Source organism: Pantherophis guttatus, chromosome 15 (genome assembly GCF_059756535.1).
Source record: "Pantherophis guttatus breed Tessera chromosome 15, ASM5975653v1, whole genome shotgun sequence".
NCBI classification, from domain to species: Eukaryota; Metazoa; Chordata; class Lepidosauria; order Squamata; family Colubridae; genus Pantherophis; species Pantherophis guttatus.
Genome location: NC_142077.1, coordinates 9,629,948 through 9,687,536, shown reverse-complemented (window position 1 = coordinate 9,687,536; position 57,589 = coordinate 9,629,948). Strand labels below are relative to the sequence as shown.

At 44.3% G+C, this 57,589-nt stretch overlaps 2 protein-coding genes and 1 long non-coding RNA gene across 3 annotated transcripts; 1 reads left to right on the top strand and 2 right to left on the bottom strand.

The window, feature by feature from the left end:
• Window positions 1-1,813: 1,813 nt before the first annotated feature.
• On the bottom strand, window positions 1,814-23,389 carry LOC117657318 (protein-arginine deiminase type-3-like). The gene is made up of 16 exons (XM_060690264.2): window positions 23,076-23,389; window positions 19,689-19,890; window positions 15,358-15,430; window positions 15,019-15,080; window positions 14,451-14,568; window positions 13,416-13,541; window positions 12,821-12,999; window positions 12,245-12,348; window positions 12,015-12,126; window positions 10,554-10,661; window positions 9,761-9,915; window positions 9,207-9,348; window positions 6,931-7,024; window positions 5,644-5,738; window positions 3,413-3,574; window positions 1,814-2,149 (listed from the first exon to the last, which is right to left on the bottom strand). The coding sequence occupies exons 1-16, from the start codon at window positions 23,165-23,167 to the stop codon at window positions 1,916-1,918; spliced, it is 2,058 nt and encodes a 685-aa protein (XP_060546247.2). The 5' UTR covers window positions 23,168-23,389; the 3' UTR covers window positions 1,814-1,915.
• A 3,493-nt stretch (window positions 23,390-26,882) lies between these two features.
• On the bottom strand, window positions 26,883-53,403 carry LOC117656546 (protein-arginine deiminase type-1-like). Its single transcript, XM_060684504.2, has 16 exons — window positions 52,855-53,403; window positions 46,739-46,919; window positions 45,773-45,845; window positions 45,373-45,434; window positions 44,995-45,112; window positions 43,986-44,111; window positions 42,805-42,983; window positions 41,732-41,835; window positions 41,375-41,498; window positions 39,433-39,540; window positions 38,930-39,081; window positions 33,912-34,056; window positions 31,592-31,685; window positions 31,427-31,506; window positions 29,890-30,015; window positions 26,883-27,746 (listed from the first exon to the last, which is right to left on the bottom strand). The coding sequence occupies exons 1-16, from the start codon at window positions 52,944-52,946 to the stop codon at window positions 27,513-27,515; spliced, it is 1,998 nt and encodes a 665-aa protein (XP_060540487.2). The 5' UTR covers window positions 52,947-53,403; the 3' UTR covers window positions 26,883-27,512.
• Window positions 28,233-56,503, top strand: LOC148111881 (uncharacterized). Its single transcript, XR_015729957.1, has 6 exons — window positions 28,233-28,303; window positions 31,644-31,715; window positions 32,785-32,901; window positions 40,934-41,198; window positions 54,944-55,116; window positions 56,248-56,503. It is a non-coding gene; the product is annotated as an uncharacterized LOC148111881 (long non-coding RNA).
• Window positions 56,504-57,589: the final 1,086 nt, after the last annotated feature.

The window sequence follows — 57,589 nt, the reverse complement described above, 5'->3', positions numbered from 1 at the left end:
TCATAAATATGAATCAGTTGCCAATCTTCTGAATTTAGATCCCATGATCACGGGGATGCTGCAAAGGTTGTAATTCTGAAAAACAGTTGTCGCTTTTTTCAGTGCCGTTGTAATTCTGAATGGTCACTAAGCTAACTGTTGTAAGTTGAGAGCTACCTGTATTCATGGCCCCAAAAATCATTATGACTGTATAACGGATGCATTGATTTAAAAAATGGAACAGAATGCTTAAAAAGTTCTTCACAATTTATTCAAACCGTTGGTAGATCCTTGAGAAAAACCTCTGCAAGTTTTTTTTTTGTAAATATAAAATAATTCAGCGATAGTACGCATTCCATTTAATAATAAATAGCCAAAGATATATGGACTTGACAATCATAACACCCTCATAATGCTTCTGTGCAAATCAAGCGGCTGAAATAATAGACAGAAATCAACAAGAAACTAAAGTATGGATTAAATAACTCATGATCACTATTTTGATCTATACACTTGGAAGGGCTGCCAGCCAGTGGTGGGTTTCAAAATTTTTTACTACTGGTTCTGTGGATGTGGCTTGGTGGGTGTGACATGGCTTGGTGGGCGTGGCTTGGTGGGCGTGGCAGGGGGAGGATAATGTAAAATCTCCATTCCCACCCCACTCCACGGGAAGGTTACTGAAAAATCCCCATTTCCTCTCGACCAGTTGGGACTTGGGAGGCAGAGAATAGATGGGGGCCAGGGCCAGTCAGAATTTTTACTACCGGTTCTCTAAACTACTCAAAATTTCCGCTACCAGTTCTCCCGAACTGGTCAGAACCTGCTGAAACCCACCTCTGCTGCAAGCCTTCACAACACATCTGGGGCCAAAATTATTTTTCTTTAGCTTCGTCATCCCAGGTTCAAGGCTGTGGATGAACTTCTTTTTTTGGAAAATGTTCTACCTCTGTTGGATATCTACCTTTAGAGTGTGTTTTGGTGATTTCTTGATTTGTAACAAAATCTGACTTTGCTTATCTAGGTGACTAAACCTGAGCTGATGAGGTTTGGTGAGGTGAGAGAAATAGCATTCTTTGAAGGACCCATGAACCTATTAGGGTTACAAAATGTCTCATTGGACCTCTATAACTAGTTTTAGAATTACTGTGCGTGGCAGGAGTGAAATGCTCCCGGTTTGGACCGGATCACCCGATCCGGTAGCGATGGAGGCAGGTGGTTCAGAGAACCAGTAGCAAAACTCCCTGCCCCCCCCCATGCCCAGCTGAGCCGCGCAATCATCAGAGGCTTTTAAAATTATTTTTAAAAGCATTTTTTCTACAACCTCTTTTGCCGAAAAAAATGCTTTTAAAAGTAAAAAAAAAAGCCTCTGATGATCACACGGCTCAGCTGGGATCATCAGAGGCTTTAAAAAAAAAAAGAAAGCCTCGCCGATCAGGCAAGTCAGCTGGGATCGTCAGAGGCTTTTAAAAGCATTTTTTTTACAACCTCTTCAGCCGAAGAGATTGTAGAAAAAATGGTTTTAAAAGTAAAAAAAAAAGTTGGCCACGCCCACTCAGTCATATTAACCCCCCCACAAACCACACCCACAGAACCGGTAGTAACAAATTTTACATTTCACCACTGGTGTGTGGATAAGGAGAAGGTTTAGAGCATCCTGCCTGAACGTAGCTACCCTCTGTTCTTTTCGGTGATTGGCGAATACAACTAACAACATTTTGGCAACCTGATAACGTTTAGAGATGAGAAAGGCCTTCTTGGATACTGGAGAAAGTCTAAATCACAAGAGAAGCTTGCAAGCACCTTCATATAACAAAAGAAAGAGGAATCACCCAGGAATTCTTGGAAAAGTTATTGGATTTCCTGAGGAAGTACAGGACAAGATCCACAAGGACTGTCTCATCATCTTCATTGGGTGGAAAACAAACTGATGAGGCCCTCAAGGCCTCATGTTCCACCACTTGAAGGAAAAGGGCTTCCGGCGGACATTTGTGCCACAATGAACATCGCCATATTTGAGGTAGTAAGTTCCGTAGTCATCGATGAAATTGCAGGACAACCCTAAAGGCTCCAGGAGACGTCGGACCTCTTTCTCCAAGCAGCATTGGCCGTCAATGATGGGTCCAAACGGCTTTGGGATGCCCAGGTGTTTCCCCAGAACAATCATATTTACCTGCAGAAGGGACATAACCATTGGTCTAATAGGTTAGATTGCAATCAGTTCTCATGATTTTTGTACCCTAGTGAAATTCAACGGCAAGGAGACCGATATGTTTTAACTGTCCACTTCTCCATCTACTTTTAAAGTCAAGACGGTTATGTCCTTAACGAGGGACAACTAATTAAGCTTTGATTTGCCATCTGTATCCCAGCACCTTCAGTGGGATTGTATGGCTTCACGTTAGAGCTTGTTCAGAAAGAAATGAACACAAGACACAGCTCTGGATTCACCCAATATTTTGAGTCTATAGAGATTCTCTGTCCTCTAGGTCATGGTTGTCCCAAAGATGCTTTTTCAGGAGGCAACTGGACTTTCTTGTTTTTTCTTTTGAAGACGTTTCGCTTCTCATCCAAGAAGCTTCTTCAGCTCTGACTGGCTGGTGGGGAATGGAAGGATTGATACTCCTTGCAGACAGCTGGTCATTTGCATCCTTTTTGAGGGTCATCGAGGCCACCTGGAGATTTATCTGTGTCCTCAGGGTCGTCTGAGTTGTGCTCCTGGTTCCTGTAGTCTGCAATTCTTTTTCCTCTGGAAATCCATTCCACCTCCCACACCCTCTAAAAGGATGCAAATGACCAGCTGCCTGCAAGGAATATAAATCCTTCCATTCCCTACTATCCTGTCAGAGCTGAAGAAGCTTCTTGGATGAGAAGCGAAACGTCTTCAAAAGAAAAACTTGCCTCCTGAAAAAGCATCTTTCGGACAACCAATATTTAGAGTCAAAAACACCTCTTAGGGCAGGGGTCCTCAAACCCTGAGCAGTGGCCTACTCAGAATTGGGCTGACTGGAGCACACGTGCACGTATGCACACAGGTCACACAAGTGATGAGCCATTGGGCACTTGCCTCCATGTCAGCTTGCCACTCATGCAAATTGAGCTGCACGTGTTTGTGCCAGCCCACCCCTTGCTCAAGAGTTGCGTGCGCGCTGGCCTGCCACTCACGGAGCCCAGTTCCCCTCTTCTCCCCACAGCTGGGCCAGCAAGCCCCAAAGGATTGGTTGGCTTAAGAGTTTCTTGTGAGGTGTGAATCCACACCATCCTTGCCGTGAGAAGAGTTGGCAACCTGGAGGTCAAAACTGGTTCCCGGTGAGATGCCCTCTGCTTCTCCAAAGGAAAATTGAAGTTAGATTAAGCTGAACCTTTGACTGGTAGGGCCTGCTAGATCACTTCTTGGCTGGTTCTTCTCGAAACACATTTGGGACTGGAGTCTTACCATGTCTGGGAAATAAGCATCAGCGGGATCCTTGAGCACTTCAGAAACGGAATACTTAGGAAACGGGAGATGAGACTGAAAAAGCTGAGGTATCTCAACAATGTCTTTCTCTGTCAGACCCAGCTCCTCCTTAAGGGTTTTTCTGTTCCAATCAATATACTTCTGAAAAGGGAAGAAAGAGAAGCTGCAGTGAAAAGGAAGGAATAGGGATAGGCCATACTTAATGTTTCAGTGTCCACAAAGTGAGTTCAATGAAATTGAATCAACAACATCGAATTGTTAACTATGGCATACAAAACCTTTGCCAGACCAATTCTCGAATACAGCTCATCTGTCTGGAACCCGCACTGTGTATCAGACATTAATACAATTGAGCGAGTCCAGAGGTATTTCATGAGAAGAGTCCTCCACTTTTCTGCTCACAACAGAATCCCTTATGCACCAGGCTTGAAATTTTGGCCTTGGACAACCTAGAACTACGCCACCTTTGGTCTGACCTAAGCGTAGAACACAAAATTATCTACTGCAATGTCCTATCTGTCAATGACTACTTCAGCTTCAACCACAATGATAGACGAGCACACAATAGATAAAAAATCAAGGTAAACTGCTCCAAACTCAATTGCAGAAAATACGACTTCAGCTACAGAGTGGTCAATGACTGGAATGCACTACCTGACTTTGGTTCCTTCCTCAAACCCCAAAAATTTTAACTTTAGATGGGCTACTGTTGACCTCACCCCATTCCTAAGAGGTCCGTAAGGGGGCGTACATAAGCACCCCAACATGCCTACCGTCCCTGTCCCACATTTATTCGTACTCATTTCCTGTGTTCATGTCCATGTTTGTACTTAAACCTGTTTTCTCGTACATGTTTGACAAACTAAATAACCCTCCCCCCTCCCATAACTTCAATGCAGGTAGTCCTTGCCTTACGACGACGATCGAGCCCAAAATGCATGTGGCTAAGTGAGAAATTTGTTACGTGAGTTTTGCCCTCTTTTACGATTTTTCTTGCTGCATTTTTTATGGGAATCAGTGCGGTTGTTAAATTAGTAACACAGTTATTATGTGAATCTGGTTTCCCCGTTGCCTTTCCTTCTTCGAAAGTCGCAAAAGGGGATCGATCACATGACCTCCAGGGTACTGCAACTATCATAAAAGTGTGCCAGATGTCAAATATTTAAATGTAAATCATGGGGATGCTTCAACGGTCCTAAGTGTGAAAAATGATCCCTAAGTCACTTTTTTCAATGCTGTTGTAACTTTGAATGGTCACTAAGCAAACCTATAAATCCGGATTGCCTATAATCCCTGGAAGTTTTAGAATTTGACCCTGTTTTGCTACCAGAGGATCTACAGAATAAGATGATCTACTTTCCATGTCCAGAACAGGAAAACTGAGACCAGAATTAATAGCACACGATGCCGTTTTTTAAATTTGAGGTTAAATCTAAAGACATTTTTTCCCAAGATCAGGTCTGTGGAACAGAGCTTATGAGGGATGTGGATTCTCCATTTCTGGTGTGTTTTTTTTAAAAAAGAAGCTGGACAGCCCTTTCTCACGAATGGTTGGATTGGCAAGATAAGGTTGGACTATCGTAGTTAATCAGCTTGTCTCTGCATCCATCACATTTCCCACCACTGTCTCTTATTAGATTTCTGGAGATTGTTGCTCATCCAGGTCATAGTTATCCCAAAGATGTTTCTTTTTTCAAGAGGCAACTGGACTTCCTGGTTTTCCTTTGAAGATGTTTCGCTTCTCATCCAAGAAGCTTCTTCAGCTCTGACTGGCTGGTGGGGAATGGAAGGATTGATACTCCTTGCAGTCAGCTGGTCATTTGCATCCTTTTTGAGGGTCATCAAGGCCACCTGGAGATTTATCTGTGTCCTCAGGGTCACCTGAGTTGTGCTCCTGGTTCCTGTAGTCTGCAATTCTTTTTCCTCTGGAAATCCATTCCACCTTCCACACCCACTAAAAGGATGCAAATGACCAGCTACCTGCAAGGAATATAAATCCTTCCATTCCCTACTATCCTGTCAGAGCTGAAGAAGCTTCTTGGATGAGAAGCGAAACGTCTTAAAAAAAAAAAAACAGAGAGCCCAGTTGCCTCTTGAAAAAGCACCTTTGTCTCTTACTAGCATCTGAACAAAACAATGAATAATCCCCTAGTCCTCTTCGTTGGATCACTCGGTCTCCAGATTTAATAGCAGAATAGATGGGATCTTACCTGGCACTTGTCATTATACTGCCGTAACAATCTGTCAGCAATAATTTCTGATATGGAACGGGGCTTATGATCCTGTCCACCCTGGAATTCAAGTCCTGTTCAGAAAAAAAGGAAAATGATTTGTTTTTTTGGTGTGCGTGTGTCTTTTAATCTCCAGTTAGAAGTCCAGTGCTTGGTTTAACAGATTAACAGAGTTGGAAGGGACCTTGCAAGTCATCTAGTCCAACCCCCTGCCCAAGCAGAAAAGACCCTACATCTGCCTCTACCTAGGATCGAATTCACAACCTCCTGATTGTGAGGTAAGAGCTCCAGCAGCTGTGATCTGATGAAAGGGACTATTGTAAGTATTCTATAATATAAAAATGTTTATTTTAGCAGTGTAAACACAGAGTTCCCCAACATGTCTGTCTTTCTGGGGGGCATTTCCATGGTCCAGTTGGCATGGCCCACAGATTGGGGACCCCTGGTTTAGAGCCTCACTTGTTCCCATTGTTGTGGTCCGCCAGCAGCCTGTGGAGCTGTCAGCGGAGTCGGACAGTGAGGAGGCTGAGGAAGAACATGGGCCAGTCCTGGAGGCTGGGGAAGGCCCGGATGAGGGCTCTGCGTCGGAGGCAGAGATGGAGCCAGGGCCATCGGGGAGTGATGTGCAGACTCCAGAGCCTCCAGAGGCTGACAGCAGAGAGGCAGAGGAACAGGAGGAGCCTGTTCCTAGTGCATGTATGAGAAGAGCTGCCAGAAGGCAGGAGCAGCTAAAACAGAGAGGATGACTCGGGAGTAAGGCCAAGAGATGATTGGCCCCTCCCATAAGGCTTAAAAAACCAGCAACAGCTCTTGGGTTCTTTGTCGGAAAACAACATTGAGAGAATTTGCTTCTTGTTTCACTGTATTCGTTTCTTGGCGGGGTCTTCTGCTTCTGAACTTTTGCCAAGAAAAGCCTTTGGCAGTTTGCCTAATTATATCAAGGTCGGCGATAAACTGAGGAATGTTGTTTTGAAGAATTTGCTTTAATTTAGTTTGGACTACGCTGAGAATGAGTTAATTCTCAACTGTTCTAATAAAGTCTGTTTGTTTTCGAATTGTTTGCATTTAATACTAACTACTTGGGCCTGGGTCACAACACCCATTGGGGAGAAAGACCATATTGGAAGGGAGAAAACACAACTCCTTTTAATGCAATGATTGACTTCATCCTTTTCACAACAAGGGACCTGTTTGCAATCTTTTTTTCCCCAGTTATCTTTCATTTCAGTTCTGATCTCCTGCAGAGGAGACGATGAATCACCCGACCTTCAAGCATTTTGGCTTTCCCGTGTCCTTCCTTTTCCTTCTCTTCCAGCAGTTTGAAGCAGGCTCTCGGGCTGGCCAGCAGCAGGCGGAAACCCTGGAACGAGGGAGTAAGAAAGGGAGTAAAGCAGGTAGGACAGAGAGAAGTCTAGCAGCCTAAAAATTAGAATTTAGCAGCTTAGGAGAAGCTTCATGCAGGGCAGACAGCCGGAAACAGCTGAACAGACACTTTGACCGTCATAACAGGTTTTCGTCCATCGCACATGTGAAGAGAAGAGTGGTAAGTTATTTCAGCCTTTTCTCATGTCAAGCATTTTAGGGAAGAGGTAATCTGTGATGGAACTCTGCTGTTTAATCAGTTCCAGTTCTTGGTCTGTGCAAGCCCTAGAGTGTTGTGGCCCGTCAGCGGCCTGTGCTTACTCGAGAGTAAGGCTTGGGGCTAATTGGACACTCCCCTAGTCTATTTAAGGCTATTTAAGGAAGGATGACGACTGAGGCAATTTGCAGGGAACAACTCTGTTCATATCCCTTCGCGTCTTGATTCCAGAAATGTTTGATTCGGCTCTTGTTTCTCTCTTGTCAGTTTTCCTGCAAATTGCTTCTGGGCATTCTGCCAACCACAGTAAGATTACGGTTATCTGAAATACTGTGCCTTAGAATTGAGTTATTATTCTTTGGATTCTTGTCGGCTGTTAATGAAGTTAAATTAACAGCCCTTGTTCAGAAAACACTGATTTAAACTGTACTTATGTTCGAACAATTACTAAGAAAGCTCATTAGTAGTCCTTAATTAGTAAACTAAGGTTTGTACGGATTTTGTGTGTGCTGCATTCTTTGGGGTCCGTAGCTGGGGCAGAACATAGAGATTAACAGCTGGATCAAAAATCCACCTTGAAAACAGTCACCTGTTCAAACCTTAGGATCTTATTCCTTCTGAATATCCCTCCTCTGGGTTGGACTAGAAGACCAAGGTCCCTTCCAACTCTGTTATTCCTTTGGTAGCAAAGCAGGCTCTGCATTCAGTTAGAACTTCAGTGAAGCTCCCTAAAAGAGCTCAGAATTGCAATATACCAATCGGTCGTCCCAAAGGAGCTTTTTCAAAAGGCAGCTTGGCTCTGTCTTTCCTTGAAAACATTTCCCTTTTCATCCAAGAAGCTGCTTCAGTTCTATCAGCCGTTCTCTGTTCTATCTTCAGTTCTAAGAACCGTGGTGGCGCAGTGGTTATAATGCAGTACTGCAGGCTAATTCTGCCGACTGCCAGCAGTTCGATTCTCACCAGGCTCAAGTTTAACTCAGCCTTCCATCCTTCAGAGGTGGGTAAAATGAGGAGCCAGATTGTTGGGGACTCTCTAAACCGCTTAGAGAAGGCTGTAAAGCACTGTGAAGCAGTATATAAGTCTAAGTGCTATTGCTATGAGAAGCAAAAGTCCAGTGGCCTTTTGAAAAAGCGCCTTTGGGACAATCATGATCTGGATGACTGAAAACTTTCATATATCAGTGTGAGTTGATTTATAGACCTAATAGACCTCCAGGCTCTTAAGAATGGCAAGTTGAAATATTTGGTTAGGCCAATTATTTTGAGGGGATAAGAGCAGGGGTGAAATCCAGCAGGTTCTGAAAAGTTCTGGAGAATGGTAACAGAAATTTTGAGTAGTTCAGAGAACTGGCAAATGCCACTTCTGGCTGGCCCCAGAGTGGGGTGGGAATGGGGATTTTGCAGTATCCTTCCCCTGGAGTGGGAAGGGAATGGAGATTTTGCAGTATCCTTCCCCTGCCATGCCCACCAAGCCATGTCCACAGAACCGGTAATAAAAAATTTTTGATCTTTCTCGGGTGCGGAGAAAAGTGACCTTGTGAAGGGACTGAGCCTGCTGCTCAACTTGGAATCCGAGAGGCTTCCTTTCCACCCAGCCACTGGCGCACAGCGCCGGAAAGACCTCCGGTCGCTGCCGCCATCTTTGCGCATCCGCAGCTTTCTTCTCACCAGCTGAAGGAGTTTTCGGCGCCCTGCAGTCAGGCGGCTAAAATAATTCTTTGCTCCTGTCAGTTTACCATCCGATGGACGCGTCAGGTGGGCGAGTGAGCAGTGACCGGGGACCGGTTCGGGGGTGTGGCCTGGCTGCCGTTATTACCGGTTCGGAGAACTAGTTCCTAAAGTTACTACCTGTTCGGTAGAACAGGGCAGAACCGGTAGCAACCCACCACTGATTCTGCCTCCAAAGCTGCCTTGACATCACTTAAAGCTCTTTCAAGTTTGAAAGAAGGGTTGGGATCCATACCTTCTGATCTGGAGCAGGTACAAAGGTGAGGAATTCATCTACATGTCCCACATAGAGCCAATCCGTGTAGAGTTCAATGGGAGATTGTACAACTTGGTGGTAGAGGAAGTCCTTGACAAGTTTGGACATTGGGTTATTGTTCCTAAAAAAAAAAAAAAAGTGGGATCTGAATTCTTATGGTGTGCTAAACCATGATTTGTTAATGTACCAAAACTGATCGATTCACACCACCCTAAGTCATAACAGTATGCATTATAAGATAAGCCACCATGATCAATGTTTTACTACCAGAGAACCGGTAGTAAAAAATGCTTTAAAAAAGTTTTTAAAAAGGTTCCCAAGCTGGCGCACCACAGCTGATTCCTCCCCCACTGTCCTACTTACCTTCCCAAGCCTCTTTTACTGCGCATGCGTGCGCACAGCGCACCTTTGGTGCATGTATGCACGCAGCACGCATTTTGGCACACAATGTACATGCGCAGCCAGCGAATCGGTAGCAAACGGGTTCAGATTTCCCCACTGGAATGTTCTTATGGTTTCCAGTCATCACTTACCTAGGAAAAGATGCCCCTATTAGGATACGCCCAAGGGGATATTCCTTATGTTTGACGTTCACCGGAGGGCTGACTTCAAGATTCCCAAATGAGTCCAGGCTAGAATCAGACTCCTCGGAGTTTAGTTCCCGTTTTACATACCCAAAATCTGGACCCTTGAGGGGAAAACGAACAGCTGTGTCAAACACACTTTATTCAATCTTCTTTTTATCCATGCTGTATTTGTGAGATTGAGTTAGATAAAAGTAAAGGTAAAGGTTCCCCTCGCACATATGTGCTAGTCTTTCCCGACTCTAGGGGGTGGTGCTCATCTCTGTTTCAAAGCCGAAGAGCCAGTGCTATCCGAAGACGTCTCCGTGGTCATGTGGCTGGCATGACTCAACGCCAAAGGTGCACAGAATGCTGTTACCTTCCCATCAAAGGTGGTCCCTATTTTTCTACTTACATTTTTTTCTTACATTTTTTTTTTGTTTTACATTTTTTTTAAGGAATGGGACCTCACCCCGTTATCTGGCACTAGGGATTCGAACCGCTGAACTACTGACCTTTCGATCGACAAGCTCAGCATCTTAGCCACTGAGCCATCGTGTCCCTGATTTGAGTTAGATAAATGCATGTAAACCTTGCTCCAGTCTTTCTGAGCTATCAATCTCATCTTTCATGAAGAGAACATCAGTAAGGCAATCATGAAATTTGATGTTTTTATGAATAAGTGTTGAGTATAAATGCAGAACTGTGATTTTTCAACAGCCAAGATCAAAGCGGGGTGGGGAGGAGGGGGGAAACCACTTACCAAAACCTCCTTAAAGGGGAAATCTTTGAGCCCTCTGTTCCTTGGGGAGTCAAAGACAACCGGAAATGTTTTGTGGGGAGCCTGGATGTACCCAAACTCCATCTCATCCTAAATTGACAGAAGAGTTGAAATAAAATTAAAAAGGTGTCACCTGTTTATAGATGATAGAAAGTTATGTTTGGATTTCAATCTGTTGAGACGCAAAGCAAAGCAATTCAGGATTGTTTACTACAGTTACTTTTTTTTTACAAAAATGTTTTAGGCATAGTTTTGAGGGATCCAGGCTACTCTCTGAACTGGCTTGTTTTCTTGCAGCTTGTTTTCTTGTTTCATTACCCAAACTAGCAAGATCAGTAAGCACCCCCATAGTCATCCTTGTCAGAATATTCATGACTGGGAAGACACGGTAACAAGGTCAGCCAATGAATAGGCATAGCAACCAAGTCAGCCAATTGGGAGCTGAGACAGACTGGAGCCAAGGCGTGTCTTAGTCTGCAGCTTCTGATTCTGTGCAGAGAAGAGAAACTGAAACCAGTGTGTGTGTTAAGCTCACTGCCGTACTCTGTGTGTGAACATGTCTGCTGATCTGAGCTGAAGAATCAACTGTTGGTATTGTAAATATACTTTATGTGTTATTATGAATATAAAGAAGTTAATGAATCCAGCTGATTCAGTTATCTGTGTATGCTTCTGGATTTGATTTTTGCAAGAAACTCTGATAATCCTTCTCCTCTCTGCATACTCCACTCCCTTCTAGCACCGATGAAGTTAACTAGCTGGTTAATGAAACATCTGCAAGAAAACAAGGAAGCTCAGAGAGCACCAAGGACCCTATAGTTTTCCTCCTCTTCCTCTCTGCACATCCCAAACCTCCTAGCACTGATGATTTTGCCTAATTAGGGTCATGAAATGTCTGCAAGAAAGCAAGGAAACTCAGAGAGCACCAAAGACTCCTCATGTCAACCCTGACCTACAAATATTCTTTATTGGCATAGTTTTTAATTGCAACAGTGTGAAAATAATTGGGAACCGTGAATATGGATAAGAATTTCAATTGAATCTTTGATGTTATCACACCAATGGATGATGCTACATAGCATTGATTAAAAACATCTCTGGAGAACTACAGGAGTGGTGCAGTGGCCTAAAGGTGGATCTCTCGCCTCACAATCAGGAGGGCTGTGAGTTCGATCCTAGGTAGAGGCAGATATTTCTCTCTCTGGGCACAATGAGAATATATCTGCTGAACAAAACTGCATTGGCAACAGGAAGGGCATCCATCCATTAAACACTCTGCTAGCTACATTCAGTTGCCCAAACTCCACCCCACAAGGATTTATGGAGTCATTAAAAGATGAGGATGATGTACAGGATAAGAACTACCCCAGTTTCTTCTCCAGTAGGATCAGGATCTCGTTTGGCAGACCACTTATCCCAAACAGCCTCTCGTCTGTGACCTACCTGGATCCATCTGTCGCCTCGATTTTTCTCTTCTGGGCAGATAATATATTTGCATCCAGCTTTTATGGCAAGCTTCCTTATATGTTCCACAAAATCCTTATTGTCACCAACACTGTACATTCAGAAGAATAGATGGAGATGTTAGAAGACAGAAATAGAGGAGAGAGAAGGGTGTTAACGGTGGGTGTACGGGAAACTTCACCCATGTAAGTTGGTCCATGACTCCTTACCTGCAGACGTAAACAGAAACTGGCTGCAAAGTGTTTGGGGTCATAATCCATGGAGCAACCCGGAAGACCAATGTATCCGTGAAAATGGAAGTTTCTGGGACCTCCTGAAGTAGGAAAATACAGGAGATGAGGACCAAGAAATATGTTGAATTCCAGAAAGATGCCTCTAAACATTTAAAAGTTACAAGATTTAGGAGTACAGAGCTAAGCTTGGAGTAAAAATACAGAAAGAGAGGTACACCTTCTCTTTAGTTCAGGAAAGGAAGAGGGGTGAGAAAGAAACTCAAGATAATACCATCTTGATCCTCTTTACTAAAGGAAATGTAAATTTAAGATTTCAAGATTCTGTTCATCGTACTTTCTACAGTAATAAAATAGAATTCCTATAGTTTTTTTGGATCTGTTTCCTGATCTGCCTTCCCTTGAATAGCTGATAAATGAAAAAGAAGTGAAGAAGGTCCTAGAGAGAGGTCCTATGATGAAGATTGGAAAAGCATTCCAGATGCTTTCTCAGTTTCCCTGTCAAAGGTGCTTCTTTCCCACTCTTCCCCATGTTCTCTTTGATGTTCTCCATACCTTCTTGGCGGGCTCCAGGAGTGAAGCGTGGAAAGTGACAAGCCCTGAGAAGTCAATGTCAGGAAATTTCAGCCCTTCCACGTAGAAAACACTCTCCACTTGACCAAGGTTCCGTTTCACATGGTAGGAGATTTTTTCGGATCCTAGAACATGTTTGTAATATCTCTGTTCCTTCTTGTCTGTGAATCAAAACCCAATCTTGTTATTCATTTAGTTGTTTCTTGAAAACAAAGTTACATATCTTCATCCAGATCTGGCAGTTTGAGGCAATCTGCGTAACTAAACCCAAGCACATTAACCCTTTGAGATCCAAAGGAACTTGTGGTTGGTTATCATTGGTGACCAGAGAGCTGGTCAAATTTTTGATCTGTCGTAACAAAATTATGGACCTCCTTTTTGGTGCAGGACGAGGAAGATAGGTATCGGCTTGATTCTCTCGAAAATACTCCCTTGTTTTCTCTAGGTGAGGAGCATAGAAAGGAAATCTGGGCTCCATAGTTACTTAAAAGAATCTACAATAAGCGTTCTCCTTTGGGTCTTGGCTTCATCTGCCTATGGCCTGGAGCCCAACGGCCTGCTGGCCTTCAACACTTACCTTGAGCGTAGAAGACTCCCACTCTGTCACAATCAGCTTTCGAGATGTGGAGAGTCAGCTGGTAGTTTGCAAAAACTTCATTAGGTCCCTGAGTTGTCAGGATCATACGGGACATGTCCTGGAGGTCTAAAAGGAGAACCAATTCAATTCCAATTGAGCCAGAAACTCTTGACTTCTGGCCTCACGCTTTCATTAACCACAATCTGGCTTTAGTTTGGTTGATGAGCTCAGCTATTCACAATTTTTTACTTGTCTGATCATGAGACCACGGCATGACCATACGATAATTTTGGGATATTATATAGGCCATCAAGCACCCATTCTGTGACCAGCGTAAATGCAACTAGTTTCTGTGGTTCGCCAGCAGCCTGCAGAGCTGGCAGTGGAGTCGGACAGCGATGAGGCTGAGGAAGAATATGGGCCAGTCCTGGAGGCTCGGGGAGTGATGTGTGGACTCTGGAGCCTCCAGAGGCTGACAGTAGAGGCAGAGGAACAGGAGGAGCCTGTTCCTAGTGCATGTATGAGAAGAACTGCCAGAAGGCAGGAGCAGCTAAAGCAAAGAGGACGACTCGGGAGTGGGGCCAAGAGATGATTGGCCCCTCCCATAAGGCTTAAAAGACCAGCAACGGCTCTTGGGTTCTTTGTCGGAAAACAACGTTGATAGTCTTGCTGCACTTATCTCTCTCTTCTGCTTTTGAACTTTTGCCAAGAGAAGCCTTTGGCAGTTTGCCTAATTATACCAAGGTTGGTGATTAGACTGAAGAATTTGTGTTTGTTTTAATTTAGTTTGGACTACGCTGAGAATGAGTTAATTCTCAGCTGTTCTAATAAAGTCTGTTTGTTTTGGAACTGTCTGCGTCGATTACTACCTACTTGGACCTGAGTCACAACCCTAGTCATAAGCTAAGGTCTATCTGTACTTCAGCACCGTGTCCTTCCGTTACAACACTGCTTTTACAGATTGTGGATGTTGAAGTCCACACCTCTTCAAGCTTTGGAGGATGAGAAAAACTGCCAATGAGTGCTGCTGCCTACCTTGCTTGGACGTCAGCTTGGTGTCCTTGTTGTCTTCCTCGTTGGCTGTCGGATTGTCTCGGTCGCAGTTCACCAAGAGAATGGCACCTTTTCCATCTGGCCCCCATGTCCACTGATCCTGCAAGGATGGGAAGCCATGTCAGGGTGGACATCAGCAAAGATGGGGTCCCTCTTTGGCTCTGCCTCCCCTCAGCCAGTATTTGTTCCTCTTCCTCTTTGTGGAGGCTATGAAAAATGACCACCTTCTTCTCCAGAAGCTGCCAGAAGAGCAATCTGGGGTCTCGGGAGCCCTTGTGAAAAGCAGCATCTGCTTTCCAAGACATCCAGCGACCATTTTATTTATTATGTATTTATTCATTACATTTAGATGATTGTAATTAGCCGAGTGAGTTCATTACAGCATCACCCCAGCCAGGTGTGTCTCAGATGTGTTCGCAAATCCCATCCTCCCCTGCCAGCAGGAGAAACGGCCCACAAAGCCATCAGTTCCCCAACCTCTCTGCATTACATTACAAATATTTTCATCCCCGTCATTCTACCCCAACCAAAAATCTTATTTTAATTTAACCTTTTGCTTCCCTCCTCTGGTCACCATTCCCAAACGGTTTATATCAGCATCCAAGGACATTTCTGCAGCAGGAAAACAAAGAGGGGAGGAGGGTTTAAAACAAAGAAACTTTTAAATTATTCCCACCCAAAGCCTCTGCTTGCACCCCAGTCTCATTTTTTCTGTAAGAAAAGTATATTTCAGGCCATGTTGATTAGTTGTCTGCTTTTTCTTTTTTCCGTGTTCGATCCCAGTCTGATCAGGACAGGATTCACTGATTCAGATTTGCTGAGTTATAGCCTCCCTCCCCCCAATTCACCCTTTGGGCTGTGCCACAGCTCTGCATCCCTGCCAGCTTACCTATGCAGGTAATATGCAGAATCGCTTTGGCGATGGGGACCTTGTCGTTACATTCATAGTACGAAACTCTGATCTGCAATATACCATCAAACAGTAAATTTAAGTCAATGGATATTGGGGGTGGCACCCCTTAAAATTCTCCCTCTTTAACACACCTCTGTTTTCAACTTTATAATCTATTCTTGTAAAAAGTTTTTTTAAAATTTTTTTAACAAAGAGACAAACACACACATATTTTTTCTGAACAGAGTATTGGCCGGATCAGAAATTTAAACAATTTTTCAATTCGTGTATTCCCTTTTGCCATAATATTTTTCTTTCTTTTCCCCCCTTTTTTAAAAATCCGTATTGCCCCCAACTTTATAATCTATCAGGATGCCTCTGTACAAAGGAACATTGAATTGGGAAATTTCTAATTTGCTTCTTGGTGGATAAATAGCAATAACATTTAGACTTATATACCACTTCACAGTGCTTTACAGCTCTAAGTGGTTTACAGAGTCAGCCTCTTGCCCCCCAGCAATCTTGGTCCTCATTTTACCAACCACGGAAGACCGGAAGACTGAGTCAACCTTGAGCCAGTCAGGATCAAACTGCTAGCAGTGGGCAGAGTTAGCCTGCAATACTGTATTCTAACTATTGGGAGGAAGGAAGGAAGGAAGGAAGGAAGGAAGGAAGGAAGGAAGGAAGGAAGGAAGGAAGGAAGGAAGGAATAGCACTTAGTCTTATATACCGCTTCACAGTGCTTCACAGCCCTCTCTAAGCAGTTTACAGAGTCAGCCTCTTGCCCCCTACAATCTGGGTCCTCATTTTACCGACCTCGGAAGGATAGAAGGCTCAGTCAAACCCGAGGCGCTGAGGATCGAACTGCTGGCGATCAACAGTCAGCAGAATTAGCGTGTAATACTTCATTCTAACCACTGCACCACCATGGCTCTAATGAACCTTACCTTGCATTTTTATTTATTTTATTTATTTTATTTATTTATTTATTTATTAAATTTATATACCGCCCTATTCCTAAGGGACTCAGGGCGGTGAACAGCGAACGATAAAAATACATGTAATACAAACGTTAATAAAGAACCAATTAAAATATACTAAACACTCTGGTCCTAGATAATTCAAGACATCCCAGTTTAAAATAAAATCAAAAAAGCAATATAAAGGGAAAGTTAGGCCAGGCCGGCCTGCTGAAACAGGAATGTTTTGAGGGCACGGCGGAAAGTGCGCAGATCCGGAATCTTCTGTATCTCTGGGGGGAGCTCATTCCAGATGGTGGGTGCCCTCACAGAAAAGGCTCTCCCCCTGGGGGCCGCCAGTCGACACTGTTTGGCTGACGGCACCCTGAGAAGCCCCTCTCTATGGGAGCGTACTGGGCGGTGAGAGGCTATTGGTGGCAGAAGGCGGTCTCGTAAGTACCCCGGTCCTAAGCCATGGAGCGCTCTAAAGGTGGTAACTAAGATCTTGAAGTGGTAACTAATTATCTCAGCTTTTAAAACAGTTCTTCCATTGCATCTTGACAAGGAACCTACCAAATGAATTCCTTTTTTTGTCTCCCTATCTAGAATTCTCCACTGATTTCTGTTGCCAGGTGTAAGCACTTCATCAATATCTGAACTTAATAAACCAGGCTTATTGTGGAATAACAGAGTTGGAAGGGACCTTGGAGGTCTTCTAGTCCAACCAGCTGATCCCCTTGCTCAAGACCCTATACCCGTGATGACGAACCTATGGCACGTGTGCCACCTGTGGCACGCAGGGCCATATCTGTGGGCAGACAAGTGTTGTCCGAGTTCAGCTCCAGCACCCATGTGTGCGCCGGCCAGCTGATTTTCGGGCCTTCCGGGCCCACTGGAAGTCAGGAAACGGGCCATTCCCAGCCTCCAGGGAGGTGGGGAAGGCTGTTTTTGCCCTCCCCAGGCTCCAAGAAAGCCTCTGGAGTATGGGGAGGGCGAAAAACAGGCCTACCGTGCCCACTGTGCCATTGCGTGCCAAAAGCGGGGGTTGTATGGGGGGGTGTCATGAATGCATGCACGGCAGGTGGGGCGCATTGAATTATGGGTGTGGGTGTGCGCACGCGCGACCCCCCTGTGCTCCCCCTGCTTTTGGCACGCGATGGCAAAAAGGTTAGCTATCGCTGCCCTATACCATTTCAGACAAATGGTTGTCCAATCTCTTATTAAAGGGTCATTCCGTGTCAAATGGTCCGATTTCAGAAAAGTGGCCAGCTCGACCATCACGGATTTTGATGAAATTTGGTGTGAACATGCACACAAATCCCCAATGAACATTGGTAAAGTGTTACATTTGCCGATGCAATACTTGCGGAGATATAGTCATTTGTTTGACCCCCCCATACCGCAGCCTTCAACAGTATGATTCTGAGGTTTCAGCAACTTTGAGACATGCCGTATTTTTCGGAGTATAAGACGCACCTTTTTCCCCAAAAAAAGAGGGTGAAAATCTGGGTGTGTTTTATACTCCGAATGCAGCCCTGCCCGGCTTCTCAAATGGACGTTTCAGAGGCTGAAAAAAGCATCAGAAACGACGCTTCAGAAAAGAAGCCGCCAAACAGAGCTTCAGAGGCTTTTTTTCTGAAGCTGTTTTGGAGGCTTTCAGAGGCAGGAAAAAAAAGGGGAAAAAAAGCAAGGCACAGAGCTTACAACCAAGGAACCTGTTGCTAAAATTCACCTCTGGGAACAGCTGATTGGGGGTATTCCAGGAGGCCGACCCACTTGCCAATCAGCTTTTTTCTTATTTCCCCCCCCAAAAAGCCACCCTGAGTCTTCGGAGAGGGGAGGCATATAAATTGAATTAATTAAATTAAATTAAATTAAATTTTCCTCCCCAAAAACTAAGGTGCGTCTTATTTATTTATTTTATTTTATTTATTTTATGCAATTTATATGCCGCCCTATCTCCGAGGACTCAGGGCGGCTCACAATGATAAAATGCATAGTTCCTTATTAAAACGATATAAAATAAAAATCCAATTTAAAACAGTTTAAAATTCATTAAAAAAACCCCATCAGTCCAGGTGCATCTTATACTTCGAAAAATACGGTAATATCTCCGGCAATATTTTGTTGAGAGAAACAACACTTGGCCATCTTGTACAACTTGTTGTGCTCTATTAAACAAAATAGTAAAAAACAATCTCATGAGCGATCTCCATCTAGATAATTTGGAGCAAAGTTGGCCAAAAATGACTGGACTGCAGTCATTTTCGGCCAACTTTGCTCCAAATTATGGTATCTAGATAGAGATCGCTCAAGAGAATGTTTTTATTATTTTGTTTAATAGAGCACAACAAGTTGTACGAGATGGCCAGGTTTTGTTTCTCTCAACAAAATATTACCGGACATATTATGTCTCAAAGTTGCTGAAATCTCAGAGTCATACTGTGGAAGGCTGAGGTATTGTTGTGGCCCATCAGTGGCCTGTGCAGCTGGTGGCTGATTCGGACAGCGAGGAGGCTGGTGTGGTGCTGCGCCAGCAGCCTGTGTAGCTGGCACTCGAGTCAGACAATGAGGAGGCTGGAGAAGATGTGGTGCCAGAGGCGGGGATTCAGCCAGGGCCTTCAGAACCTCCAGAAGCTCCCATAGGTGAAGAGGAAGAAGAGGAGGAGCCTCTTCTCGATGCACGGGCGCGCAGAGCTGCCAAAAGGCAGGAGTGGCTCCTCAGGAGGAGGTCTCCTCGAGAGTAAGGCTTGGGGCTAATTGGCCACTCCCTTAGCCTATTTAAGGAAGGACGAGGACTGAGGCAATTTGCAGGGAACAACTTCGTTCACTCTCCTTCGCGTCTTGATCTTAGTTCTCTGCAAATTGCTTCTGGGCTTTCTGCCAACCATAGTAAGATTACGATTATTTATTCTTTGGATTCATGTAGGCTGTTAAGAAAGTTAATTAACAGCCTTTGTTTGAAAAAAAAAACTGATTTAATTTAGTAAACTAAGGTTTGTACAGACTTTGTGTGTGCTACATTCTTTGGGGTCCCTAGCTAGGGCAGAACAGGTATGGGGGTCAAACAAAATATCTCTGCAAGTATTGCATCGGCAAACGTAACACTTTACCAATGTTCATTGGGGACGTGTGTGCATGTTCACACCAAATTTCATCAAAATCCACGATGGTCGAGTTGGGAGCCTGAGACCACTTGACATGGAATGATTCCAAAATCTCCAGTGTTGGAGCACCCAGGACTTCTGCAGCCAAGTCATTTCGTTGGTTTATTTATGGTGATTTTGTTCAGGAAATCCATTTGTAGGTCTAAAAGGAAGCCTACAAATCCCAGGATCTGCAATCTTTGGCCTATGTTTCTATCCTCACCTTTTCGTCATCGACTTGGTCGCTTGGTGCATCCATGGTGGCGCTGAACTTGACGGTTCGGTCCAGCGGCCATGTTGAGTCATGGCAGGAAACCTTCGATTTTGACGGTTTTGTTGATTTTGTCATGTGATCTTCGATTTTGTAGATGTTCAGGCCGTGGGTGGCCCAGATCTTGAAGCAGGTCGCAGCCCTCGGGGCTGCCCTAAAAGAAAGACGCTGTTTGTTGCAAAACTGTTCCCATTTAAGTCATAAAAGAGATTTAAAATATGCAGTTTCTTCCCCACCTGCCTTTAATGCCTTCTGTCCCAAGAATAGTTCTGTTGGTTCATTACCAAACTTCCGCATAAATACGGGTAAGATCTGACTATTAATGTCCAATTTTGACTGAAGGAATAAGGTGCTCCCCTCTAAAATATCGTAGCAAATTCTATCCAGTCTGACAAAAACTGGGAATCTACCCCTAATGAATTTGGCAATGGAGAATTGACTTCCAGAATGCTGTTTTGGTCACCTCTGGCATATTGAAGCAGTGAAAACAGAATTGAAAGTGTGTTTCCAAGCTACCTTCTCCAAGCTAACCTGACCCAGGTAAATTCCTTCAACAATCCCAATTAGCAATTCTTTTAAACTGGGAATACTTCCTGATGTCTATGGAGATTCTCAATCATCCAAGTCCATGGTTGGTTATCCTGAAAATGTGTTTTCCCAAAAGGCAAGTGCTGTCTTGCTGTCATCTTCGAAAACGCTTCGCTCTTAGAAGCTTCTTGGATGAGAAGCGAAATGTTTTCCAAGAAAATAAGAAAGTCCAATTGCCTTTTGGAAAAAAAGCACCTTTGGAACCAATTCTTCCTGATGTGAAGATGCGGTGATGGGCAAGTGTTGAGCATCTCTGCAGGAAGACCAGTAGATTGTCCCCTGAATAATTATGACTATATTTTATCTTTTGCACTGAGAAGTGGTGAAAACTTGACATTGTAGAAACAGACGCTGGGAGACGAGAATTAACACATTTAGTCTGCATTTAGCTGCCTTTTTTTATTGTCCGTTTCCTGCTCTGTCTGTCTTCCCTCTCCACATTTAGTTCCCTTCTAATCCGAATTTAGTTCTTCGGTTTTATAAAGCGGTTCTCCAGGTTTTTCTGCATTGTGCGTGGTCAAAAAACAAAGGTAGAAAGAAGATCTATAAACTTGTTTTTAAAAATGAGAAGGAAATGGGTTTTATACAGGGGTGAAATGCTCCCAGTTCCGACCGGATCACCTGATCCGGTAGCGATGTTTCCGGCCTCTGGAAGGCCTCCAGGGGGATGGGGAAGGCTGTTTTTTGCCCTCCCCAGGCTCCTAGAAAGCCTCTGGAGCCTGGGGAGGGGGAAAAACGGGTTTACCGGGCCCACCATATCATCGCATGCCAAAAGCAGGGGGAAGTGTGTGGGGGGGTCACATGCGCATGCACGGGAGGGCGGGGCACATTGAATTATGGATGGGGGCACCCACACCCGCAACCCCCTCACACTCCCCCCACTTTTGGCATGTGACGGCAAAAAGGTTAGCCATTACTGCTCTAGTACATAACCAAACAGACAGTGTCATTTTTTTAAAAAAAAAGTTGGATTAATAGTTCATATGAAATCTACATTATATACATACATATATATATACACATCTTCAACTTCCTTATAAACATTAATTATTTTTATTTCTGTTATCTTTCCACCCATACCATTTATCCCACACCGCATAGTATTCTTTTTCCTTTAATTCTAAGGTTAGTTTATTCATTTCAGCACATTCAAATATTTTTTGAATAATCAATCCCTCTGGTGGTAAGTTATGTTCTTTCCAATATTGCGCAAATGCAATTCTTGCTGCTGTGAGTATATGGAGAATCAAATAATTTCTTGTTTTTTTTATCATACTTGGTTTTTAGTATACCCAGGAGAAATGTTTCCGGAATTAACTCAGTTTGGCAGTTTGTTAAATCTTGTAAACAGTGTTGTATTTTGCTCCAATACTTCTTCGCTTCGGGACATAGCCACCACGCATGAAAGAAGGTACCCTGGTGGTGATTACACTTCCAACACTTGGGACTTAGGTTCGGGTATATTTTAGCCAGTCTTGCTGGTGCTAGGTGCCAACGATATAGCATTTTATATTGATTTTCCTTGTATGCTGCCAATTTTGTTAATGTATAATTTTTATTCCAAATCGTTTCCCATTCATCTAAGTTTATATTGTGCCCCATATTTTTGGCCCATGCTAGTGTTTATTCAGCACATCCGTGCGCACATACACATTCACCCCTGCGGCAACCACAACAACCCCTTAAGAAGCCCAGTCTAAAACTGACAGGTGTTACTTTAATAAATCATGACAATTACAGTAACCACAGATAGCAGCATTTTTAAAAAAATAAATAAATCACCAAATAGAAAGAGGAAGAACTTAAATATTGTTCAGTTTTGCCATGATTCCCATCCAAGTTTGAGATAACTAACTGAATGACCTAGGACAGGGTCAGCAACCTGTGGCTCTGGAGCCGCATGTGGCTCTTTCACCCCTCTGCTGCGGCTCCCTGTCACTCAAAATATGCGTCACAACCGCCAATGTGCAAAAACCGCCAGCACGCAATTGAGCTTTTCAATTTGAGCTTTTCAACACCCCCCAGTAGGCCAACCATGGATAAATCCAAGAGAAGAAAAAAGTTTCAGAAGAAAGCAGAATGTTTAATTCAACTACTTAGGCTAGTTTTGTGGCCGCTCAAGAAATAGGCAGGCACAGGAAGGGTTTTGTGGCTCCCGGTGTTTTCCTTTCTGTGGGAAATGGGTCCAAACGGCTCTTTTGAGTGTTTAAGGTTGCAGACCCCTGACCTGGGATATTTTATCCCATCCCATCCTATTTTTGCTAACGAGATGGGTTGTGTTGCCATCAATTTTGAATGGAAATTCAATGGGGCCCTTCCCTTCTCTCTGTGAAACCAAGCACTTTTTTCCTGCTGCCTGTCAGGAAACGCCTTGAGATAGCAAAACAAATGATAGCATCGCCCATTACCCTTGCAGATTACCTGGTCGATGACTTCCTTGCAAACACGGAGGGATATTCAGAAATCTGGGCATGGGGGGGGGAGGTTTCTTTCTTTCTTTTTTTGAGATACCTCACTCACTTCTAGAGATGCTTTCAGACTGTTTAGTGAACCACTCCCAACATCTCCCCACCCCCCGCACCCCGCCCGGCAGTTAAGAGTTGGGAAATGAAAAGACGCATGCCTTAATCTTTTTCTCTGTTAAATGTTTTTCTCTGTTCGCCTTCTGCGAAACTGAAAGGATCTTTTAAGTTCTTCTTTTCTTCTGTAAAATCAGAAAACATTGTGTAATAGGAATGTCCACATGCTTACCCATGGATGTCCAGGAAGAGCTCGGTGCCCAGAATATGGACAGTGCTGATAACCTTCTCCGTTGAAAACCGGACACACCTTTGCTTAGCCATGCTCGGGGATTTTTTTCCCCAGTCCTCCAAGGAGAGTTTGCTGGCTCTGGAATAAACATCCCTGAGCTGGAAGAAGAGATTTAAAAGGGGGAAAGGATGGGGTGGGTACCTGCTCAGCTCCTCTATCTTGCCATCTGATAGGCTGGTGCATATCTAATCCCTCCTCCTGGGCTGGGGTGGCTGATTTGGGAGCTGGCAGCCCATGTTCTCACCCAAAGAGAGTTATCAGCTTCCACCCCAGGGAGGAGGAGGAGGAAGTAGCCAGAAGACGTGGAGACTTCCTAGAAAGTAGCCCGACTCTTGACTGAGACAGATTCATTCATTTGTTTGTTTTTGATTTCTATAATGCCGAGGTGGCGCAGTGGTCAGAGTGCAGTACTGCAGGCTATTTCTGCCGATTGCCAGCTGACTGCAGTTTGGCAGTTCCATTCTCACCAGGCTCAAGGTTGACTCGGTCTAACATCCTTCCGAGGTGGGTAAAATGGGGACCCAGATTGTTGGGCGGGGGGGGGGCTGATAGGCTGACCCTGTAAAAACCAACGGGGGAGCCAGATTCACTGAACAACTGTGTGGCTAATTTAAGAACTGCAGTGATTCATTTAATAACTCTGGCAAGAAAAGTCGTAAAATAGAGCAAACGTCTCACTTGGCAGCAGGAATTTTGGGCTCAACTGTTGTCGTAAATCGAGGGCTACCTGTAACACACACACACACACACGCACACACACACACACACACACACACAAGCACACACACACACACAGAGGGTTTTTTTTGACAATTACACTAATGCTAGAAGGTGTTGAATGTACACCCATGGTTCTTTTCCAACAGCTTTAAGGAGCGATGATGAAATTTGCCAGCTTCTGTTACGCCAATTAGCACCTTCTGTGAGATAAAACAAAAATTATTTCCCGTCAAGTCAGGAGGTGGCCATTTTAAGAGGCTGCCTTTGCTTTGAAGTTTTTGATCTCCCTTTCAGATCATCTTTGGGAAAGACAGACAATAGCCATAGCTTCCTGGTCAGTGGTGGGTTTCAAAAAAATTTACTACCGGTTCTGTGGGTGTGGCTTAGTGGGTGTGGCGTGGTGTGGCTTGGTGGGCGTGTCTTGGTGGGCATGGCAGGGGAAGGTTACTGCAAAATCCCCATTACCTACCAATCAGCTGGAACTTGGGAGGCAAAGAATAGATGGGGGCGGGGCCAGTCAGAATTTTTACTACCGGTTCTCCGTACTACTCGAAATTTCTGCTACCGGTTCTCTAGAACTGGTTAGAACCTGCTGAAACCCACCTCTATTCCTGGTGTGCCTTTCTCTGATTGATTCTCTTCTGGAGATTAGACATTTATTTATTTATTTATTTATTCATTCATTCATTCATTCATTCATTCATTCATTCATTCATTCATTCATTCATTCTTCCATTAAAAAAGAGAGAAGCCAATAAGCGAACCCAGTGAAGGTTGGACTGATAGGAGATGTTTATAGGGCATGTCAAATTTTTCAACTTTCAATTTTCAAACATTAGGGGTGCTCAAAGGTTGTGACATGCCTTGGAGATTGTAAAGATATTTTGGTTATTTTAATATAATTTAGATGTGCTTGGTAAATAACTACGTAAGTACCATAACTTTTTAACATTTAAGTTTTTTTTTTCCATTTCACAGGTTCAGCCGTCTTTCTCTTTTTGTTAAATGTTATTTTGTCTGAGAGTATTAATACTGCTGGCCTCGATTCCTGTGAGCGTGATAACTGATTGTAATGGCTTCTAAAAAAAGAACAAGACTGGGAATCTGTAAGTTTGTCAATTTTCTATACAATTCAGTTCTCAAGGTGATTTAGGAGTAAATAGCTCTGCTCATAAACCCCATAATCCACCATCTGTTTCTCCCCATATGGCCCTGGGTTTCTGACACCTTGGAGATGCCATGACCTGCAGTGGAGATATGAAGTTAAGAGGCCACCTTGACTCTTGAAGACTAGTAGACCTTGATGGAGTTGTCCACTCCCTTGTCAAAGGGACACAGGGCCATCACAACATCTTACGATCCTGAATTTCACAGATTTATTGTTCAAAAAAAACCCCCACTTATTTTGTTTGTCCAATAAGCTTGATGGGATGACCCTAATTTTAACGTTTGGCAAGAGAGAAGAAAACCTTCTCCAGATCTTCTTTATCAACATTTCTTTTGCTAAGCAAGGCTGCTGTTAAACTAAGTCGCGCCCAATTTCACAACCTTTTTTTTTTTTTGGCCATGCTTGTTAAACGAATCACTGCAGTCATTAAGGGAATCGTGCAGTCATTAAACGAATCAGGCTTGCCCCATGGACTGCTCGTTGGAAAGCTGCCTGGGAAGGTCGCAAACGGCAATAACCTGACCTCTGCAACTATTGTACATACATGCCAGTTGCCAAGCACCCAAAGCAGGGGTGAAATGTAAAATTTGTTACTACCGGTTCTGTGGGTGTGGCTTGGTGGTGGTTGTATAATGTGACTGGGTGGGCGTGGCCAACTTTTTTTTTTTTTAACTTTTCAAAGCATTTTTTCTAATGCTTTGAAAAGCCTCTGCCGATCAGGGAACTCAGCTGGGATCGTCAGAGAGGCTCTTTAAAAAATGCCTCTGCCGATCAGGAAACTCAGCTGGGATTGTCAGGGACTTTTCAAACCATTTTTTTTACCACCTTTTCGGCCAAGACGTTGCAGAAAAAAATGCTTTGAAAAGCCTCTGATGATCCCAGCTGAGCCGCACGATCATCAGAGGCTTTTTTTTTTTACTTTTAAAAGCATTTTTTGTGGGAAGAGGTTGTAGAAAAAATGCTTTTAAAAGTAAAAAAAAAAGCCTCTGATGATCATGCATGGTGGGGGGGAGGGCGCAGGGATTTTTGCTACCGGTTCTCTGAACCACCCGCCGCCATCGCTACTGGATCGGGTAATCCGGTCCGAACCGGGAGCATTTCACCCCTGGCCCAAAGTTTAATCACGTTGCAGCAGTCGTAACTGCGAGGACCGGTCACAAGTCATTTATTTCAGTGCCTTTGTAACTTAGAACAGTCACTGAACAGATGGTGATAAGTCTAGGACTATCTGTACGTACTATAAACTCTATATTGCTTGCTTATTGTACCCTCATGAGAGTCTTTTCTGATTTATTGAGTCATAAAGCATTTCACGTAATGTAACCCAGTTGTAATGTAATGTAACGTGCCTGTTGCTGAAGAGGTTTCATTGGAAAAGCACCCGCTTCCCTCATTTCAAAGAAAAAACAGGATTAATCAGGCACATCGACACTTCCTCTTGTGTGGTGCCGATGAAAGTCACTGAGACTCATCAAGTTGCAAAGAGATCGGCTTGCACAACTGAGCCAGAGACATAATTTCATAATGCACATTTTTATTTTCAAGAATTTTGCATTCCTGGCTGAGATAACAATCCCATCTCAATCCAAACAATCAGGTTTTCCCATCCTTCTCTCTCTCTCTCTCTCTCTCTCTCTCTCTCTCTCTCTCTCTCTCTCTCTCTCTCTTTTCAGAGATCAGAGATTCTCATCTGATTTTTCCAGCTGATCCTTCATGGCTCTACTCCAGAGGTCTTCAAACTTGACAGCTTTAAGACTTGTGGACTTCAATTCCCAGAATTCTCCAGCCAGCAGCTGGCTGGAGAATTCTGGGAGTTGAAGTCCACAAGTCTTAAAGCTGCCAAGTTTGAAGACCTCTGCTCTACTCCTAACCTCTAAATCTATCTATGCTAGTAGTGGACAGGGAACCATTCCATTCCCACATGCAAATTGTGCTAAGTAATCAGACTTTGGGCTGGATTTGCATCTGTTTGGAACCCGAAGTTAGCAACTTGAAACCACAAACACTTGCAAGATTTTCAAATGCCTCTTTCCTACTTCAAATAAACTTTGGGAAGTGAATTTGGATCAGCCTTCATATAATGTATAAATATTTCTTGCTCCTTACAGAGAGGAGAGAGAGCAGTTCCTCCTTGTAGTTTTATCTAGCAGCTCCTGGTGATGGCTTTTGAATAATTCCCACTGAAAATGTAAATATATTTGGCTTTTCCAGGTAGTTTCTTCTCCTCTTGCTGGCTTCTCCAGAAACAGCATTTTTCCAGAAAGCCAGACAATTTTATCTAACCTGCTGTCTTGCATGGTTAGTCGTTACTGCCTTGTGTGTTTTCAAGAGACCCAAATTGAAACAAATTTCGGGAAGATGCTGAGAAATTATCTCTGGGAAAGGTTCTCCTTCTCCTTCCAACAATTTTCCACGCTGCTGCATCTCTTCAACCTCAGAGACAAAGGTGTTGAGAAAACGAAGCCTGAGATAATTTATGGGCAGTTTTTTCATGGAAGAATATTCCACCAATGAAAGGAAAAAGGTTCCCGCTGAACGTTGGTGCCACAATGGACTTCCCCCGACAAGACGTGGTAGGAGAAAAAGTCATCAATGAATGTGCAGGAGAGGCCCAGTGGCTCCAGGAGGGAGCGGACTTTCACTTCCAAACAACACTGGCCGTGGATGATGGGTCCATATGGCTTGGGAATGCCCAGGTGTTCCCCTAAGACGAGCATATTTACCTGCAGAGAACAAGACAAAGAATTGAGTTGGCTTCTCATCCATCTCTTTCTTCCAAGAATAACAGAGTTGGAAGGGACCTTGGAGGTCTTCTAGTCCAACCCTCTGCCTGCTCAGGCAGGAAACCATCTACAATTTCAGACAAATGATTGTCCAGTTTCTTCTTAAAAAGAAGAATGTGCACCTCTAATGGTGGTGCACTCACAACTTTTGGAGGCAAGCCGTTCCACTGATTAATTGTTCTCACTGTCATAAATTTCTCCTTAGTTCTAAGTTGCTTCTCTCCTTGATTAGTTTCCACCCGTTGCTTCTTGTCCTGCCCTCAGGTTCTTTGGAGAATAGTTTCACTCCCTCTTCTTTGTGGTAGCCCCTCAAATATTTTCATATTGAGTTTTTTCATTAAACTCAATACCCAATTCTTGCAATCATATCTTTGTATGTATTATCTACCAGTTCCCTAATTATTGCTCTTCTCCACACTCTTTCCAGAATCTCAACATCTTTTTTACATCGGGGCGACCAAAACTGGATGCAGTATTCCAAGTATGGTCCTACCAAGGTATTATAAAGCATATTAACACTTCACGTGATCTTGATTCTATTCCTCTGTTAATGCAGCCTCGGATTGTGTTGGCTTTTTTTGGCAGCTGCAGCGTACTGCTGGCTCATATTTAAGTGACTGTTACATCAACGCCCAAAACACCCCTTCATTCAATTTTGGAAGGACCTCCTTATGCCCAGAATTGAGTAAAATGATTCCCATCCCCATGTCTTTTTTCTCTGCTAAAGGGTTTAAAAGTCTAAGCTTTCCCTTTTTGAGTCAACAGGATTTAACCATTCTTCATGATTAGAAACTATTGCTTAGAATTATCAGTGCTGGTTGGTCATTGTCTCCATTGCTACCCTTCCACCCTTTAATTTTTTTAAAGAAAAGCTCCCTTTTGGCCACTACTCTTTTAATGGAAAGACATTGAATGCAATCTTTAAAAACTAAGATAAGAGAGGTGTACATTAACCATTGTACATAAGTGGTGAGGAGGTGGAGAGGGTTGGTAGTTTTAAATTTCTGGGCATTTATATCTCGAAGGACCTCTCATGGACTATGAATGTTAACATGCTTGTGAAGAAGGCACAGAAGAGGCTGTGCTTCCTGAGAATGCTCAGGAAGATAAATCTATCTCAGCATCTACTTCTGTCCTACTATCACAGCACCATTGAGAGTGTCCTGACATACGGCATTCTTGCATGGTATGGGAGCAGCTCTGTAGTGGACAAAAAAAAAGCTCTACAGAGAATCATTAAAACTGCCCAGAATATCATCGGGCTCCAGCTACCAGCCCTGGATGACATCTTCGGATCTCGCTGTTTGAGAAAGTTGCATAACATTCTCGGAGACTCTTCCCATCCTGCTTACAATCTTTTTGGACTGTTGCCTTCTGGCAGAAGATATAGAACAATTAAAACTCAGACCACACGTCTTCTGAATAGTTTTTATCCCAGAGCTATAATTGCACTCAACAATGAACTTAAGGGCCACCATCAGGGAGCTGTTGGACAGCATTACTTGGTCTGTTGTATGGATGTTTGGGTGGTTTAGGGGTGGGGAATTTGTGGTGGGTGGGGATTGTTATGTGTGTTGGACCTGGTCTTGGGTGTTAAGTGAATTTCGTTGTATGGGTATACTGTGTATACACATACAATGACAATAAAGTTATTATTATTATAAGAAAACTAGGAAATTTTCCAGTTTCTCCCTTTTGCTGATGGAAAGCATGGTAGATTGTCCAAAAGGAGTTTTTTTTAAAAAAGGAAACTGGACTTTTCTGTTTTTTTGTTTTTTTTTTGAAGACGTTTTGCTTCTCATCCAAGAAGCTTCTTCAACTCAGAGCTCAGAGCTGAAGAAGCTTCTTGGCTGAGAAGCGAAACGTCTTCAAAGAAAAACAGGAATGTCCAGTTGCCTCTTGAAAAAGCATCATTGGGACAAGCATGGCCTGGATGACTGAGAATCCTCCATAGATGTGGTAGATTATAAATCTCTGTTGTTCTCTCCCTTGAACCTTGGAATTGAAACCCAGCCTCAGCCCCGTGGGATGCTCAGAAGGGATGCTTGCTTTGGAAAGACCAATGGGAAGGAGGGTCTCTCACCATGTCTGGGAATAGGGCTGTTGCGGTGGAGCCTTCGAGAGTGAAGAGCTGGGGGATATCAATGATGTCTCGTTCGGTCAGTCCAAGTTCTCGCTTTAAAATACTCCGGTTCCAGTCAATACAACTCTGGGAAGAGGGACAGAAAGACAAGTGTGTGTGTGATGGGTTCCCATCAGGTTAAAGCAGGGGTCTCCAATCTTTAAGACTTGCGGACTTCCACTCCCAGAATTTTTTTTTAAACATTTTTATTGAATTACATAATATTACAATTCAACTAATATCGGTTAAGCAGTGTTCATACATATACATATATATAGGTTACTTACATGGTGTCTCTTAAGTCACTTATTCCTATTAATAGTTACACCATCTCCTTCTTTTATTTTATCCTCCATCCACTTGTACCACCCTTCCCACACTATATAGTATTCCGAATTTTCATCATCATTTAACTCATATGTTAATTTACTCATCTCAGCGCATTCAAATACTTTTCTAATTATGTGCTCCTCTGGTGGTAATCCCTTTTCTTTCCAGTATTGTGCATATATTATTCTGGCAGCCATAATAATATGTATAATTAGATAGGCTCTTTTTTTTTTTTCATATGTTCTTTTTAGTATTCCCAGGAGAAATGTTTCGGGCTCCAAATCAATGTTATCCTCAATTATTTCTTGTATCCATTTTCTAATTTTTTTCCAGTATTTCTTCGCTTCGGGGCATGTCCACCACATATGATAGAAGGTACCCTGATGATAGCCACATTTCCAACAATTTGGGCTTGCAGAGCCAGCAGAGGAATTCTGGGAGTTGAAGTCCACAAGTCTTAAAAGTTGCCAAGTTTGGGGACTCCTGTGTTAAAGCTTTAATTCATATTAAAGGTATCCTTTAATATGGCATCCTGTCCTTAAGGTACTTTATACAGAAAGAGTTGTGGGACATGTTATAGAAAGGGACACCTAGGCTTAAAATATACATGCAGTTGTTGATTCAAGGAGTGATTTCAATCTTTCTAAAACGAAACAATAGTCCTTTGCTCAGTTGGAGACACCAAGGAGGTAGTATCAACTATGTGGCATTTCAAAGGATAATAGACCACTTTTCCATCGGATGCAGGGTTTTCTAAACCAAAGGCAAAAAAGGACTTTTTTCTACTTGTTAGGAAATAAGAACCTGGGATTTGAAAACAGGCAGCTGGTAACTCCGTTACAATTATTTGATAGATGTCATCCTTAGATCCAAAAAGAGGATCTGACACCAGTCAAGGAAGGAAATTACTAAGAGTGGTCTAGACAAAATCTTAGAAGTTGGCTGTTGCAAACCAGCTTCTTAGGAAAGTCATACGCAAAGGAGCATCCTAAGATTCTGGGTTCATTTTCACACCTCTAAATCCTTGGTAAACAGTTTCTTAATGGTGGGGAATGAATTATGCAATGGAGAACTTCTGCCTTTTGCTGAGAATCAGTTTTTTTTTCTTTAATGTGGTGTGAATTTCCTACCTAATGTAGAAAATGTCACACTTTTGTTACTGTTTTACCTGAACATATTTGCTGTCTTGGCGCACATTTCTGTCCGTCAGGATCTCATCGACGGTAATTTTCCCCACTCTCCTTAGACCTGGAAAAAAATTAAAGATTTATACATGAGGATGGATGGTCTGGTTTCCCATGGAATCAGCTGGGAAGAATAACCTTAGACTCACCTTCAAACAGGGCAGCCTTCCCATAACCTTCTTTTTGCTTCTCTTCAAACAGCTTCAAGCAAGCGAGGGGACTGGCCAGAAGAAGCCGGAAACCCTGCGTGGAGACACACACGCACACAGGAGGGTAAGAATCTGAGTTAAATTTTATTCTCACAGTATAACCGGATGCGGGATGTTTACTGTGGTTTGTTTCAGTGGTGAAATTCAATTTTTTTTACTACCGCTTCTGTGGGCGTGGCTTGGTGGGCATGGTGTGGCTTGGTGGGCATGGCAGGGGAAGGATGCTGCAAAATCTTCATTCCCTCCCCATTCCTGGGGGAAGGATGCTGCAAAATCTCCATTCCCAGCCCACTCCAAGGGAAGGATATTGCAAAATCTCCATTCCCTCCCCACTCCAGGGGAAGGATATTGCAAAATCTCCATTCCCTCCCCACTCCAGGAGAAGGATGCTGCAAAATCTCCATTCCCACCCCACTCCAAGGGAAGGATATTGCAAAATCTCCATTCCCTCTCCACTCCAGGGGAAGGATATTGCAAAATCTCCATTCCCACCCCACTCCAGGGGAAGGATATTTGCAAAATCTCCATTCCCACCCTACTCCTGGGGGAAGCATACTGCAAAATCTCCATTCCCTCCCCACTCTGGGGCCAGCCAGAGGTGGCATTTGCCGGTTCTCCGAACTACTCAAAATTTCTGCTACCGGTTTTCCAGAACCTGTCAGAACCTGCTGGATTTCACCCCTGGTTTGCTTCCTGCGATGTCAGTTGAACTAACATGCTGGTTAGTTAGTTAGAATGACAATACAGGTACTCCTTGACTTACGACCGCAACGGAGACCAAATGTCCCGTCCCTAAGCGAGGCAGTTCTTAAGCTTGTTTTGCCTCATTTTACCACCTTTCTTGCCAGCGTGATTAAGTGGATCGTTGCCATTAGTATCACGGGTTGTGAAGTGAATCTGGCTTCCCCCATTGACTTTGCTGGCCAGAAGATTGCAAAAGGGAATTGTGTGACCGCAACCATCATAAGTATGAATCAGTTGCCAAGCGTCCGAATTTCAATCACGGGACCATGGGGATGCTGAAAATGGTCCTAAGTCGTTTTTTTCCCCAGCCCCTGTATAACTGAGCAGTGACTAAACTGTTGTAAATAGCAGATTACCTGCATAGACAGACCAATTCTATTATTTTACAGAGAAGGAAGATATTATAAAAGAAAAGTTCACACGGGGTTATGCAGATGGCTCAGAGAGCAACAGGTGATACCTGTCAGTGCTTCGACGCTGGCATAGAGAGCAGAGGAGAGAGAGAGGTAAACTCTGAACTTTTGCCTGCTAAATGCCTTTGAAGTCGGGTTGTCATGGAAATGAGGGTGGGGGGAGACATTCCTGGGAAATGATGAGGCAAGAAGTCTGAAGAATGACTTGGAAGATAGCCAATGAGAAGCAGAGATTTGGGGATCGGAAAGGGAGGGATTGGGGGGCAAAAGGTCAGTCTTATCAGCATCGAGTCATGATCCGGTGGCTGTGCTCAATTAAAGAAAAGATTTCCTTAAAGATTGGCAGTTTGAAAATTCATTTATTTTGAGATAGCATCGAAGTCTGACAATACCTTTGCAGCCAAATAAACTTTTGTAATCTATTAGCAATAGCACTTAGACTTATATACCGCTTCACAATACTTTACATCCCCCTCTAAGTGGCTTACAGAGTCAGCATCTATTGCCCCCCAACAATCTGGCTCCTCATTTACCGACCTTGGAAGGATGGAAGGCTGAGTCAACCTTGAGCCGCTTCAGGATCGAACCGCTGGCAGTCAGCGGAATTAGCCTGCAATACTGCATTTTAACCACTGCGCCACTACGGCTCATCTATGGCTATGCAGGTGAATGCAAGCTTAATTGGGAAAGGGAATTATACAACATAGAGTAATTGGCTTGGAAGGGACCTTGGAGGTCTTCTATGTAATCCAAGGGTCAGCAACCTTAAACACTCAAAGAGCCACAAAGGTCCTAACTGGAAGCCCCATTCAATTCTGGAGCCGACCGGAAGTCCAGTTCCCCCATCATAGTCTCCTCCTAGTGCAGCGTCCTTTTTCCTCTGCTGACCAGAAGTCCGGTTCCCCCACCATAGAGTCTCCTCCTAGCATGGCGTCCTTTTTCCTCTACCTGTCCTAACCGAAAGCCCTATCAATTGTGGAGCCGACCAGCAACAGGGAGCTGCAGCAGAGAGATGAAAGAGCCACATGCGGCTCCAGAGCCACACGGATTGCCGACCCCTGATGTAGTCCAACCCTCTGCCCAATTCCCACATCAATCCATACCTTCTTGCCTGGAGCCGGAACGAAGCTCAAGAATTCATCCACATGACCCACCGTCAGCCAGTCTGAATAAAGCTCTACAGGAGCTTGAACTTTCTGAGCGTAAAGAAAATCTCGGACAACTTTTGTCATTTTCCTGTTGCCGGATCTAAGCGTTGGATAAAGAGAGAAGCGTGAAATGCAGAAGCTCCAGAACAATTCTGATGTCCTACATGTCAAGAAGGATCTCTTGGGGATGTCTCTTTCGAGGTAAAGCTTATAGAAAAACTCCAGGTTTATGTCGCCTCTGGCTCTACATTATTGGTGGGGTAAATAGAAGATTTAGGTCTGGGCTTCCCAACCTTGGCCACCAAATGAGAAGAGAGAACTGATTGGAGAAGACCCTAACGTTTGGAATGATGGACTGCATCATTCTGAAAACGGCCTTCCCCACCCCACTGAAGGCCCTCCAGAGGCCTCTGGGGCGGTGGGGAAGGCCGTTTTAGCCCTCCCCAGGCTCCTAGAAAGGCTCTGGAGCCTGGGGAGAGTGAACAATGTGCCTTCCCCACCCCCAGCCCCCAAGGCCCTCTGGAGGCCGGAAGCAGCCTGTTTCCCTACTTCTGGTGGGCCCACTAGGCCCAAAAATCAGTGGGTGTTTCGCTGCGCACTGAAGACCCTGTTGTTCTGCCAGGCAGGGCTATCAACATAATAATTTTAAATTGGGGTATTTTAAATTTTTGGGGTTTTAAATCGGCCAAATCTATTTAATTATTTTAATTTTTAATCATTGTTGTGTCTTGTGTTTTTAAATTGGCTGTGCACCGCCCTGAGTCCTTCGGGAGAAGGGCGGTATAGAAATAAAAATAATAATAATAATAATAATAATAATAATAATAATAATAATAATAATAATAATAATAATAATAATAATAATAATAATTATTATTATTATTATTATTATTATTATTATTATTATTATTATTATTATTATTATTATTATTATTATTAAAACCCATCCCTGATGCAATTGACCAGCTATCTGCAAGGAATATAAATCTTTCCATTCCCCACTATCCTGTCAGAGCTGAAGAAGCTTCTTGGATGAGAAGCGAAATGTCTTCAAAGACATAGAAAGTCCAATGGCCTCCTGATCATTTTTCTCTGCAGCTGTTTTCAGTCTTTGGAACTCCCTGCCAAGGGAAGCCAGCTTTGCTCCCTCTCTTGCTATTTTCTCCATCGGCAGGACTAATTTTCATCACGGATGACTTTGGTGCTTCAACCGGTTTGGTGACTGCAATGAGCAGAGGGGTGATTAACTTGCCTTCCTACTGCTTTTCATTTACTTTTGCTGAGTGCGGTTGGTCGGCAGATGACATTCAGGAAATAAATCTCAGTTTCCTTGTAACCAAGGCATCTACAGCAGAAGTGGGTTTCAGCAGGTTCTGACCAGTTCTGGAGAACTGATAGCGGAAATTTTGAGTAATTCGGAGAACCGGTAGTAAAAATTCTGACTGGCCCTGCCCCCATCTAGTCTCTCCCTCCCAAGTCCCAGCTGATCAGGAGGAAATGGGGATTTTGCAGTAACCTTCCCCTGGATTGAGGTCAGAATAGAGATTTTACAGTGTCCTTCCCCTGGAATAGGGTGGGAATGGAGATTTTACAGTATCCTTCCCCTGCCACGCCCTCCAAGCCACACCCACAGAAGCAGTAGTAAAAATTTTTGAAACCCACCACTGATCTACAAACTTGGTGGTCCGAGGGCGTACAGGCTGAAGAGCCTGAGAAGAGAAGGACCCATAACCATTTATAATCTAGCTTTCTGTTGGTCAGCTGGTAAGTCATGTCCAACTTTTTGCCATCCCATGAACAACATAAATGTACATTTTTATAATAACATTTTCTTTCTCTCCCCCCCCACCTTTCCCCATTTATGATGATATGTGTGAATTTAGTAAAATGAAAAAGTAATTGAAAAGAAAGTAAAAACCGGGATTGCTCGAATACCACCTTGGAAAATACTAAATTGAAAATGAATACAACAATAGAGAGAGAATGGAGAGGGACAGAGGAGAGAAGAGAGGACGGAGAGAGAGGGAAAGAAGAAAGGGAAAAGGAGAGGAAGAAAGAGAGGGGAAACAAGAGTAGGAGAGAAGGTTAGAAGGGAGGAAGAAGGGAGATGTGGGGGAAAGGAAGGGGAAGGAGAGGAGGAGAAGCAGAGGAGGCAAGAAGAAAGTAGAAGAGTAGATGGAAGAAGGGAGGGAAAGGAAAGGGAAGGAAAGGGAGAAGAAGGATTGTTGTAAAACAAGGGAGATGAAATGGTAGAAGAGCAACCCCAAATATCATTAAATTGTTTAGGATGAAGATTGTGTCAGTATGAAAGTTAAAAGAAAATATGTATGTTAGATAAGAAATTGTACATTTAAGATATGTTTATGAGAAAAACAAAATAAAAAACTTTTTCAAAAAAAAAATAGCAAAAAAACCCCCCAGCATGCCAGGCCTCCCTGTCCTTCACTTTCACCCCATTCACGTTTGTTGTGTCAATGACTCTATCTAACCATCTCATCAAGACCCTACTGTTCCGACAGGCGGGGCTGTCAAATTGAATGATTTTAAATTGGGTTTTAATTTTGGGTTTTAAAATTCGGCCAAAACTATTTAATGATTTTAATTAATTTTAACTAGGATATTGTATATTTGTATATTTGTATTTTAATTCTGGCTGTACACCGCCTCTCTTCGGGAGAATGGGCGGTATATAAATAAAATTATTATTATTGTTGTTGTTATTATTATTATTATTATTATTATTATTATTATTATTATTATTATTTAATTTTTAGTGAGATTCACAGCCTTTGAGGCTGGTTAATAGCTCAGCAGCTCGAGTCCTAACCAAGGACCTAGGAACTGTTAAGGTATCGTCGGAGGATGTAAGCTGTTCCGAGTAAGGTGGTTTTTTGTAGAGTCAAAATGTTCAAGTCCGGCAAATTTAGAATTTCTAAATAGCGGGGTAGCCCTTTGGGTATTGCTCCAAGGGCTCCGATTACAATCGGGACAACACACGATTTCTTTTTCCACAATCGCTCAACTTCAATTTGCAAGTCCCGATACTTTGTGAGTTTTTCTTGCTGCTTATCTTCAATCCGTGCATCACCAGGTATTGCAATGTCAATGAACCATACTTTTTTTTTTCTTTTCAACTATTGTTATGTCAGGTGTGTTGTGGACCAAGTGCCTGTCAGTCTGAATCCTAAAGTCCCATGAGATCTTTGAGTTTCTCAAGATATTATTATTATTATTATTATTATTATTATTATTATTATTATTATTATTATTATTATTATTATTATTATTATTATTATCTGCTGCCCTCCCCTTCTCCTTTTGCCTTCCATCTTTCCCAACCTCAGGGTTTCTTCCAAAGAATCCTTCTTCTCATTTGGGGGCCAAAGTATTTGAGCTTCAGCCTCCGTATCTGTCCTTCCAAAGGACAGTCAGTGTAGATTTCCATTAGGATCCACATTGATCGGATCTCCTTGCAGCCCAAGAGATTCTCAAAAGTCTTCTCCAGCAGTGCATAGCCTGGCTACCTGGCTGCAGGTTTTTTGGTGGCCAATTGTGATGTTGGCTCCTTCAAGTGGTATAAACTCCTTGGTTGTATAAAACAACCGAGGCGTAGAATCAAAATCATGTGAAGTATTAGTACCGCTTTATCAATCCTTAGTAAGGCCACACCTGGAATACCGCATCCAGTTTTGGTCACCAACATTACAAAAAAGTTGTTGAGACTCTGGAAAAAGTGCAGAGAAGAGCAACTAAGGTGATCAAAGGCCTGGAGGCTAAAACATATGAAGAACGGTTGCAGGAATTGGGTACGGCCAGTCTGAAGAAAAGAAGGACTAGGAGGGGACATGATTGCAGTATTCCAATATTTGAGGGGCTGCCACAAAGAGGAGGGGGGTCAACTTATTTTCCAAAGCACCAGAAGGCAAGACATGAAACAATGAATGGAAACTAATCAAGGAGAGAAGCAACCTAAAACTAAGGAGACATTTCCTAACAGTGAGGACAATTAACCAGTGGAACAGCTTGCCACCAGAAGTTCTGGGTGCTTCAGCACTGGGGATTTTTAAGAAGAGACTTGACAGCCACTTATCTGACATTGTATAGGGCAGTGATATTGTGTGCCAAAAGCGGGGGGAGCAGGGGGGTCACACGCGCGCGTGCCCACACCCATAATTATATACACCCCACCTCCCGCGCATGCGCTCCCGCCACTTTTGACACGCGATGGCTCAGTGGGCCCAGGAGGCCCGTTTTTTGCTCTCCCCAGGCTCCAGAGCCTCTCTAGGAGCCTCTCCATTTCTGGCCTCTGGAGGGCCTCCGGGGGGGGGAGGCCATTTTTGCCCTCCCCAGGCTCCTAGAGAGGCTCAGGACCATGAGGAGAGCAAAAAAGGGGCGTTCCGGTCCCACCAGAAGTTGGCAAACAAGCAGTTTTCGGCCTCCAGAGGGCCTCTGGGGTGGTTGGGAAGGCCATTTTCGCCCTCCCCAGGCTCCTAAAGAGACCCTGGAGCCTGGGGAGAGCAAAAACAGCCCTTCCCCACCCTCCAGAGGCAGGAAACGGTCTGTTTCCCTACTTCTGGTGGGCCCAGAAGGCCCGAAAATCAGCTGGCTGGAGCACGCATGAGCACCAGAGCTGAGTTTGCATACCCACTGATATGGCTCCACGTGACATCTGTGGCACGTGTGCCATAGGTTCGCCGTCACAGGTATAGGGCCTCCTGCTTGAGCACGGGTTTGGACTGGGGTGGATTCTACTTACCTTTACTACCGGTTTGCAATGGGGCCGTGCGCATTTTGATGACGTCGGGGTCGGTGGGTGGAGCCTTCAGCCGGTTTTACTACCGGTTCTATAGAACCGGTGTGAACCAGGGGCAACCCAATACTGGTTTGGAGTAGAAGAAATCCAAAGTCCCTTTCCAGCTCTATCCTAAAGTGTTAAGGAGTGATGGAAAACACTGGTCTCATGATTTCCTTACCCAGGAAAGCTGCTGCCTATGAGGATCCTCCCCAATGAGTAGTTTTTTCCCTTGACCGAGACAGGTGGGCTGACGTCCAGGTTACCAAAAGAATCCAGACTGGACACTCTCCCGTTTTTGGGTTCCCGAGTGACGTACCCAAAATCAGGGCCCTTGACGGCAATAAAGACAAAGACGATAAGAGCATTGTAAAAGCCTTGAAATGATTATTCTTTTTTCCCCCCAAGAAAACAAACAAACAAACAAACAAATAAATAAGAGACCCACTGAAGAATCTTTTATCTCTTAGAAGCTGAAGTATGTCATTTGTGTCGCAAAGTTTCATGAAGGACTTTTCCGTGTTTTTGGTGAAACAGGATAACTTAGTGCGGTTCAGATTCCTTCTGAAAAGCTGTTGCGGTTCCTCAGGAAAAGGAAAAATGGCCCTGTTCCTTCTCTATTGTTCTAAGGAGGGGAGAATCTGATCTCTCTTGGCCGAGAAAGGGTGGGAGAAGTTGACTTACCAAAATCTTCTTGAAAGGAAATTCCTTCAGGCCCCGATTCCTGGGAGAATCGAAGACGACAGGGAAGGATTGATGAGGAGCCTCTACATAACCAAACTCCATCTCATCCTGTTAGGGAAAGAATGACAGAATAACAGAGTTGGAAGGGATCCTGGAGATCTTCTAGTCCAGCTCCCTGTTCTGACCTAGGCTTCCTGAGTCAGGAAAACACACGAGTAGTCTAGTCCCAAAAACCTCTTTTATTGCAACAGCTGTGAATTCTGTTCATTCATAGATGAGTTCCAAAGAGTTGTGAAGAGTCCTTCAGGATAAGGCTAATCATCACCCACCTTTATCTCCCTTGACACGCTGCCAAAGACCTAATTGGCAAAGCCAAACGGGGTCCAGAATCAAACAAAGCTTCAGACTTTAAACTGAACAGAATTAACAACGTTGCTTCCTGCAAAGGCCCACGTGCCTTTGCTCCTCTTTTAAGTCTTATGGGAGAGGCCAATCATCTCCAAGCCCTACTCCTGAGTCGTCCCTTTTGTTTTAGCTGTTCTTGCCTACTGGCAGCTCTGCGCATGTGCATACTGGGAACTGGCTCCCCCTGTTTCTCTGCCTCGTTGAGGTCCGACTCTGGAGGCTCCGGAGGCAGCACGTACCTCCCAAATGGCCCTTTCTTTGCCTCCGACACAGAGCCCTCGTCCGAGTCTTCCCCAGACTCCAGGACTGGCCCATGGTCCTCCCCAGCCTCCTCACTGTCTGACTCTGCTGCGAGCTCCACAGGCTGCTGGAGGACCACAACACTCCCTGATCAAGCAGGAGACTCTATACCATTCTGGACAAATGCCTTTCCAGTCTCTTCTTTAAGAAAACCGACAGCTTCTGGAGCCACGCCATTCTAGTGATCATTTAATTCATTTTCATTGATTAATTGCTGAAAAGTTTTGGTCAAGGGGAATTCAGTCTGCATTTCCTGCGTTGGATAAGGAGAGCACATCTTTCTCCTTCTGTCCTGGCCACTTTTTACAGAGGCACAATTGAGAGCATTTTAACAAACTGCGCATCACTGTTTGGTTTGGTGGCAGCAGAGCCTCAGATAGAAAGTCCATATAGAGAGTGGTGAGGACAGCTGAGAAGATTATAGGATGCTTGCTTCCCATTATTCAGGATATTGCTTATAAGCGTGATGTGCTTAGAGCTCAAATCATTGTTAGAGACCCCACACACCCACTTTACGGTCTGTTCCTGTTGCTCCGCTCTGGCAGGAGCTTTCGAAGTATTTCTAGCAGGACTACCTGATTCTGTAACGGCTTTATTCCCTATGTCATCCATCTGGTAAACTCTCAAGGTTCGTTTTTCTCGCCATGTACATAATTAAATCATGAGCCTCGAGCCAAGCTTCAAAAGAAATCCAGTTATTTATTGGGAGCTTCATGTCCGCAGGTTCCAAGTGAAGCCAACTCTCACCCCATGTAATTTATGACCAGGCTTGACCCTGTTTCCCCCTTCCCCCCAGGTGTGTCATCAGTCACGTTCGCCAACGAAGCAATTTCGTGGGTTGTAGAGATCGCACCCCTCCGGCCACTGTGGGTTAACCCGGGAGACAGCCTTGACAGAGATATGTCTGGAATGTGCTTTTGTTTTTGGCTGCTGTGCTGTTTCGCCGTGGCTTCAAGTTCGTTTCCCCTTGCCTATGGCAACTCGAAAGCAGGCCAGGGATGCCTTGTGAGTTGATATTTACATCCGAACAAGACTGTGTTGTTTCTCTGTGTCATATGCAGGTAAGTGCATCATTTTGTATTTATTTCTTTATTTTGTCATGTTTATGTAGTGTATATTGGAGGTAGTAACCCTTTGAGAGTTGTATGCAAAGAAATTTCATTTTAATATATGCTGATTAATCTACATTCAAAGTGACAATAAAGTTAGTGTAAGTTTGGGTCCCAAATTTGTGTACCTGAATCCAGCGGTCTCCCCGGTTTTCAACTTCTGGGCAAATGGTTAATTTGCAGTTGGCTTTCCTTGCTAGAAGTTTTATCGCCTCCAGGAATTTTCCGTTGGCGTTTATACCCTTCTCGATGCTAAATGACAAAGAAGATGGCAATAGGAATTGCAACTGAGAAAGTTAGATGATCAAGGAATGTTCCCTTAATTTAGGAGGCCTCTTTCATAACTGCCCAGTTAAATTCCTGTCCTGTCCTGAGGAATTAATTCTCGTTGGAGATGCATTTCCGAAAATCTAAATTTAGGGTTATTTTGGTTAATGAGTCTTGTTACGTCCAGGAAGGGAATCTTGCTGGTGTTTCATGGCTACCTGCAGACGAAGATCTCCAGGGGCCTTTGGGTGTTGGGGGTCATGAGCCAAGGAGCCACGTGGAAAATCACTGTATCCGTGAAAACAGGAGTGGCTGGTGAGGTCTGGAAAGAGAGGGAAGAAAATGTACCAAATTAGGACCAGCACCTTTCAACTCTAACTTGGATCTAACTGTTCCTCTGCCTCGCTGAGGTCCGACTCTGGAGGCTCTGGAGGCAGTACGTACCTCCCAGATGGCCCGTTCTCTACCTCGACGCAGAGCCCTCGTCTGAGCCTTCCCCAGACTCCAGGACTGGCCCATGTTCCTCCCAAGCCTCCTCACTGTCTGACTCTGCCAGCTCCACAGGCTGCTGGCGGACCACAACAATCTCTCACTAACCTGAGTCTCAGCCTTTTTGAACCAGACATATCAACAGTTATATCCAAAGAAAACATCTGGGTGTTATGTTTGCCCCTCTGAACAGCTCTGGATCTCCCCTGCATTGCCTGCGGCTTCAAAGGAACTATTTCCTGTTTTGACTCATTGTTCTTTCCCAGGTTTATTAGCTCCCTCAGAGTGACAGCTGTCAAACTGATATAGTTGTGACCAATACAGGATGCCGTGTTTTACAATGAAGACAGGAAAGCAGCAGAGGGATAAAGGCAGTGGTGAAATCCAACTTTTTTTACTACCAGTTCTGTGGGCGTGACTTGGTGGGCGTGATGTGGCTTGGTGGGCATGGCTTGGGCATGGCAGGGGAAGGATACTGCAAAATCCCCATTCCCTCCCCACTCCTGGGGGAAGGATATTGCAAAATTTCCATTCCCACCTCACTCCTGGGGGAAGGGTATTGCAAAATTTCCATTCCCACCTCACTCTGGGGCCAGCCAGATGTGGTATTTGCCGGTTCTCCGAACTACTCAAAATTTCCACTACCGGTTCTCCAGAACCTGTCAGAACCTGCTGGATTTCAGCCCTAAATAAAAGCTAGGGAGAACCCATCTCACACCCAAAACACTGAGAATGAAACGAAAGACGAAAAATAACAGGCTATATATGGATCACGGATTACAATAAAGAATGAATATGTTACCGAGCTAGTCTGCTCCAGCAAAGTGGCGTTTAAGGACACGAGGCCATTGAAGTCTCCGTCTGGGAATGCGAGCCCCTCCACGTAAAACGTATGCTGTCCTCTTCCATCTGTAGGTTGCACCGTGTAGGACAGCTTGTCTGACCCCAATATGTTCTCGTAGTGGGAGACGGAAGTGTTTTCTGTTGAGGGAACAGCATCATATCCAGAGAGGTTTCCATCCAATGATAAAGAAGCCAACAGGAGTAAATAATAATAAGCCACGGAACCAATGCCTCTCATCCAATTTGCAATAGAGAGAAACTCTCAGAATGGAGATAGTTTCTGGATCTACTGCAAATGCAGATGGTGGCATCTCCTTTGAGGCTGAAAACAAAGCCCATTTTGGTCTGGTTGATTTCTAGAAAGGAGAGTACCTGAAAGACATAGGCTACAGAGAAAAAGCAGTGCTTGAAATATCCTACAAGCTGCATGGACATTTAATCGAATTGTCTACTTTATATAGAGGCTTCTCCAACCAGATGCTACAAAGCAGGGATGAAATCTACTTACCTTCCCTACTGGCTCGCTTCACTCATGTATGTGTGTGTGTGTCACATGCGATTTTGGACCCTCTGCACATGCGCAAAGCCTGTGCATGCGCAAAGGGTCAAAAACAACATCCGGGTGTGTGGGCAGAGCCTTGCGCTGCTGCCGCTACTGGTTCTCTGAACCATGCACCGCCTCTGCTATCGGTTCGCCCGAACTGGTGCGAACCGATAGCATTTCACCCCTGCTACAAAGCCTCCACACAATTCCCAGGAAGCATGTTGCAAGCTCTTCCATTGTGTAGAAGACCGAGAAAATGACTCTGAAGGACAGGAGGAGAAGCAGCTACCAAGGCAAAGGTCCCATAAGAGTGGTGTGTGATCCTGTTCCAAGAAACTCATCAGAGAAAATCTTTCAAGACAGATCCCTCCTTAGATCAAAAATGAGGTAGGAGAAGCCCATCCAGACCTGCAAGGTTCTGCCATTTCAACTAAAGATCAAGAGTGATCAAGAGGAGTTCTGATCTCGTTGGCTTTGATCTCTTCGTCTGGTCCACCTTGTTGGGCTGACCCATGGGAAAAGCAACGCGATGATATATTAACCCATAAGCACTGGAAGACTCCACCAAGCCAGGGAGCAAGGACCTAGCTCCTTACCAGCCGCGTGGAAAACTCTCACTTTTGCAGCATCAAACATGGAGATGTGAAGGATCAGTTTGTGGTTGTCAAAGATCCCTGCGGGGCTGTTGATATTGAGAATCATAAGGGACAAGTCCTGAAGATCTGGAAAAGAGAAGAGACAAGGGTTTGGTACGGAGACAGTAGGCCATCAGCAACGTCATCTTGGAGGTCCCACCAAGTGGAGTCTTGAGTTGTGAAGAACTCGCTCTTGGATTGCTTGTGTAGGATGGAAAATAAGCTGATCTTTCTGAAGAGAGATCTTAGCATTATGGGATGCCCAAGAACCTTATTTGGTCATCCCAGGACCTTCCTTATTATCCCAAGAAAGGTGCAAAATTGATCCATTTGATTTCTACCTTGCTGATTTCACTATGTATTTCTCACTTCCGCACAGCTTTGATCCTACGTTAAGCAGGGGTTTTCTGGATGCTGCTTTGGATCTTGTCCTCGTCAGAAGAGATTGAATTGATTCCACCCTGAACTCATCCAAGCTTCCTTGGCAGAACAAGCTCCCTCTTCTGTCACCCTCAGGCAGTAGAGCCAGGAGGAGAGTGACAGCCGTTGGCCCTCCTTTTCTCTTGGGGTTGGCTCACCTCTTACCAACCACCTGCCCTACCCAGATGTCATTGCTTCTTCAAACATTTATTATTCCCCCCATTCTCCTAAGGGCCTCAAGTGAATGACACTCCATAAATATTGTTGGATTAAACAAGACAAGGTCACAAAGATGATCCTTTTAAAATGTCAAACAGCAATAACAAAATAAAATAATAGACAGTATTTGGGGTGGAGGTTTTTTTTTTAGCCACAAAGTCCTGAATCCAAAAAGTGAAATCTTCAGCTGGCCCCAAAACACAAAGAGCGTTGACATCAAGAGTGGCCTTCAGGAGAAGTTGACTCAAAGCATGGGGTCCCACCATGAAGAAGGCTCCAGATGTCTCGTGATTCAATTCTTTCATTGTTATATGGATGCCTGAACACCTACCTGCCTGGGATCGCACATAAGGATAGGTGTGATCCATGTTTCCATAGCTTGGACCATCTCGGTCACAGTTCACCAGCAATACCGCACCTTCTCCGTCTGGGCCCCAGGTCCATTTGGTCTGTGGGGGAGAAGAAGAAGAAGAAAGAAGTAAAGGATTTCACCATGTCAAGGAGGACTTGAGTGCACCCAACGTGACTTCCAACATCTCTTTCAGCTTTAATGCGAAGAGATTGTCCATGTTTCAGAATGTCTCTATTGACCTCCCTTCCCCAACATGACTTTTTGAAAGAACAGTTCCATAGCTCTGGAAGAAGAATCCTTCAGTCTACATGACCAATGGAGACTTGTCCAGAAATAGATCCTTGCATCCAACTTTACCTTGTTGGTGGCGTAGTTCTGGACAGTTCCAGTTCGGCCAGTATCGGCATCCAGGGAAAGGGCTAAGAGAGGGACAGAGTTAAAACATTATCTTTCTTCTGCCTTTGTGCTTTCACTTCTCATGTCCAGGACTCTAAAAGAGCTTGAAAACAAGTTTATCCTCCATGTTACCTGGTGTGAGCAAAACTATAATTCCTATCCTTGTTGGCCACGGCGTCCTACCTACTCTACCCTTCGCACAGAATTGCTGAGAAACTTTGCAAGGCTAACCCAAAATAAAGCCGGAATCCACAATATCCCTTGCAGGATGGAGAAATTTTTGAGAGGTGTGCCACCTCCTGCTCCGGGGGCCTTAAGAACATAGGAGAAAGTGCAGGTTGCGGGTTAAGCTGGTACTTACCTACACATGTGATGTACACCCAAGCTTCGGCAATCGGCGTGCTCCCGGTTCGATCATAATAGGACACTCTGATCTACAAAGAGAACAAATGGCGAACTCACTTGCTGAGCTGTCAGACAGGTTAATATGTCAGTTTCCCTCCTGTTGAGACTCGACCTGTTTGAGCCCATATTCTGTCATGCACCAGGAAAATACAGATGGCTGGACAGAGAAGTGAACGCAAAGAAGTTCCTAACTTAAGCTTTACACCTCAAGAAGGGCTTACTTATGAGAAGGACCTTGCTCAGGGCCCCTCTCTTCTGAAGACTCCTCTCTGCTAACCTGGCCCAAAGACCCTTGGGATGCTATTCCCCACCATCTCAGTGGAGCATCAATGCAAGGTCAGCATTGTTCTGAACCACGAAGCAGACGCCTTGTCCCAACAAAAAAACCCTTTATTTCATTGACAGTGAATTCCTCTCCAGCAAATCTTTCCTCTCCCACAGTCTTAAGATAGTTCACAATGACCAATCTTTATCAGGCTTGGAGAGTGGCCAGGCCGATATCTTTCAGACGCCTACGATACTTGGCAAGAATGCAGTAACGAACTAATTGTCTCCTGCAAACTCCATTCCCCTTTCGCTCCTCTTTTATTCCCTCTGGGAGGGGCCATTCATCGTCCACCTGTGGCCTTACTCCTGAGTCGACCCTTGTTCTTTAGCTGTTCCCTTCGTCTGGCAACTCTGCCCATGCGCACACTGGGAACAGGCTCCAGCTGTTCATCTGCCTCACTGATGTCCGACTCTGAAGGCAGCTGATAACTGACATATGGCCCTGGCCCCCTCTCTGCCTCTGACGCAGAGCCTTCATCAGAGCCTTCCCCAGACTCCAGGACTGGCCCATGTTCCTCCCCAACCTCCTCACTATCCGAATCTGCCACCAGATCTGCTGGCTGCTGGCAGGCCACAACAAAGATATCCCCCTCACCTTGTTGTCGTTGACCGCACTGCTAACCGCCTTCAGAGACACGATGACCTCGGTGTCTGCGTCAAGAGGCCACCTCTTCGAACCTTCAGGCTTGGGAAGGTGTTTGGGGTCATAGGTCACGTAGACCTGGAGCCCGCCTGTGCCACGGGCTTCAAAAGACGTGGTCCCCCTGGGCCTGGAGCTAAGGTCAAACCAAACAACACAGGTATGTGTGGAATTACTCTACAGTACTTGTTTTTTTAAGAACTGATCTAGAGACGGGGCCTTATCTGCACTGCAAACATCGATGGCCAACTTTGGGGTTTGACTCAGTGTGTGTGCAGTTTCTGAATTTGTGGCCAGGAAGAAGACTTGCAAAACCAAGAAGGAAATCCCTACTTTTGGGGTGAATTTAAGCCCGAAGGCTACAGCTACTCCAGGTTTGGGTTTGAAGTAGAGGTCGGTTTCAGCAGGTTCTGACCAGTTCTGGAGAACCGGTAGCGGAAATTTTGAGTAGTTTGGAGAACCGGTAAATACCACCTCTGACTGGCCCCGCCCCCATCAATTCTCTGCCTCCCGAGTCCTAGCTGATCTGGTGGAAATGGGGATTTTGCAGTAACCTTCCCCTGGAATGGAGAGGGAATGGAGATTTTACAGTATCCTTCCCCTGCCACGCCCACCAAGCCACACCCACAGAAGCGGTAGTAAAAGTTTTTGAAGCCCATCACTGGTTTGGAGCATGTGCAAAGAAAAAAAATAAAGAGAAATGAGTGAGAGGGGAATATTATAGGTAGTCCTTGACAGTTCAGTTAGTGACCATTCAAAGTTACAACCGCACTGAGAAATGCGACTTATGACCATGTTTCACACTTACGACCTTTGCAACATCCCCATGGTCACGTGATCGAAATTCAGATGCTTGGCTCGTATTTATGACGGTCGCAATGTCCCAGGGTCACGTCATCCCCTTCTGCGACCTTCTGACAAGCAAAGCCGATGGGGAAGCCCAGATTCACTTAACAACCGGGTTACTAACTTACTTATCAACTGCAGGGATTCACTTAACAACTGTGGTAAGAAAGGTCATAAAATGGGACTTAACAAATATCTCACTTAACAACAGAAATTTGGGGTGCCTTTGTGGTCGTGAGCTATTTCTGCTGACCGCCAGCTGCCACAGTTTGGCAGTTCGATCCTGACCGGCTCAAGGTTGACTCAGCCTTCCAATCCTTCCGAGGTCAGTAAAATGAGGACCCAGATTGTTGGGGGCAAGAGGCTGACTCTGTAAACTGCTTAGAGTGGGCTGTAAAAGCACTGTGAAGTGGTCTATAAGAGCTATTGCTATCTTCCTTCCTTCCTTCCTTCCTTCCTTCCTTCCTTCCTTCCTTCCTTCCTTCCTTCCTTCCTTCCTTCCTCTCTCTCTTCCTTTCTTCCTTCCTTTCTTCCCTTCCCTTCCCTTCCCTTCCTTCCCAGTGGTTAGAATGCAGTATTGCAGGCTGACTCTGCCCACTGCCAGGAGTTCGATCCTGACTGACCGGCTCAAGGTTGACTCAGCCTTCCAATCCTTCCGAGTTCAGTAAAATGAGGACCCAGATTGTTGGGGGCAAGTGGCTGACTCTGTAAAACTGCTTAGAGAGGGCTGCAAAGCACTATGAAGTGGTATACATGTCTAAGTGCTATTCCTATTAAGAACGGTGGAGCAGTGGTGAAATTCCAATTTTTTACTACTGGTTCTATGGTCGTGGCTTGTTGTGGGTGTCAGGGGAAGGATACTGCAAAATCTCCATTCCCTCCCCACTTCTGGAGGAAGGATATTGCAAAATCTCCATTCCCCCCTCCCCACTTTGGGACCAGCCCGAGGTGGCATTTGCCGGTTCTCCAGACTGCTCGAAATTTCCGCTACCGGTTCTCCAGAACCTGTCAGATTTCACCCCTACTGTGGGGGCAAAGCAGTGGTGCGTTGCCCCCAGTTCGCAGCGGTTCTATAGAACCGGTAGTAAAACTGGCAGGAGGCTCCGCCCACCGACCCTGATGTCATCAAAATGTGCGTGTGTGCGTGTGCGAGCGTTGCGAACCGGTAGTAAAGGTAAGTAGAACCCACCCCTGGGGCAAAGTGGTTAGAATGCGGCATTGCAGGTTAATTCTTCCAACTGCCAGCAGTTTGATCCTAACTCCCATCTTTTAAATTTTTTAAATTTTTTAAATTTTTTAATTTGTGATTTTATAAATTGGGTGTTTTAATCTGTGTTTCGGCCGAAATATTTAATAATTTTAAGGGACTTTTTTTATATTTGGATTATCTGTATTTTATCTTGGCTGTTCACCGCCCTGAGTCCTTCAGGAGTAGGGCAGTATAGAAATTTGATTAATAAATAAATAAATAATAAATAAATAAACCAGCTGAAAGTTGACTCAGCCTTCCATCCTTCCGAGGTGGGTAAAATGAGGACCCAGATTGTTGGGGGAAATAGGCTGACTCTGTAAACCGCTTAGACAGGGCTATAAAGCATCATGAAGCGGTGTCTAAGTGCTATTGCTATAGGGTAGAAAAGGGAAAAAATTACGTAGGAAAGAAGGAGGAAGAAAAGGAGAGAGGGAAAGGCTCTCTTCTCTTTCTTTTCTTCTCTCTCTTCAATGTCTTGCAGCGACTTGTTAAGAGATATATTATTCTGTCAGTACACACAATTACACTCAAAAGGGGAGAGTCCATGGCTGTAAATCTTCCCACAAACTCTTCTATCGCCATCTCCTCTTGTAACTGCCTTCCACAAGATTTACAAGCTGTTGTAGCACAGCTATGGACCAACAGCTCCGCTGCGAGAATTTATACCAATGCTGCTTTCCATTTACATGAAAAGAGGCTCTGATTTTTTCCTCCGTCGTCCACGGAAGGCATGGATTAAAATGCTCCTTAAAAGTTGATCCCGCCATGCAAAATTAAATACCCTCTGCAAACTTTTTTAACCCACTCTCAGCACACTCCCGCGTACACCAAGGAGAGAAAGGGCAAGAAATCAATAAAAGCAGAAAGGGTGGCCTGTTTAATGGTAAAGATTAAACGTATGTGCTAATCGTTCCCAACTCTAGGGGGCGGTGCTCATCTCCGTTCCAAAGCCGAAGAGCCAGCGCTGTCCGAAGACGTCTCCGTGATCATGTGGCCAGCATGACTCAACGCCAAAGGCGCACGGAACGCTGTTACCTTCCCACCAAAGGCAGTCCCTATTTTTCTACTTGCATTTTTTACGTGCTTTTGAACTGCTAGGTTGACAGAAGTAACGGGAGCTCACCCCATTACGCGGCACTCGGGATTTGAACCGCTGAACTGCTGACCTTTCGATCGACAAGCTCAGCAGCTTAGCCACTGAGCTACCGCGTCCCTTCTGTTTAACTGACCTGATCATAAAAAGAATTCCTGCACACCCTTGGTGTTTGACAGGAAGAAGAAAAGTTTTGGATGCAGCCACGAAAGTAACCAAGAATTTTGGGTAACCTTTAGAGATGGACAGTTTGAATGATGAATTTGTTTTGACGGGATCTTCTGCGATCCAGAAACGGTTGAGTAAAAAAATTGTGGCATCAAAAGCAGCCCTTTTGCTTATTTATTCCACATTCCAGGATTTTTTTTTACTGCTGAATCCTGTGGTTTTCCTCTCTGAGCCTGCACACATTCCAAATTACTCACCAAGGTGACCCAGTATTACTCAGTGGGATTGTTGTTTTTTTATCCTTTTTCAAAATAATGCATGGACATGTTTTTCTGTCCTACCTGTATGGTTGAACAACAATTGCGTACTCTTAGAAGGAAATGCAGATGGAACACAGTGGCTCAGTGGCTAAGATGTTGAGCTTGTCGATCGAAAGGTTGGCAGTTCAGCAGTTCGAATCCCTGGGGCCGCGTAATGGGGTGAGCTCCCGTTCCTTGTCCCAGCTTCTGCCAACCTAGCAGTTCGAAAGCATGTAAAAAATGCAAGTAGAAAAATAGGGACCACCTTTGGTGAACAGCGTTTCCTGCGCCTCTGGTGTTGAGTCATGCCGGCCACAGGACCACGGAGATGTCTTCGGACAGCGCTGGCTCTTCGGCTTTGAAACGGAGATGAGCACTGTCCCCTAGAGCCGGGAACGACTAGCACATATGTGCGAGGGGAACCTTTACCTTTACTTTAGAAGGAATTGCAGTGGACCCCCAAAAATATAATTACACCCACATTTTAAACAATGCCTCCTCACTTGAGCCATGGTTTCTTAAATCACAATATAAAATGCACCGCCATGCTGAAATAAACGGTGGAAAATGTCATCAGCAAGAAAAGCTCCATTTTTTGGAGCAGATTGACTTTTGTTGACTCAGAAATGTGTGTGTCACATTTAAAAGGTTTTTTTTAATGCCAAAATTGTGCATGTGGCACAACAGGGTTTCTTATCCCTCTCACACTGAAAAGTGCAAGCTGAAAAGCAAGAGAAGAAAACATCCAGAAATCTTTCAATTTTTTTTTAGGAACGTGTTTTCAGCGGTGCATGTGAAATCCCTCGGAGTTGTAAAACATAGTTCCCTATCAACTTTTTCGTTTTCCTTTGCACAATTTGGTTCTCTGCACATTTTTTCTGCAAAAAAAATAATAATAAAATAAATCGCATCTGGGCGTGACAGGGAACAGAAATAGCACCTTGCTCCCAGGGGTGTGCACCACTCACATCTGCATTTCAGGTTTTTGCACGCCTAGTATGTTTAGCGCAGGGGTCTGCAACCTTAAACACTCAAAGAGCCATTTGGACCCGTTTCCCACAGAAAAGAAAACACCGGGAGCCACAAAACCCTTCCCGTGCCTGACTATTTCTTGAGCGGCCACAAAACTAGCATATGTAGTTGAAGTAACTATTCTGTTTTCTTCTGAAACTTTTCTTTTCTTGGATTTATCCATGGTTGGCCTACCGGGGGTTGAAAAGCTCATAAATCGCGTACCGGCAGGTGTCGCACATTGGCGGGTTGTGACGCATATTTTGAGTGACGGAGCCGCAGCAGAGGAATGAAAGAGCCACATGTGGCTCCAGAGCCACAGGTTGCTGACCCGTGGTTTAGCAATTCTGATACCCCATCCTTGAAGATTCAAGGGAAAGTTTTATTTTTCCTCCGACTTGCTGGGTTGTATTTTGTCATCTTCTTAATTGTAAAGCCCTCTCTTTCAATCTCTCTCTCTGTTATCGTAATATGATTTGATCTGAAGCCCAAATCTTGTCATTGGGATTCCAAATGAGGATGGTAGAAAAAGATTCTTCATTTTGAAGGATTGCAGTGTTACCCGTTTCTTCTTTGCCTTTATGAAAGACTGGGGGGGGGGGAGAAAAAGGCATTTTGCTCCTCTTATCAAGAAAACAAAATAGATAATATTCATCAGCTCCCCCAGAGCTAGGCTGATCTGGAAGGAAACTTGAGATAGAAGCCAATTTGCTTTTTTGCAACCTCAGGAGACCGAAAAACAAGCGATAATCAAATTCTGCAGAACTAAAGCTGAGATAGCTTTTGTTTTCTTTCCATTCTCTCTTTTTTAAGATAGCTTTGGGTTTTTTTAGAAGAAAAAACTATAACACACTTGGATTAGCTTTATTTTTCATTATTAATAGCTCCTGGGGAAATTCAGGAGGCTAACAAAGAGTCAATGATTTCTTTATTTCCTGACTGATCCTTGAGAGGGTTTGCATTCCCTCATTTCTGGCAATGCATTGTTCTCGGTCGTTTTCTCGGTCGTGAATTCTAAACTACCGTTTGGGAAGACTATTTATTCGACTCTAATTTTTAAAAAACTTTAAATAGCATTTATATTAATCTGTCCTGCATTTTACTCCCCCGTATATCATCTCTTGTCCTCCTGGGCCTCCTTAGGTGATCTGCCACAAGAGGTTGGATCAGTAACGGAGTACTGTCACCTGTACTAGGGATTCGAACCGCCGAACTGCCGAACTTTCTGATCGACAAGTTCAGTGTCTTAGCCACAGAGCTCACCTAGTCCAGGTGTGGAAGTGGAAGGAGAAAGAGGAACTTGCGAAGGCATCGCCCAAGCTGAGATTGGAAGACCACCAGGCCCCACGAGGTCTTCTTTCTGCACCCAACACAAACTCTCTTGAAGAATCGCGGGACTTACCTCTTGATGTCTAAGGAAATCTCCGTCCCCAGCACACAAACCGCGTAGCTTGGCTGCTTGGTGGACACGTGAACTACCCTCTGCTTGTTCATCGTGGCTTTCTGCCAAACCAGACCTTCAGATCTGAAGAACTCAAGATATATTACGTGGTCAAACCAGCATGGTTAGCTCAGGAGATAGAAGACTGTCCTTGTTCTGCTTGTCTGATGTCCTAATGGGCAGCTGCTTCCTCTTCTTCTTCTTCTTCTTCTTCTTCTTCTTCTTCTTCTTCTTCTTCTTCTTCTTCTTCTTCTTCTTCTTCTTCTTCTTCTTCTTCTTCTTCTTCTTCTTCTTCCTCTTCTTCTTCCTCTTCCTCTTCCTCTTCTTCTTCTTCTTCTTCTTTTCTCCTCCAGCTTTTATAGACTGTTCTGGGGGAGGAACGAGGAGGAGGAGGTGGAGGTGGAGGAACGATGGTGTGAAATTCAGCCTAAGTCTCCATCAAGGCTGAGGACCAGGCAATGTTGGATCATCAGGGAGGTCCTACTTAAACTGAAAAGAGCAGGTGTGAGAAATGCTATAATTTAGTTATTCCAGTGTGTTTTGAGCAGGTTACTCAGAAAGACATCAGGTTCTGTGTTTGGTTGGCAAGGAGAAATAGCTCAGCCAGGAATGCTTCATTCCCCGAGTACTGTACAAATAAATAATTTCCTCTTTCATCGCTATTATTTTTAATTCTTTTAAAGAGGTGACTTCTAAATCACTGTGCAGAGGTTTTTCCATGCTTTTTCCAGAGTTTTGCTTGGCTGACTTCCTGCAGTTGACAAGAACCCTTGGCCAAAAAAAAAAAAAAAAAAAAAAAAAAATGAAATTAAGGAAACGCACGTAGGAAAACCCAAACAATATTTTCAAGTGGATCCTGCACCATTTTTCTAAGTTTTGTGGCAATGTCTTTTTTTTTAAAAAAAATAATGTTTATTAAATTTCCAAAGATTAAAATACACAGTACAAAAAGAAACATAATACACAAAAAAATAAAGCAAGAAAAAAACACACACAACCCCCCCCCCCCGCAAAATATAAACAACCAAAAACAAGCATATCAAAATTTCAATACTAATAACAACTTTTCTGCATCGGTATCTCTAATCTATTTAGCCTCTTTACACAAATTCTACTTCTAAATATCTCTATCTTAAACTTACATCTTTATTTAAATTATCTTGATTTCTATTTTACAATTCGATCTCATAACAAAAACATCCCTTAAATTTTATGTTTTAGTCTCCAGCCAGGACATTTATTCCATATTAAATAGTACTCGGTGTCCTCCCTCTCCTTCATTTCCATAGATAATCTGTCCATCTCTGCACATTCGTATATTTCTTTTATTATGATTTGATCTGGAGAGGTGTCTGGTTGTTTCCAATTTTGTGCTATCACAATTCTACTTGCCGTTAGTATGTGTAATCTGATATATTGTATACTTTTCTGCATTTTCCCTTCCAGAATACTCAGGAGAAACAGTTCCGGCTTTCTTACTATCTTCTGCCCTGTTATTTCATCCAGCCATTTTTTAATCTTGCCCCAAAATTTCCTAACCTTAGGACAGGTCCACCACATGTGGTAGAATGTCTCTTGTTTGTGTTCACAACTCCAACAATTCGGAGACCTATTCAAGAACATTTTTTTTAAAAAACAAAATCTATTGCAGAGTGCTCTACCAGGAAGCTAAAAATACTTCTGCTCCCACTCCATCCTCTTACAATAAAACCCATTTTCACCCGTGAATCTTTCTGCCACGATAAATTGGTTAGTCTTTAAGGGAAGGCTTAACGGCAGAGGAAAGAAATTATTACGATTTGAAAAAGGGGGTCTCTTACTCTATAAAATCAGCTTTGAACAAAATGCGGGAAGGCAAAGCTGATAGGTCGATAAATTGATAATCCACAGGGAGCTGCAAAGCTGCAAGACTTCACTCCTCGTGAGTTCTGCTGTGCAGTGTCCCATGTAACGTGGCATGGTGGGTGAAGGAAAGCGTGGACGAGGAAATACTTTGAACCTGTTCTGATGAACCTTGTCTTGGCCTCTTCTGCTGCTTGCTTATCTTCAGTGGTCCAGAAGAAACTCCTATCGAAGTTGGCCTGGCTACAGCTGACAGTTCTGGAGGCACTGACAATCTTAAATCGTGGGAGGCGATTGGTCAGTGCAGAAGAACATCGGTAGTCCTCAAACTTACAACTTTTCATTCAGTGACCGTTGGAAGCTACAAGGGCACTGGAAAAGGTGACGTATGACTCTTTTTCACACAAATATATATATATAGTGTTTTTCTATCGAGACACCTGGTCTACCCCAGCATGTGGGAGGGAGCAAACTAGGGGTGAAATCTAAAATTTCTTACTACCGGTTCTGTGGGCGTGGCTTGGTGATGGTGGGGGTAATGTGACTGGGTGGGCGTGGTCAACTTTTTTTTTAAAAAAAGCATTTTTTCTACAACCTTAAGAGGCCTTTTAGAAGCCTCTGACGGTCAGGCAACTCAGCTGGGATCGCCAGAGGCTTTTAAAGGCATTTTTTTTCCTACAACCTCTTTGGCCGAAGGGGTTGCAGAAAAAAAATGCTTTGAAAAGCCTCTGATGATCCCAGCTGAGCCGCGCGATCGTCAGAGGCTTTTTTTTAAAAAACTTTTAAAAGCATTTTTTCGGCCGAAGAAGTTGTAGAAAAAATGCTTTTAAAAGTGAAAAAAACCCAGCCTCTGATGATCGCGCAGCTCAGCTGGGCATGGGGAGGGGGACGCAGGGATTTTTGCTACCGGTTCTCTGAACCACCCGCCGCCATCGCTACCGGATCGTGTGATCCGGTCCGAACTGGGAGCATTTCACTCCTGGAGCAAACTGGATCCCTTTCACCTTTGAGCTCCAATCCAGGAGCCCTCAAGCAGTTGCATTCACGACAAACTATTTTCAGCATGCATATATGTGTGTGTGTGTGTGTGTGTGTGTGTGTGTGTTTTCTGAGGTTTTCGCGGGTGTTTGTATGTAGGTCTTTGGTTATTCGGGTTTTCTCCCGCGTAAAATTGGAGGTTTCTTGGCGAAGAAACCTCCAATTTTACGCGGGAGATATATATATATATATATTCAGTGTTTCACCAGCTAATCGTGGGCAACGAAGGGACCGTTTACCTGCCTGGTTGGTGTGAGGATTTATTGGGTTAGCCCAAATTGCTCGGATGGGACAGGTGAGGAGGTAGGTGCTGTATCCCTGTGCAAGAAGGGCGAGACAGAGAGGATTATGGGCTGTGAAGTGGGGACAGAAGGAGTTGGTTGTAAGTACACTCTTCTTTGAACCCCTTGAAATCTGGTTTACTATTTGCAACGAACACTACTTTCAGGAGGATATTTTCTTTATTAAGTGTAGATGCTGCCTGTCTCACCCGTTGCTGCTGCGTTTAGTGACCAGATGATGAGAAGTGAATTGGACAGGACCCAAAACTCCAAGTTTGTTTTGGAAGGAAGGCTCATGTCTGGTCTTGTTTTCATGGAATTCCAGGAGCTGGAAAGGGCCTTGGAAGTCTTCTAATCCAGCCCCCTGCTCAAAGCAGGAGACCTTACATACCATCCCAGCAGTCTTTCTTTGAGGACTTCGAGCGATGGAGCACCCGTAACTCACAGAGGTAATCATTATAATTCTTACAGATGTCCCTGTGTGTCAACCCCGTGACCAGGACGCAACCAGAGACAGCCTTGTTCTCTGCTAACCTCCCCAATCTTCTTTCCTAATGAGAGATGCCCCGGTATCTCTTGTGGCAGGGAGTTCCACAGTTTAACTAAAGCACGATCCAACTCCTCTCCGCTCGCTTGATTAAATTCCCTGGGTTAGCAGATTTGGAAAGCCTGCCTAATATATTTATGCAACTGTTTCTGGTCCTTCTCTCTGTATTCCAAAAAGGGTACAAAGATGCTTCAGGTTTACTTCTGGGGATGTTCAGTTTTTGTCCTGAGTGACTGACGGGATCCAGGGGAGGGGCTGAGCAGGGGAAGTGAAGAGGCAGGGAAGAATGCCTGTTTGCAGAGAAATTTCTTCACTTCTCCTGGGACAAATAGGTGTTGAGGTGTTGTGGTTCTGGGTGTTAAAAAACATCAGACTTTGCGCCCAGCAGCCAACCATCTGCCAGGGTTATTAGCACCTATCTCTGTAAAAAAAATTATCCTTCCAATTTGTCACGTAGGGGAGGCGATGACGGGAGGGCGGGCTGTGGAAATCTCTTCCTCCGAAACTGGTTAGGTGGGTTCCTGTTTTTCTTGGGCTGCGGCGTGTCTCCTTCAAGAATGTCCATCAAGAGGTTGGGATTTGAGGTGACAGGGAGGGAGGGACAACCCGGACGGGGTTCTGGATCATCCCCAGCGCTGAAAGAAAGAGCACACCTTGGTTAATTTATTCATGACTCATTCGCAGACGTGGAAGCGGCTCTGTAAAGTTCCCAGTTGGGGACACCTGTCTGGAGGATTAGTGCAGCCGGCAGCCAGCGGGCGAGGGATTCCGCTTCCCAGAACGACACGCTGCTGCCTCTAGTGGTGGGAGAGAGGCCAAAGCGGGAAGGATACCTTGGCAAAATTAAATCTTCTCGATGGGTAATCCTCGACGTATGGCCAGAATTCAGCCCAAAATGAGGGGTCCTTGGTGCTCTCTGAGCTTGCTTGCAGGCGTTTCATTACCCTAACTAGGTAACAAAATCAGTGCTAGTACCAAAGAGGAAGGA

Coding starts and splice junctions, on each gene's coding strand:
- LOC117657318 (XM_060690264.2), bottom strand. CDS start 23,167: ATGGCTAAGCAAAGGTGTGTCCGGTTTTCAACGGAGAAGGTTATCAGC. Junction 19,891..23,075: donor CTCTTCCTGGACATCCATGG/GTAAGCATGTGG, acceptor TCTTTCTTTTAG/GGCAGCCCCGAGGGCTGCGA. Junction 12,127..12,244: donor GTTTCTGTTTACGTCTGCAG/GTAAGGAGTCAT, acceptor CTGAATGTACAG/TGTTGGTGACAATAAGGATT.
- LOC117656546 (XM_060684504.2), bottom strand. CDS start 52,946: ATGAACAAGCAGAGGGTAGTTCACGTGTCCACCAAGCAGCCAAGCTAC. Junction 30,016..31,426: donor AAGACAGCAAATATGTTCAG/GTAAAACAGTAA, acceptor CCCTCTTCCCAG/AGTTGTATTGACTGGAACCG. Junction 27,747..29,889: donor CAGCCCTATTCCCAGACATG/GTGAGAGACCCT, acceptor TGTTCTCTGCAG/GTAAATATGCTCGTCTTAGG.